At 39.6% G+C, this 72,089-nt stretch overlaps 3 protein-coding genes across 4 annotated transcripts in view; 2 read left to right on the forward strand and 1 right to left on the reverse strand.

The window, feature by feature from the left end:
* Positions 1 to 14,368, forward strand: part of dagla (diacylglycerol lipase, alpha) — a 41,475-nt gene extending 27,107 nt beyond the window's left edge. The window contains exons 12-20 of the mRNA XM_046032448.1: positions 113 to 190; positions 443 to 523; positions 781 to 923; positions 2,372 to 2,440; positions 2,533 to 2,605; positions 3,092 to 3,300; positions 5,307 to 5,433; positions 9,880 to 10,046; positions 10,789 to 14,368. Of these exons, the coding sequence (XP_045888404.1) occupies positions 113 to 190; positions 443 to 523; positions 781 to 923; positions 2,372 to 2,440; positions 2,533 to 2,605; positions 3,092 to 3,300; positions 5,307 to 5,433; positions 9,880 to 10,046; positions 10,789 to 11,893 (2,052 nt within the window). The 3' untranslated portion in view covers positions 11,894 to 14,368. The remainder of the gene's footprint in view (positions 1 to 112; positions 191 to 442; positions 524 to 780; positions 924 to 2,371; positions 2,441 to 2,532; positions 2,606 to 3,091; positions 3,301 to 5,306; positions 5,434 to 9,879; positions 10,047 to 10,788) is intronic.
* Positions 14,369 to 16,766: 2,398 nt separating this feature from the next.
* On the forward strand, positions 16,767 to 36,846 carry ext2 (exostosin glycosyltransferase 2). Its single transcript, XM_046033117.1, has 15 exons — positions 16,767 to 16,951; positions 17,386 to 17,728; positions 17,847 to 18,070; positions 19,082 to 19,171; positions 20,143 to 20,259; positions 20,514 to 20,709; positions 21,681 to 21,820; positions 21,916 to 22,009; positions 26,609 to 26,740; positions 29,981 to 30,170; positions 32,496 to 32,662; positions 33,227 to 33,370; positions 33,961 to 34,089; positions 34,789 to 34,871; positions 35,658 to 36,846. The coding sequence occupies exons 2-15, from the start codon at positions 17,414 to 17,416 to the stop codon at positions 35,794 to 35,796; spliced, it is 2,160 nt and encodes a 719-aa protein (XP_045889073.1). The 5' UTR covers positions 16,767 to 16,951; positions 17,386 to 17,413; the 3' UTR covers positions 35,797 to 36,846.
* Positions 36,847 to 41,085: 4,239 nt separating this feature from the next.
* Positions 41,086 to 58,808, reverse strand: alx4a (ALX homeobox 4a). Of its 2 annotated transcripts, none has more exons than XM_046033086.1 (4): positions 58,457 to 58,808; positions 45,981 to 46,300; positions 41,732 to 41,860; positions 41,086 to 41,558 (listed from the first exon to the last, which is right to left on the reverse strand). In XM_046033086.1, exons 1-4 carry the CDS (start codon positions 58,806 to 58,808, stop codon positions 41,238 to 41,240), a joined length of 1,122 nt encoding a protein of 373 aa, XP_045889042.1. In that variant the 3' UTR covers positions 41,086 to 41,237. The 2 variants fall into 2 exon arrangements, with proteins under 2 accessions (XP_045889042.1, XP_045889044.1); XM_046033088.1 differs by lacking the exon at positions 45,981 to 46,300 and adding an exon at positions 53,711 to 53,725 and having other exon boundaries at positions 41,732 to 41,840; positions 58,453 to 58,808.
* Between the last annotated feature and the right edge of the window lie 13,281 nt (positions 58,809 to 72,089).

Consider the following 72,089-nt stretch of genomic DNA (forward strand, 5'->3'; position numbering starts at 1 on the left):
ATTATTATTATGATTATGGTCTGTGCACTTCCCCGTCTTCGCTTCATCCACTTGTCTACTCTGCTTTATGCTGTCTGTTGTAGAATTTTTACATTTGTCTTGTGTGTATCAGGACGCCTTGACTGATCTGACGGGGGATTCTGAACGTTTGCCTGTAGAAGAGCAGCAGGGCACCTGGCTTGGCCACAAGGTCAGAGATGGCTGTTTTAAACTACAATTTTATCATAATCCATTGTATAGTCTCCTCTGTTCTCTATAGCGCTGTTTCAACAAGTAACGTTATCCCAGACTCCAAAGGCCATTTCAATTGTTAATAGTAGAATAATTGCTGTGGATGTTTTAATAAGAGATGAATGACTCAGACTTCCTGTCCATATTTCTTTCTCTCTCTCTCTCCATCCTCTCCTCCACTGAATCCCTTTCTCTTCATTTCCATTCTCAGGGAATGGTTTACTCAGCAGAATACATTAAGAAGAAACTGGAGCAGGAAATGATCTTGTCACAAGCCTTTGGCAGAGACTTGGTACACGACTCAGTACACTGTATAAAGAATGTCGGGCTTAGTAATGAAAATTTTCTAACATTTGCAATGTGCATTTGTATGAACTCCACTGTGGTACTTTATACAAGGCTACACTATCTGTGTAACATCACACTAGCCCTAACCCTACTGTATACAATTCTACAATTGGCAGTAGAGATAATTTGTTGGAGTGATTGCCTTCACTCTGGTGACAAACGTGCTGTTGTGAGCTTAACGACTCTGACTGTCTCTCACAGAGCAAGGGCACCATGCACTATGGGCTGGTGATAGTCGGGCATTCTCTTGGTGCAGGCACTGCTGCTATCCTCTCCTTCCTGCTGAGACCTCAGTACCCCACACTTCACTGCTACTCTTACTCTCCACCTGGTGGCCTTCTTAGGTGAGTCAAGTCAGGTGTGTGTGTGTGTGTGTGTGTGTGTGTGTTTATGCAAAATACAAAAGACAATACGAGAGAAGGAAGTTATTACAAGCATGTTTGCCACGTTCATACACAAATCCCATGTTTATGTTTTTTAATCCCAGACATGTTTAAACCAAGTTTGACAATTTCATACCAGACTGCTGTCACAGGTGATACCCTGGTCACCGCTGTTTACTTAAGATCTGAGACTGTAGCTCTTGTTTATTACAGTACATCACTGCTAAACCTCAGCATTATACCAGACCTAATGTAAATATCTTTGATCGATAGAGCTGTAGTGTTTACTCTGGAGAATAAACATGACACTGTGAGCAATGTGGTGTTGTTTTTGTATAGAGGAGAGGGGGCCTTAAACATTCAGCTAGTTTTTTAAGGCATCCCATCAGTCTGAAACCACAGAATTAGTTTGCAAAAAGCATCGTATTTTTATTTTTTTTTAAAACAGGGTGTTGTAAAGTGTTTTTGACATGTACCCAATCTGTGGTTTCTTTCATTTTCCTTTTTCCCACCATCACAGTGTAGTTTATTTTTAGTTCAGGGTTCATTTACATTTTGTCTGTCTACACTTGAGCACTATCAAACACCCTCACATACAGCTGGCTGCAGTGTTAACCATGCAAATGATGCTGGAAGAGGGTGTGTACCAAGAGATTACTAAATGCAGCACTGCACCTTTTGCTGTTTCATTGAAGTCAAGACATGGTAATTTGACTTTTAAAGGTATATTCTGACATCAAAACTCCAGTGTATAGGTATTAATGGCTCCCTAGAAAGTCATATGGATGCTCCAAATTAGCCATTAAATTCCCCCACCAGACTGTACAGTTGTATTTACTGAATGAACGGGTCCTGTGTGTCTTGTTTAGATTGTGATACAGTTTTCTTGTGTTGTTGTGCCCCATTCAAAAAGCAGCAATGCTTAAACCTGTTTTGTCCTTTTCAAAGTCTGCGAGGTCACACTTGATGCCCTTTTTGGGTAATCTTTTCACATGCAAATCAAATGTGGAAATGGAGATGCTGCTTTTTGCGTCTGTATATGTTGTGACACACAAGTAAATGGGAAGGGAGGGTCCACTTCTTCTGTAGGGGCTAGGATTAAATTTTTTGTGGTTTCTCATTTAGTTTGAATCATTTTTCATGCTTTTTTTTCTGTCCATCTTGTCCAGTATTATATCACTCCTTATAGATATGGCCAGATATGTATTCCTAAAAACGTCATAGTTTAATAGTTTACAGTCTATCATAGACCATTATTGGCCTCATATAGCCTCTGGTTGTTCTGAAGAAATTTGGATTAAAACAAATGTTTGTGTGAAGTGTGTGCAGACAACTTAGTTTCCTCACGATTCACACTGTGTACTCTCTCCACAAGTCCTGTTCACATAATCTTTCTTTTATTTATCCAGTGAGGATGCCATGGAGTACTCCAAAGAGTTTGTCACATCTGTGGTATTGGGAAAAGACCTCGTACCAAGGTATCTCTTCTAATTTATCCAGCATACAGTGGTTAACTTCACTTTGCTGCAGTGTTAATACAATAGAGGTATCTGCTGCTGGTCTGTCCTAGGCTCGGCCTGTCACAACTGGAGGGTTTCCGACGCCACCTTCTGGAAGTCTTACAGAAAAGTAACAAGCCAAAGGTGACTCAATCTCTTGAAACTGTAAAAGATGATAATCAGGTAGACTTGTAGACATTTTGCACTATGAAAACATCAACAAGAAAGATGCAAGAAACTGACACATCCTATGAGCTTGTCTGGCCAAGAACATCCATCTCGTAATAACTTAAGGGAATGCTTTAAGAACCATTATTAAATAACATATCTCTACTGTACAAATACTAATGCATTACTAAACAGGTCTCAGATTCACAACATATTTGCATTTTTACCCACCAAAGTCCACTACATAAACCCAGCAGCATCACACGTATGCTGCATTTTACACGTTTTGTAGTGGCTGATTAAAATAAACTGCAGGCATCCACACAACCTCTCAGAACACTGCAGTTACAGTATCTCTGCTGTAATTAAAGCATCATCTAGTTCACACCTGGCTGCTGCATGAGATATATTTATATTTAGATGTTATGTTACATAACTAAAATGCATTTTCCTTTGCAACAGTGGAGGATCATTGCGGGAGGCACCAAATGCATCCCCAAATCAGAGCTTCCAGTAGAGGATGATGATCCTCAGTCTCAGCCAGCAGCGCCCCCCAGCAGTCGCCTGTGGCTCCACCCCAGTGACCTCAGCATTGCCCTTTCAGCCTCCACCCCCCTTTACCCTCCTGGCAGGATCATCCACGTGGTGCACAACCATCCTCCAGAGTCATGGTGAGAAAATTCACTTGAAAGCTGTCTGTAGATTATAGCAATTAAATCCCCAAACGTTGTTCTTTACTGGGGTTTTTTTTTTTTTTTTTTTTTTTTTTCTGAAGTGACTGCAGTCATGAGCTTGTCTTAAAGCTCGTCTTTCTACAAAACATACACTTTTACCATATAACTCTAGCTCACACAGGCTAACATGGAAGTATAACTGATGCGATGATGATGATGGACACATACCGCAGAGCAGATGTTATATTTGTTTCATAAAAGAACCTGCATCTCAGTGGGGAAAGGTTTACACTGCATACTTGGGACAATATAGTTTTACATTCTTCTGCACTCTCTGCTGCGCTGTATTTTGTCATATTTTGTTTTGTAGTCTTCCTGTCTCATGTACATGTTTTTTCATACCTGGTGTTTTTAATTTTATACAATGTGGGAATATATTTAAAAGAGATATATCAATAATATGTATAAAGACAGTGAGATCAAACATGCATCCTGCATCAGCTGGGCTGTAATCCAAGGCCAGAATACATTTGTGGTGAATAACCGGTGGATGTCATTCATCTGAAAAAATTATTCACATGTCAAGTTAGATAACACTGTCCAGTTGGGTTTACATGCTCATGGTAATCTGATCTGTGGCCTGTAGTTGTTCACTGCTGGTGTGTGTCCAGCCATTACATAGAGCCCATTAGCCTTGCAATCTTGAATCACCGTCTGCAAGCTGGTACAAAACCGTGACACAGAAGTGGTTTGGCCAGGTTATCCTAACAATGACAACACAATAACATGTGTGTTTGTCATGTACAAAAATGGGGTTAAAAAGAAGATAGGATACATCCCCTTCTTCCTCTTTTCTCTGAAGATAGATTCAATCATTTGCTATATGCTGCTAGTGAACTTTTTTCCTAACTTGCCGATCACCGATTGCTAAAAGCAGCATCGGCCGATATCGATCACTGGGTCTATTTGGAGCCTTTTATTTATCATGTAGCATTATACACTATACTGTATACACAGGAGTACGAGAGACGGCAGCGGAAAACAGACTGGGAGTTGTCGCAAAGTAAATACAGCGACATGCACGGTAGGCTAGGCTTAACTAAAAGTGTTATTTACACAATACTTATATTTTAATAAAAATACTAAAACTCTGTAAGTAGCGTGTTTTTGCTTTGCATGACTGATAAGACCGACTCACAAAGCCAAATGTGAGTGTGTGTCATCGTTTTATAAAGTCCTCTGTTTTGTCCACTGGGTCAGCAGACAAACATCTTCTGATTCACCGTTTTAAACTGGACGGGCGGTGGAAACGTAGCTAAAGGTCTCCGTTTTTGTAACGAAAACGGAGAGAGAGAGAGGCAGTCAGCTGATTGAGTGGCACTGCTCTTTGCATCAGGAAACTCACACTGAAGGATCAGTCTCTCTCTCTCTCTGATGTGTCTGTTAAACTCCGGTTGCGGGTGGCGTGTGTGTGAGATGAGCACAGCTGCGACAGTTTCACGTGATCGCTCCTGCGTGTTGCTCCACTTGTCTGATTGCTGCTCAACTAATTGTAAATGATTATGTGGGCGCGTTAATCCCTTCTTGTCTGAGAAGGACTTTGGTGATGGCTAGCTTTGAAAACCGCTCACACAGCGTAGTGAAACCATTTTAGCTGCCGCTGAAAATTTGTCTGGCGAGTATTGCATCATCTGGTCGTCTTTTGTTATCGGCCTTTTTAGCGACCACCGATCAAACTAGTTAAAGCCATTATCGGCCGATTATGATCGGTGACCGATCAATCGGAGCACCCTTAGTCTGTTGCAGTGTCTACACTGAGGTCATTTGTGAAGTCCATCACAAAATGGTCCATGCAGTGGTGTGACAGCCTGCATTATGCTTCTCTCACATGTACTGTTTTATAAGTGAAGAATACTGAGGCGGGCTGTTGCTAATTCAACATGTGTGTTCACTTAATCTTTCACCATGATCGACAGACTTTCTCTCTCTCCCCCTTTCTGTAGTTGTGGCCAGGAGGAGCCAACATACTCGGCTCTGTGGGGGGACAACAACGCCTTCAATGAGGTCATCATATCACCTGCCATGCTTAATGAGCACATGCCCCACATGGTGATGGAGGGCCTAAATAAGGTCTGTTTTATCTGTGTGCATGCATATGGATTGGCGGGGGTATGGCTTTTAAATCTTGTTCTTGATTTCCAATACCGGATAATTTAATTAATGAATGATGAGAATTTGTGGATTGCCTCTAATTACAAAAATTCAGATGCATTCACTGAATATTTTTAACAATTGTACATAAAGGGGTATACCACTTTTTGAAAATGACATAGGAACATATTTAGCATTTTAAACTTAAGCTAGACATCAACAACTGCATTTTCAGTTTTAACATAATATTTCTAGATTTCTATAATAAATCTTTTACAAAGTTACAGATTTTACAATATAATTGTGGATGTGTTTCTCCTTGTTCATCTGTGATAAATAACAGTACGTACTCTCGTAGATGCACTCCAGATTTAATACTGATCCACTTTGTATGTTTGGAAATTTTTCACCGTGATGCTTTGAAAAGCTTTCTCCTAAAATAAAAACTACAATATCCAGTGGTTAACTAGCTTTACACCTGGCAAAGAATATTAATAGAGAAAACTCATTTGAAGATGGGCGATGTATTTATTGTCTCTTTTAAATCTACCCATCTTATGATTTTCATTATACTGTTACACATGATTGAAAAGACACAGGAAAACAAATCCATCCATCATCAACCGCTTATCCTGCATACAGGGTAGCGGGGGGGGCTGGAGCCAATCCCAGCTGACATCGGCCGAAAGGCGGGGTACACCCCGGACAGGTCGCCAATCCATCGCAGGGCCACACATAGACAAACAACCAGTCACACTCACACCTAAGGACAATTTAGGGTCACCAATCAACCAAGGCCGCATGTCTTTGGATGGTGGGAGGAAGAAAAACAAATATGGAGTTTTAATATTTAGTGGTATGCCCCTTAAGTGTTCACTTAAAATCATTTTTGAGAGATTTGGAAGATTTAATTTGAGTATTGTACACGGTCGGTTAATGCATGTCACCCATCATTAACCTACAATTCACCGCACCTGTTGCTTTCTTCACATTGCTCCAGTATCAAAGCATGGGAGCTGTTCACTCCTGGTTGGGTTCATGGTGTCCTTTGGTCTCTGAGTGTATGATTCACAAGCATTGAACATCTCTCCAGATAACAGGGAATTAATTTGGTATGTTTGCATGCAGTGGATCCACTTTGGGGATGGCACTTTCTTGTGGTGGAAGAGTTCCAAGTTTGTTCCTCTGTGTGTCCAATGTGTTTTACTTGGTTTTGCATTGGTGTTTGTGGCTCAGCCCTGTGTCAGTATCTCTGGATGGCTATTTCTGTTTGTGCGTGCGTATGTTCACATAGGCTGTGCCTAGTCTATAGTATGATACCTCTGGTGTTTCTGCAGGTACTGGAACCATTTTGTCCCCTGTGTGAGCAGGAAAATTCAGAACCAGAGGAACTAGAAGTCATTCAACCTATCTGCAGTACCACTGTGTTCATAACCTCACAAACTGAATTAAACTCTAATTCCTCTTCTCCCACCTGCAAAGACCTGTCTTCCACAACCTCCCTCGCAGAGACTGAGGCTGTCTCTGTCCCTGTGGCTGTCGTTGCTTCTCCCTCTCTTTCAGATGCTGAGTCTGTTCTTCCTGTTTCTCCTCCTTTGTCAGACTGTACTTCTGCCTCACAGCTGGGCTTGGTATCTGTCCCCCGGCTTTCTAACAGGCCTTCCACCCCTAGCTCAGGAGCACTTTCAGTTGAAGATGATTCATGCATTCCACCACAAACCCAATCAGGCCAACCCAACTCTCACCATTGTGTAGATGTGATTGCTACTCCTCTTTCTGAAATCCGGTCAGATGAGTCTAATGGTAATCCGATAGAAAATGTTCCTGTCAAGATAATAACCTCGCATAGCTCTTCGCAAAAAGATGAAGTCTGTAGTTTACAAGTGCCAAAGAATCATTTTGATTCTCTTGCGTAGAATTTATGACACTCATCATTGTGCACAGATGCTAATAAAGTATAATACTTTATTAGCATCTGTGCACAATGCACATACATATATTGTTACAATTAATACTGTGACTGAGTCCCCAGTCTAAGATGATGTGACGACATGCCCATGAAGTTCCATAGCAGAAACATTCTGCCTGATGTAAAACTCCTTCTGGCTTTCTGAAAAGACTGGAACAATTTTAAGACTTCCTACTAGCATTATTGCCACCTTCCACTAACACCAAAAGCCAGTGGCTGGATGCACCAACTCCAGGCAAGCTCACTGGATGCCATCAAATGGCGTTGCAGAAAAAGGAGGAAAAGGGGAGACAAAATTAAAAGAATGTGAACAGGTTACAAAGCAAGTTGAGGGAACGGATCTGCGTAAACAACAACAATGGTCATCACTAAATAGCTCTTGGAATACATCACAAGTGAATGGTGTATGTAACAACTACAAGAATATGTAATCCCTTTTAAGCCTTAGAGTCAAATAGCTTTTTGCAACCCTGCATGATGAGTCCAAACCCACCTGCACTCTTTCTCCTGTTAATGAGATTCCTCATGCAGCTTTCCTCATATCAAGCCTTCATTCTTTTCCATTCCTCACGCAGCTACGGTACATTTGGTCAAGTGCTGTGGCATTAACTTGCTAACCCCGTTCCTGGAGCGAATATGTTTTCTTTGTATTCACAAAGTTTCCATGGTAACCTAATTTCTTCCACATTAACTGCTCTTTCTTCCTCCTTTGGCTGTTTTTTTTCAGTTGCTGCAGCTCCTCTCTCTCTCTGTCTCTCTCTGGATATCTTCTCCTTTTTTGCCTTTTGAAAGCACATATTCAGCCTTTCCTCAATCATAATCCCTTCAAGGAATTGTCAATTACTCATCAGCAGCAGATGGAGTAACAAAAGGGGAACAAATGTGTAAATATAGAGTACTCTGCTTAGCTCCACTGCTCTGCTATAAAATTGCTGCTCACTGAGTCTTACAAATTCCTCATACTCTCTTATAACTGACTTGGTACAGTGGAGGGCTTCTATTAACAAGACTGAAAACTGCAATTATATATGGATGTCCTCCACTGTTCATAATGCTATGTCATAATGTGCTTTCAGAAATTATATACGTCATATGAATACACGGCTGTATGGATTTCAGTACATTATTGCATAATATCAATATGTTTGTTTGTGTTTGCAGTCATTTGTTTGCATTGTGACTGCAGGTGAAATGTTTGACATTGTTGGTGCCACATGTTTGCTGTTATCATTTTCAGCAATCTTGTCCCCGTGTATCACACTCACCCTTGTGACATCATCATGTTTTTATTTGTGAGGCATAACCATCTGCAAAAGCCAAACCTAATAAACATGTTTGTTTATGGTATTTTTAACTTAATGAACCTGTGTCCTACGATATTCAGTGTTTGTTTACATTCATTTCCATTTATTTTCTCCATATTATGCTCTATTGCCACATACATTTCATGTTTGTGTGTGTGTGTTCTCATGTCCTTACTGTTCAAGTTGTTCTATGCCATAATGTGCTTCCACTCAGTGTTTTAACTCATTAAAGTTAACCAAATATATGTAATTGTGTGTTGATGTGATTTGCTTTAAGTGTTTGTTCTCCTCACATTTTATCTATTAACACAACACTTTTAAAATGCTGCGGGACAGGGGTTTTCTTGAATATCATTGAACTCGCATGTACACGGGTCACGTGGTTTACTATTTCTTGTCATACTGTAGGTCTTGTGTAGCTCTTGCTCAGGCATCATGACTCCATCGTGGGTGTTTTAATTCAGTCAGTTGGAGTGGGTGTAAGCTCACCTTTAGATTGCACTTTATGTGAACTACACCGTGCTTTTTTTAATACTTTAGTAATAGCTGTAATCATATCTGCAGTTGAATAAAGATGTAGTGGTGTCTTGGAAAATGTCATTGAAAACCATTATAATCTTACTGAAGGTGATTTAAATGCATAACTAGACATGCGTGAAGACTGTCTGTGAATGAAAATGTATTTGTGTGTGTTTAAAGATACATGGCCAGTAATAATGGCCAGTGGATTATACATTGATCTATTGATTTATCGAAATCATCATGTATCCTGATGTAGAAGAGGAATGGAGAATATATATATATATATATGAAACTTCACTTTAAATTGAGATAACTGCATCCAGTTTTTTCAGAAGGGAGTCAAATAATATTGAAATTAAATAATTCAGTGGAATTATTTGTTTTGCATGCAAAAATAAATTAATAATAATGAATAAGCTAGCAAGCAATATTTTTGAATATCTATTGGTTAATAGGTCTATAGATTTTCAGCTTATAAAATTAGCTTTTTACCGTTAGACTTGCTTATCTTTGTCCTACGTATGCAATTATTCTCTTCATGTTGATTCTCAACCCTAATGCACATACTGCTCTCTTATCATACCATTATCTGTCGTCATGTGTCTATGTATACTTTTGTGTTCGTGACAGGTGCTGGAGAACTACAACAAAGGGAAAACCGCTTTGCTGTCAGCAGCCAAGATCATGGTGAGCCCCACAGAAGTGGACTTGAACCCAGAGAGCATGTTCGTGGATACATCAGCAACTTCTCAGCAGCCGACGCCTACGACCCACCACCGCAGGAACAGTAGTGTTCGGTTAGTACACCAGGCACCACTGTGGGTGTGTTGGTGCCTAAAAGAATATATAAAACAGTTTGTTTGAGCCTCTGTATATTCAGTTTCCCCTCTAACTTAATATGTAATGGAGCAAACTGCTTCCTAAACTGTAGGGATAATCATGGGGACTTTTAATGTAACTATCTAGCTAATACTAAACAATACTACTGCTACTAACTGCTACTTTATTGTTTTCTCAAAATCATCATTCTGTCTGTTCCGTTTTGTTTAAAAAAACAAGACAAAAAACAATTTTACGGTAAGCAAAGCATGCTAATACTAATTTTGCATAATGTGCTCCCTTCTCTCATGCACGCATGCACGCTGTGTGACCACAGAGCAGTTACAACATATGGTAGTATTCAGTTTCCACCTCGCCCTCTCTGGTTTAGCCCCTGTCCAAAGTCAGTGTGAACTCCTGGCAGTGATGGTTGAATAATGTCACCCTCCTGTATTGAATGCTAATACAAGAGCAAATCTGCCACTAGGATACACTCCTGGCCTCCCAGTCTCTTATTTTTCTTTGTTCTTTGTTGATGTTTTGCTGGTGTTCGCCTAGTCTGTAGAATCTAGATGTGGTAGAAATACTAACACCTTCCGATCTTTCCCCCCTTTAACCCTCCGTAAGGTGTTTTGACCCGTATTTCATGTCTGCCTGTTTTGGATCCCCTCTCCCTTTCCCTGCCACTACTGTCCAACCCCTTATTCTCCTCTCCTCTAGTTCGTGTGCCCAGTCTGAAATATCTCTGGATGGTTTCTCTGAGTGCCCTCCTCCCCCAGTGCCTGTTGTGCTGCGTGGAGCACGGGAGCGCCTGGCGGTGGAGCTGAGGGACCGCAAAGCACCGCTGGCTGTCATGGAGAGTCTCTCAGACGCCGAATCCCTCTACAGTCTGGATTCCAGACGCTCCTCAGCTGCGCTAAGGGGTTCACCAATGCTGAGTAGCCTCCCATTCCCTTTGGATGCCCCGATCCCAGAGGAGAACCCGTCTCTCAGCTCTCGCACTGAACTACTGGCTGCTGACTGCCTCTGCCAGGCAACGCCAGAGCACCTGGGTGAGGTCGGGCCCTTCTTTACCCCACTGGAATCCACATCTACCCCGGATTACCCCATGCGGCTGTCTCCCGCCACACCTCGTTACAGTGGACACCATTCCCCAGCTCTGCTAAACCAGAGCGTCTTGGCTCAGCCTTTCAAGCCAGAGGCTAACGCCAACCCAAAAATGCTTCCTGATGGGGATCACCAACAGATACCTGGTTTCTACAGCCCGGGTAGCACTCCTAACGCTCCCCTCAGCCCACAAATTGGTTCTAGACCATTAGATAGAGAAAAGGAAGATTGGGAGCTGGATACAGCAGAGAAACATTTAAGTGCAGAGACCAGACCGGCAGCTTCAACTCCTCCACCCCAACTATCAAATGGAAACCCCAGCCAAGCAGTGCTGGAATTTGCCCAGTACTTAGACTCTCTATTCAGATTGGACGGCAGCAGCTCACCACCTCTGGAGCTCTCTGACGGGGAGTCAGAGTCAGGCCGGGGCTCCTTTGGGCAGGGTGAGTGTCTCGGAGATGGACAGCAGTTGGATGACAAACAACTTCTGGCCAGAGCAACACTGGAGCCTAACCTAGTACCCAAGCCCCCACGCACTTTTGCTGGATCTGCTGACCCCTCTTCGGGCATCTCTTTGTCACCCTCCTTCCCTCTCTCGTCGTCTGAGGAGCTCAACGACCTTTCCCCCGGTGAGGGTACCCTGCCAGCCATACACTCCCTACGAACATCTCCCCCTTGCCACTGTCCTGAAGAGAACACACTATCATCTATGGTGTAGTGTGCTTCCAAGACTCCAGTGTCCTTTGCTCTAAATTGAGAGGTGCAGTAATCGGAATTTTAAAACATATCACAGTACATGCATGCGATGGAATGCAGTCACTCATCAGAGATCCAATGTGAACTTGACGGACCAACTCACAAACTATTTCCATTCTTCAGGTGTCTCCTTTGAACGCTGTTTATAGCATTTTCACACTATTGCAATGACTAAGAAAAAAAAAAAGATACCTCTCTCTGCATGCCAGGGGGCTGTACTGCTTTTGGGTGAATATAAAGAAACTGTAGCTTCATAATGTCATTCCAAAACAATGTTGTCTCACCCAAAGGACACGTCAGCATTACATAAATTCCCTGACTTTACAAAATCAAAGGGAGAATATTTAACTGAGCAGGGATTCAAAAACTAACACTGTAGAAGAGGTTAGCATAGGCACATCATCTGGGTTGATGTACTGTACAACTTCCTGCACCCTCAGCAGCTCCAGCTTTTACTTTATTTTTCAAAATCAGGAATGTGAAGATGGACATATTTGTCAATCAACCGAAGCGAGAAGACATTATGAAATGTTCCTCAGGTCTATAAAGAATTGACTTTGAGAAAGAGAGTAAGTGTGTTACATTGGTGAGAATTCATGTGTCTTAAAATGTAGTGATTGTGACAGAAGTTATTACAGACGCCTATGGATGTTTTTGAGTCTTTTGGTTACTCTTTATAGTGCATGAATTTTTTTCTTCTTTATTTTGAAAGATAACTTGTCAATAAGCCACTTAGATTGACATTTGGATACTCTTGCACAGACCATATTGCTCAATTTACCCCCCTTGCCAAAAAATGTAATACATTGTATTGCCAAATGTATTTATGAGATGTAATTTTGTATACATATATGGATATTGCTTTATTTAAACACAAGCTAAGTTCATTATCTCCTTCCCAAGCCATTCTGTTGGTTCCCATATAGACTGTTACACAGCAACACCACAGAAAAGATGCCATCCTGACCTTAAAACTTTTATTTTGCTTTCTTTTTGAAAACAAGGTCTTTAACTTGTTTGAACCAATAATGATGTTGCTAATAGTTGTCCTACTCATAACTACTGTACCTTTCTCTTAGGAGAGCTCTTAGCAATGTGCCCAGGTCAAGGTCTGCATGCTCTATGCATTTCAGAGTAGCATAGCCGGTATAGAACAAGTCACAGTAAATAAACTCTAAACTTGTCCAGAAATGTGTAATATATGTAAACTCAAACCTTGTTGAAGCTTATTGAATTCCTTGGTCAACAGACAGGACCAAACGGTGTATCCTTATAGTGTCCCAGGATATGATTTCTCTTGTTCTCAAGGTGCTCTCAGTCATCTTGGACATCAAGGTGTTTGCTTCCCTTTAATCTCAAACATCCCATCTCAAACATCCTTGGGGTTGAACTGTATTAATAAATGGGCTGGAACATTATGTATGCCAATTCTTAATACTGTATGTGGCATACAATCTTCCATATCACACTGGGTGTAACACGTGGCTCACAATTTGCGTTATTTATTACCGTTAATGTTATCACTTTTCTTGCTATATTTGATGGTGTTATTATCCTTATTGCTCTTGCAACAGATTGGTTTGATGTCAGTGGTTTTTAATCTCAGTTTTTGGGACAATGTGGAGAACTTTTTAGACTTTCCCAAATGTAAGGAGTTATATATTTCAGCTTTTTTTCTGTCCAAGTGGAGAAGTATTTGACATTCTGCCATGGCATGGTGACAATATGCTCTTTTTACAAATGTTTCATAGTGGTGGGACATGCTGCAGAGTGACAGCCTGCTCACAGTGACCTTTGGTGCAGTGCCACCTTCAAGCCTGGAGTCACAATAGTGTTCTGCACAGTCTCTCTATTTGGAATAAGATTTGCTGTGTTTACTCACAGCAGGCAGTTCCAGCCAGTTTACAATCTGACACTACTCAAATCATGCTGCCAGTCCCATTAGTCTCTGACAAGATACACTAAGGTTGGGCCGTCACATTTCCAACATTAAGTAGCTTTGCTTGCAACTGGTCATACACTAAACCGCACTAAACACTGTTGAAAGAAAGCACTATAATACTTTCCACCATGATGTGTACAGCACCATCTTCTATGTGTAATTATTTATGCAGATGTCTAAAAAAAAAAAAAAAAAAAAATAGAAAGATGAATTCCAATAGTCATGTAGAAAACTATATAACAATAAGGAGATAAAGACTATATTAAAAATATCAGTAATGACATATAGAAAAAATATTTCATCTGAAAGTTATTTATTCAATCTATTGGCAGATTTACAAATTGGTCTATATTGAAAAGAGAATAATTCAACTATGTCTTGTCCATGTTTACCTGGTTTGCTTCCCTTCCTTTCCTGCCCCAAAATGAGAATGTATTTATCCCCCACCCTCACTGCCCTGCCTGTAATGGAATAAACTGCAAACTATGAAAATAATTATGAATTTCTGTCATATCTGTCAGCATGTACTACTCATAAATGTTTCAGTGTTTTGATTGTCTATTTAAATGAGCCACAAATTGTGGTTTATGTCCCAGCTTTTTTGAGTCTCCTTGTTTTCCTCACTAATTTGTTAAAGATACAGTTTAGCTTGAGTATATTAATAAGATTATAATGGTAGTATACAGGTATTATTTATTCATGTGTGTTTCAAGTTTCTATTGAGTTTCTCCTAAAAGAGTGGTGGAAGTACTCAGATTGGTTACTTAAAGAAAAGTATAAAAACCATAATTTAAAAATACTGCATTACAAGTAAAAGTCCTGAATTCAAAATGTTATTTTAGTGAAAGTACAGAAGTATTGTCATCAAAATGTACTTTAATTTAAATTGAAATTTAAAGTAGGGCTGGGCAATAAATCAATAATGATAATTATTGCAATATAATTTTCTTCAGTAACTATATAACAAGTGTTCAATATATCGTAAATAAAGGTTTGATTTAATTCATTTGAATCACAAATGAATTAGCACTTAATTTTTATATTAAGATTTATTTTGTTGAGGAAAAAGGGACTGAAAAAAGATTTTACTTAATTTTCCTCAAGCATGTTCAAAAAAAAGTTTTATCTTAATTGTTTTGAATGTTCTTCCTCATATTTGTTAAGTGGTCCACTTAATGAACATGACAAGCAAGTGCTTGTCATGTTCTGATCATAAAAAACAGTTTAAAACCACAACTAACCATTCCTTCAAAAAGCAAAAATCAGCCTTTTAACTCAAAATAAATGATGATTTAAAATTTATCGGGATAATTATTCGAATGGTATGAAATTTTGTATCGTGATTAAATTTTTGGCCATATCGCCCAGCCCTAATCAAAAGTAAAAGTACTCATTATGCAGATGGCTCCTTTATTCACTAACAAAATAAATGTAAGAGCATTTTAATGTTGTAATTCATCAATTTGGATCCAATATACATACTTTATACACTACTGGGTAGATTATTATCATAGTACTGCATCATATCATATAAGCATATATGTTTTTAGTATAAAGTAACTAGGAAATAAGAGTGTTAAATAAATGTGGATTAGTGGAAAAGTGCAATCGTTCCCTTGAAATGTAGTGGAGTAGAAGTAGCATAAAATGGAAATACTCAAGTTAAGTACAAGTATGTCAAAATTGTACTTAAGTACAGTATTTGAGTAAACATACTTAGATACATTCCACACTGGTCACTTCTCAGATTAACAGACTTTTAACAATTAACAGGCAATTTGTGAAAGTGACTTATTTTAAAGAAATTACTTTTGATGCAAGGTATCATGTAAACATGAAGAATAGTACTTAGGAGTAGATTTTGCCAAATGAATCATCCTGAAAAGGTTTAGTGCTTCAGATTTGAGGTAAAGAATGTGTCATAGGTTTTAAAACTGCTGAGTGCACATGGATTTTGAGTAAAGATTGCATGAGTTGTTCTGAGCTATATATAAGCCCAAGTGTAGGTGCAGTGTATTATGAGTGTACAGTAAGTCTGATAGATCAGAATCTACTGTTGAGCCTTATGGAGGTGTCATGGGTCAAATGACACAGCCCGGATGGAAGGTGTCTGTTTTATAACACCAATGACGCACCTTGTACCTGTCTCATGAAGTATTTACTGAGGTAACAGAACAGAGAAAAACATTTACTAGGAAAATGTACAACATAAGAAAATAAACATTAATAACTCACAATAGCATGTGGGCATTTGTTAATGTGTATTTTTTTTTATCTATTTATGTATAGAAAAATATTGCTTTTAATTACTGTGTGACCAACAGTAAGCTGTTTGTGAAATCTGTGATTACTGCCCTAGTCAAGACAGAGCAGATCAGTCAAAACTTTTACTTTTTTAAATTAAACAATAAGTAACTTTAATTATAATTTACTCAATTGACTTACTTACAGCATAGAGTAAATGGCACCAGTACTACGTGATGTAGTAATACTGCAGACTTTCTAATAACATATCACAGGGAAAGATTTTATAATTGACCCCCTTAAAACCAGATGCTTCACCTCAAAGGTAGTTATCCATTATTTTGAAATAAAAATATGTTAGTGCCACACTTGATCAGTCAATTTTAAACCCCTCAAAATTTTTGTCAGAAACATTGACAAAAATGTAACGTTAACAAGGCCCAATGAGGAAGACTGTGAAATTTGTTTGAAAGCTTTGAGAAAGGTAAGTTTGTGAGCTTTGATCTTAAAAAAAATCTAATAATTTACACGATACAATTCCAAATGTTTTTGTAAAGCCTATTAGCAACATTAGTGTGCACTGGTAAAACCATTGACTGGGTAAAACACGTAGTACTGTATCTCCCACCAGGGGGAAGCAGAGTATCTAACTCCTGAGTCACAAAAGCACAAAGAAGAATGTCATCCGAAAAATGACTGCAAGATTTCCTGGAGCGCTAATGTTAGCTTGATGCTAGGTTAGCATTATTGCTGTGTTAAGAAGTGCAGACTGTTTTCTAACCGTAGCCATGAATTAAGACCGAATTGTCGAACCCTGTTTCGTTAAACATCTCGGTGAGTAAAACATATCTATAACGGTTTTTCAAATCGTTTTATAATGTTTAATAATGCCAACTGACGTTAGGAAGCCAACTTAGCATGAATGTTTACACAGCTGGTTTAGCTAACTAACGTTACTAACTTACGTTAGCTGCGGTTATCCATAGTTTTATTTATTTTTGATGCAATAATCACTCTCATCGATATTCTGGCAGTGCACCTGGAAAATCAGCAGTTAGCTAGACAATTTGTAGGATCTTTACCTCGCGTCAAAATCAACACTTTGGCTTTTTGACGCTGGCCCAGTAACTTTAACGTTACTAGTGAAAGACCGTTATCGTTATAATGAACTATAGTTAGGTGTCATTGACAGCACATACATTGAAATCAGATGACTGACTGTTTTAATGGACAACGTATGCTTTGCACTCTTTACATTAAAAAAACAGTGGCTGGTTGGAGAGAGAGTTGTCAGGCATGTATGCCTCGGGGAAATACAGCTCGCGGGGCCCTGCACTTATCCCGCGGATGAAAACCAAGCACCGCATATACTACATCACCCTTTTCTCGGTGGTGCTGCTGGGACTAATTGCCACCGGGATGTTTCAGTTCTGGCCCCACTCCATTGAGTCCGCAGCTGACTGGACCCTTGATAAACGCAGTGTTCACGACGCCCCTCTGGTCCGCCTGCCTGTCTCGAGTCCCATTCCTGAGAGGGGTGACCTCAGCTGTCGTATGCACACCTGTTTTGATGTGTATAGATGTGGCTACAATCCTAAAAACAGAATCAAGGTAACTGTCTCTCAAAGCATCCCTCACATCACTGAGCTTACACCAACTAAGTGTATTCCTGCAGTATCTTTGCAGTGTTTCTTGTTGAAATTTCTTGTTGAAATGGTTGTCTCTGTAGGTCTACATCTACCCTCTGCAGAAGTTTGTGGATGAACTGGGGGTTCCCATCAGCAGCACTGGTCTGTCTCGAGAATACAATGACCTGCTCAGCGCCATCTCTGACAGTGACTTTTACACTGATGACGTCACCAGAGCTTGTCTTTTTATCCCATCTATTGATGTGCTGAATCAGAACTCCCTGCGAATCAGAGAGACTGCCCAGGCTCTGGCAATGCTACCCAGGTAAACATTTGCATTAGACCCATTCCTCTATATCCATGTTTCCCAGACTTGGGGACCCAAAATGGGTCACATTTGTATTGACTCACCAGTTGGCAGAAGTGTAAATATGTGAATGAGCGTTCTTTTTTGCTACACTGGTCTGTTCAGCTCAGATGCTGTGTGAAGTTTTCTCTCTCTCTTTTCCCTAACCTTATGTTCTGTCCACATCCATACAAAATTTTTATGCCTGTGATCTCAGTGTCGAGCCTATCATGTCTAAACTAAAATACAAGGACGAGCTTATAGATTCTTCAATGTGTAATATGTGGGGAAGTGCTCAGTAATGAGGGGTTGGTTTTAAAATGAATTAACTGGACAGGTATCTCCAAACGAAACATTTGCTGTATCTGGGAAAATTCAAACTGTTTTTTTTTTCTTTGCAAATAAGAAACCTTCAAGATGTGTTGATTGAATTTGGCACAACATACTTGTGTGAATCTGGCTTTCCAAATCGAGCATACCCGAAAAACCAATTCATAAATGCATTTTATATACATGGTTTGTTTTGCCCTTTATCCGTAGTTTGTAAATGTAGATGTATTTTTGTAATTTTTAGTCCTGCAGGGACGCCAGATTTGTCTTTCGGGTGTTAAGCTGAAAAAGTATGGGAACCAGTGCTCTATATAAACCCCTTTTTCTCAAATTGCTCTCATATCTGTGTTATCAGTGGTGTTAAATCACAAATGTAGCTTTTAATCCCTGAAGTATGTATCTACAGTCACTTAACCATGTACATTGTGTAAACTAACAATTCTTTTTTAAATGGAATTAAAAAATTATTAATCATGTACATCCTAGTGTCAGAGATAACAAACAGTGAATAGAAAAACCTTACAAGACCATACAAAGAATACCCATTACTTAAAACATTAATTTATTAACAAAGCTGCCATCATTTAATTTTCTGTTGTTTAAATAACCTGTTAATTAACTTAAATCATTCCAACATTAATCTTGTGTGTGTTTTGGTAGATGGGACAAAGGGATGAATCACCTACTTTTCAACATGTTACCTGGAGGCCCCCCAGACTACAATACAGCCTTGGATGTGCCCAGAGACAGGTAGCTACAATACATCTTAGAAGCAATCTTAGTATTTAAGAATTTGTTAATTGTAATGTGGATCGTTGTGAAACCTAAGATTACCAATGACGCAGTGGAATTAATTAGATGGCTCGCTCCTTTGTAGTTAACAGGCTACATTAACAGAATGAAAATATATAGAACAAAAACACTCATATTTAGATAAACAGTCAATTTACAGTCATTTGGGACACCTACAGCTTAAAAACATATCTAAAACTGCAAACTGTATTCGAAATACCAGACAGGAGAGAATTATGTTGTCAAGAATCCAGTTTTCAGGATTAATCACAGCCACTTGTAGGTACAAATAAAAAGGATAAATCATTTTTCTGTTTTATGTATATTCTGTGTCCAAGACAGATGACATTCATTTCCAAGGTATAAAATGTAAAATGAAGATGAAAGAGATATTTACAAGCATTTGGGAGATAACATATATTATGTAAGAGGCCTTGAGAAGACATTTCAAATCTGGTTGTATTTACCAGCGAAGAGCTGTATGTCTCAAGATGTCCTGTTGGCTAGAGTGATGGTTGAGGATGGGAGAGGTTGGGTTTATGAACATGCAGCCTTGAGACAATGAACACTATCTTTAGCTGCAAGGAATTTCCTGGGCTCATCCAGCTGGAGTCTATTTGGCATGGAGCCTCATCAGAACCAGGTGTGTGTGTGACTGACGGTGTGTTTCCTCTTTATGTCCACTTTGCGTGAGAATACATCAGAATCCAAAATGCATTTTGTCACCTAGTTGACTATATGGGATCTATTAACCAGGGCACTAAGCCTTGATTGATGTCATTTCATGTCTCACTTTAGTATTGTTGGTTGCACCCAAAATAACAAATAAATTATTTTGTGTTTTAAAGAATCTTCCTGTAGCAGACAGAAGTCCGTTGCAATCCCCATGCGTGTCGATGCATTGTTACAATCCTGGGGTTTTTTTTCAGAACACTGCTGGCTGGAGGTGGTTTCTCTACATGGACCTACAGACAAGGTTATGATGTCAGCATCCCAGTTTACAGCCCCCTTTCTGCAGATGTTGAGCTCCCTGAGAGACAGCCTGGGTGAGAACATCTTACACATTAACTCTCGTTATCTTGTTTGAGTATCTAACATCATGACCAAATTATAGTCACTTTACCTAATTTATCCATCAGCAACTTGTCTACAGACTGTGCTCCAAGGGAACATAATGATGTGTGATATTTCTTTGTGGTTTATCAACACTATTTAGGCTAACCTTGATCAAGCAATATTTATAGCCAGCCATAATAATAATAAAATAATAAAGTACGGCTTGATAACTTCATTCCTCCAGGCCACGGCGCTACTTTATTCTGTCTTCTCAAACTGCCATCCACCGAGAGTACCGTGCTGAACTGGAGCGCTTGAAGGAAGAAAACGGAGAAGCACTGCTCCTCCTGGACAAGTGTAGCAACCTCTCCCAGGGTGCCGCCTCTGCACGAAAACGCTGCTACAAGGGGCAGGTGTACGACTACCCACAGATCCTGCAGGTGGGGAGCACAACTACATTAAAAACCAGTTATTGCAAAGATGAAGATTATCAAGATGCACTATCCTTTAGGGTTTGGACCGATAGAAGATGCCATTGTCCATCTGCGATGGCTGACAGGTGGTCGATGGTTGAGCAAGCATTGCGATTGTAAAACCCCGCCCCCTGGCAAAAAAAAAAAATGCCATGTGAAAGCAGGTTTTAATCACCACAAACATTATTATTATTATTATTATTATTATTATTATTATAAATTTTAAATATGCTTTGCACCTTCCTCGGAATTCTCTTCTCCCCACACTCCCCACACAAGAGGCCTACACTTCAGTTAAACACACCGGCTTGCCCCGCCTCTATCTCCGTCTCCCCCCTTGCCCGTCTACTCCACTTTTTCCATCAGCAGTACGTTTTATAAAGTTTCCTAAAAGAAGAACTCGTCTTTTTTCCGTATGTTTCCACCCGCGATCCATAATCATGGCAGCAGGTGAGCCGCTTGTGGGCTTGTTAATGACGCAGCTTATTAAACAAGCGAAACCAACGTCTGCACTCAGTGTTCTCTCTGCTGCTTTACCTGGTCCATGCTATGTCATAGGCTACCATGTTTTTAACCGAGTAAAGTCTGTGCAAGTGAACAGACCAAACCAGCAACCAGGTATAGCAACGTCACTTCTGTGTGACATACAACAACAACAACAGCTATAACTTATAATTAGTTTTGTGGTAATCAACATACACTTAAGTCTGGAACAATCACTGTACACTTGTGTCGCTCAAGGTCCCTTCAACTGTTCTTAGAACTATGAAAAAGTTCTTGGGAGCAGGAACGTTTTGGGGAACTAAAACTGGAACTTTGTGAATGTGGTCAAAAGGCAGTTAAAATTCCTATAATGTTCTTGAAGACGTCTCTAGCAGTGTACATGGGTCAGTAGAGCCTGGTCTTAGTTACTTTTAACTCCCAATGTGTTTCTACAGGAGTCTTCATTCTGTGTGGTTCTGCGGGGGGCACGATTGGGTCAGGCTGCCCTCAGTGATGTACTACAGGCTGGCTGCGTCCCTGTCATCCTTGCTGACTCCTACATTCTGCCATTCTCTGAAGTACTTGACTGGAAAAGGTGTGCCTAAGTCACTGAACAGCTGAAAACCAAGTAAATGGTTTTACAGTTAGACAATTTCAGTCCTCTAATTTAATGTTTCTGTTTCTGTACAGGGCATCTGTGGTTATTCCAGAGGAGAAGCTATCAGAGATGTACACCATCCTAAAGAGTATTCCTCACAGACAAGTTGAAGAGATGCAGAGACAGGTAACAGTTACAATCTCTAACTGAAGAGAAAACACCTCTAAGCAAAACTTATTGAAAGTGCCTTACATGTAGTTGCAGATTGAGAACTGAGAGATCAGAGGAGCTGTTAGTAGGGTTAAAGCACTTGCATTTCATGTCTGACATGTGCCTGTACCGCAAGCAAGCAACCAATCAGGTCTATGGAAGCTGAAAAGTTGTATGTGAAAGACAGAAATTTGGATCCCACTGTCACTTTTGTAAGTTTGAATTTGCTCCTTTGCCCAGTCTAGATTTTAGAAAGCTTTCAGAAGACTCAACTATGTTGATTTTTAGCTTGAGTAAAATGCACGGGAGACGGCTCTCTCTCTCTTTCCATTTGATATCTGCATTGAGCCACAATAAACAAAAGTGAAAGCGGCTACGAGAGAAGTGCACCAGTTCAGCTGCTCCTCATTCCCTTGTATCAACTCTGGTCCATTTACCAATTACCCTGGCCAAACATTTTAGGCCGAGGGCTCTGAGACGGGCTTGGGGTAGGATTACACCAGACGAGCTCAAAAACATGGCTTGTGAGGTGGGGTTTCTGCTGTGTATAGCAGCTAACTTGGTAGACTATTAAATATTGTTATCCACTGACAGTACATTATCACAGTACCCTTCTGCCTAATATGATGGACTACAGATGGATTGAATTGGCTGTACGTCATGTGAGACCTGTCATGACAAGTTATTTTATTATGTATTTGGGGAAAATAAGAGTACTGCTATATAGTATTTGTTTGTGGTGCTGGTGACACTCTAAACCCACACATAAAGCATCAGTGTGCTGTCCTATCATGTTTCACATGAGGTAGAATTTAACAAGTAGAATTGAGAGGAGGCTTTGAAGGTGCAAGTTGAAAGATAATAGTTTGGAGGTTAATTTCAGTCGCATGGGGAATGATCAGTGTGGAATGATGGTCAGTGTCACATTATTCTCTTCTTTCAACTAATTAACCTAAATCTTACCAGAGCACAGCAAGCACAAGTTTCTGTTGAATCCAGGTCTAGGCTTTGAAGATCTTACTGATCGAGCTGATGTATTTAATTAGTTTTGCCAGCAGAGGGCTCAGCAGCCTTTGATTTGAGTGTCTCTCTATGTTCCATTATGGGCTGTTGTGCCCATAATGTTGTGCTTACGAATGTAAAAGTAGGTGTAGACAATGCATACTTACCCTCAAAGGAAATACCATGTAGTCTACCACTTATATTATACTTTTATTTAGTTTTTATTTAGTAAAGTTTACAGTTTTGTCAGGCCAAATAAATACCTGTGATGTTAGCTGCTCCAAAAAGTCATTGGTGAGAAAGTGTTTTTGTTTGGTAGGGAGATTTAAAAAAAGCTAAGAAATGTAAGCTTCTTTGGGTAGAAATAAAGTCCTCAAATTAGTTTTAGCAGGTCGAGTGTGTTTTTATTTCACACAAACATTGATAGTTACAGTAGTAACATCTCCATAATGAGCAAGTGTTTTCAGTTCATCCTGCAGGGACAGAATGTTTGGTTAACTAAAGAGCAAGTGTTATTAGAGACCAGGTCAAATTGTTATAGGTTACTGTTGAGCTTCCATCAGTAGTCAGCAGACTGGGTTCAGACAGCAGAACTCATTTTCAAATTTGAGATGATGTAATAGCACTCATTTAGGTCCCATTTTAAAAGGCTACATACTAAACAGCTGCAAGATGAGACCGCTGGGCCCATGTTTGATTTCTGACTTCCATGAGTCTCGTTTGGGTCATACCCTCAAAATAGGACTCGTACACACTACAGACTTTTTATTAGATTAGCACAGCCAAATCAATTCTGATATTAAAATTAGAGTTAAAACAAGGTGGCAGGGAGGGAGTTATTTCCCAAGATGAAGTTCCACTTACTCCACATCCTTTCCCCTACTATTGCCTGTGTACTGAGCTTCAATCTGAATACCAGCCTTTTCTTTTAATCCTACTTGTCTTTAGCCTCTTGTGCACTGTATACAGTCTGTGAAGCCTCTGTAGCACTACACTGTGCAGAACACTACACTGGCTGCAGCTGATTGATAGAATATGTCAACTCGGTCTCCTCTCCCTTATATGCTGTCTGTTTCTCCTCAAACCAGTCTTCTTTATTACACGTATGCCCTCATGCAGAGCTGAACAGTCAGCCAGGATGATGACAGGTGTCAGTTGGTTTTTGGTCTGTCAAAAATGTAATAACAGCTCCTTAATCTTAACAATATAGAGTTTCAGATTTGATCTCCTTGAACTATCAACCGAGGTCCTCCACCAGATTCCTATTCTTTCCTTACCTTCACAAATGCAGGAGTTATCAGAACATTACAGCCCGAAGATAAATATGAAATCTAAAGTGTACAGGGGAAACGGACGAGTACAGTCTCATGGTGTGCCTCTGTTGCTCTGCCGAATGTTTTGATCCACAAACTGTGGTCTGTCAGTGGGGTAGTCTGTAATCCAGAAAACCATGGGGCACACTAGCGCCAAGACAGTATAATCCCACATGAAACCTGCTGCTAAAGCAGTGGTCTTAAGTCATGCAAGACCCAAAGTCCTACTAGTTTTTATTTTAGCCATTCAGGGACTGATTTACACCTGAGAGACCAGGTCATCATTAGAACAAGTTGTGTGTATGTGTGTGGAAATGTTTTGATCACAGTTAAAAGTAAAGTGCCAATAAATCTTGAGGAAAAACAATATTCCCGTGAGCAGCTCAAATGATTGAAACGGACTTGGTTTCACTGCTGCTTTTGATTATGTCAAAAACACTAATGATTGCCTGGTTCTGTCCACGCTCACTGGCTACCATTTTTGGTCCATAGGTTGAGTCATCTGTTCGGCAACTTCAAGTTCAACAAATTGATGCAGACCACTGTAATCAAAACCTTTTCTGATCATCTGTTTTGACCTGTATTTTAACTATATTACACAAAAGAATGGGAGCTGTTCTTAATGAGATGGAAATGAGAAGATTATTTGGTTTTAACCAAGCGTTTTTGCATGGGATGACACAGTGTTTGCATTATTTTACAATATTTGCAGCAGACTTATATTTTTATAAAATTTACATTACACATAATTTTCTTAGTGTTGTGAAATACATTTTACTTAGCTCATAGACTGAGTTGCTGTATTTGTACTGCTACACATGAGTAGAACAAATGGGAACAAAGTTTAGACTGTAGGCTAGATGCTGCAAGTGTAAGATAGAGTAAGGGGTTCTCTTCCTCTCTTAGAACGCTCTCTCTTCTCATAAAAATTCCTGCAGGCGCTGGGAGAGGGTGGAGGGTGGTGGGACGGGCCCTCGGGCCAACACAGTTTGCTTTCTGCCTCTTCCCGGTCAGAAAAGAAACTTTCATCACTGGCTGATTTATGAGCCATTGGGATTCCCCCCTGAGATTAGAAGGTCTTTTTGGATTCTCCTCACCCCCTCTATAAAAAATAAACACAGCTTTTATGTTGTACATCTCCAATGCGTTGTCCCATTCTACATGGGTTTTAGGCAATGGCAAGATAATTAACGTGCCGCTAAGGACTGTCGTGGCACGCCAATAATACACACTGGTGCATTGCAATAGGAGGACCAGATAGAAATACAGCTTAGTGCTTTAAACACTCACATTCAATTCACATCCTCTTACCCTGGAACTGTGGGTCATTGAGGAGCTGGGGGCTGGAGTCGGGTGACACAGTGCCTCCTGGCAGGAGATGGTGTTGTTTGAAGCTTCATTAACTCTTATAAGGTTCTCTCGCCTCTGAGCTGTTCCTTGATGTTGGAGGCAAAGAGAGACACACATCATGGTCCATACCACTAATACTACTATTGATCAATTCTGGACAAATCAGGTTCATTTGCGTTGATTTCTTTTCAGATTTCTTCTTTTCGGCATCTTAACCATCACACTGTCAGAGCCTGAACTGTGTGAATAAAAGAATTCAGTGTACAGATTCTTTTTCATCTTTACGGTCTTGACTGAAAGAACTACGTGACGTGAGATGTGAATGAGGGCTGAGTATTCCAGCAGCCGATGTGATAACATTAAGTTATGGGTTAAGAATTCAGTTATCATTAAATTCTGCTTTTCACATCAGAGATCTGTTGAAGTAAAACAGACACAGTCAAAAGAGATTTTTAGAGCGCTTCAGAAGAAGAGTTGCTGAAGGTCAAGAGAGGCTGGGAGAGGGCTGCAAAATGGACCGCAGGGGGATAACCTTGATTTTACAGTCATGACTTCACACTGGTCTTATCTTCTGTCATGTAATGGCCATGTAATAAATGTAATAATAATAATACAAAAACTGTTTTATAAGCAATAACAAATGCCAACAGTTTATGAAATACTACCTTATTCAACAACAGTTTATGAAATACTACCTTATTCAAGATCAATTATTGTTGTCCATGTAATCACCTGTTTTGATCAGTTCTGTGAATATCTCTGTAAAGTTAATAGAAAAAGCATGTTTGCTTACTATACATTTTGTTAAATATGCAGTGCTGATCCTCAAAGCATGTTTTGTGTTTGCTCTTTTTAGCCAATTTTTGTTTTTATAGGTGCATTTAAAGAAGTCTGTTCCATTTGTCTGTAGGCACGCTGGTTCTGGGAGGCCTACTTCAGCTCCATGAAGGCTATCGGCTTGACAACACTCCAGATCATCAATGACCGCATCTACCCATATGCTGCACGCACTTACGAGCAGTGGAACAATCCACCTGTGGTGGTATGTAATTGTGCAGACTTTATGTTAATGTGCATTTTGCAGTTATTTGTAACTTTTGGCCATTGAGCAAGATCATTGTAAATTTATTATGATTGTGTCCTAACCTTCCATTGTTGTCGTTCTGAAGTATATTTAGCTATACCCTGAAGGCTGTTCTCTTGCAGCATACAGCTACATAATCTATACAGTCTGTGTGCTCTGCTGTGCTGAGCCGCTCAGTTGTATTTCTAGAAGTCTTTTTGTTGCAGACATCTAAATGACTGCCATCCAGAATAGAGCTTTGACCGTACAGACGCTCACAGTGCCACATAAACTTCCCCACTCTCCTGTGCCTTGTAAATCGAATCCTCTGTGGGAGAGTGACAGTAGATGCCTCCCCACTTTCTGAAGCGCCACACATGCAGTGCTGAACAGTTTGGTATTCACCCAGCTTGCTCCGAGGCAGCCAGTTTGTGTCAGCAGTTCTGCGCTAGGAGGATGCCTCCGTTGTGGTGAAAAATAAGTTCCTGCATGTCTGAGTCATTGTGTTTGTAGTGAGTACGCTGGATGTGAAGAATGGTGTGTGTGTTTAGCTTCCCTGTGGTTGTGGGAGTTTGTGGCTGCAGACAGCTTGGCTGAGCGACCATCTCTCAGGAGTTGTTAATCAGCCCGGTCTGATGTAGTGTCTGTCCATCCTCAGCCCGTGGGGTAGAGACATTTGCATGTGAGCGTCTGCATCTTTCAGATGTCTACAAGAACCCCAGTATAAGCAGATCCACTGAAATGCGTGGATTAGAGAGGTGGCAGTCACAATCGGGTTGTGTTGGTGTAAACAAGTGGCGCTTGTTTTCTGATGTTTGTCATTTAAGCTCTGCTAATAGGTTCACTGCAGCTGCTCACTCTTGACCATGGGTTGCCTGTTTTCCTTTGAGCAGCTAGCTTGTTAATCAGCAGTTACACTTGACATTGCCCACTTATGTCAAAATGTTTAGTCAGAGTGTCCAACTCCCAGTCCACTCTATCAGTATCACTCATGTCTCAAGGTTTGTCCAGACCCAGAGCAGGTTAATTGTGTCAGGGTACAGACCTTTGGCCATTCCTGCCAGAGATGGGAGATGAAGTGTTTTGTCGATGGATTCAGTGAACGGTTGGTGAGAAGAACTTGCACAGAGCACCAAATAAATCAGGCAGACATTTTCCCCCCTCTCCTCCTGTAGTCTTCAGGCTGGTAATTGAAAGCACATTTCCCAGGATTGCTGGTGCCTTTTGGAAGGGGGTTTCAGAATAAGGGACAGGCTGCATTTTGTGTGAGAGTCGTTAGGTAGTGGCATTGTAAGGTTTATAGGTTACAAGAATTTCGACATCTCCAGACTTTTAAATTTGAATTTAAAACATTTTTGTAGTGATTGGCACCTGGGCATGTGCGAGTTGTATTTGATCACTATCATGTTTAAAAGTTAAAGTACAGTCTTTATCCATTACTTAAACTCTGTATTAAACCTAATCCTTCACAGGTATAAATTAGAGTCTAAAAAGAGTCTTGCAATGTTCACCCACATTCAACATCTTTAAAACTGGAAGTCAACCCCTGGGTCGTTTTCTTTTGAAAACCAGTTCCCCAAAATAGAGCCAAAATAGTAAAAATAAATAAAACAACACAAGAACATAGTATTGTCATAATATTAATAAATTCTAAAATTATCAAGTATCTTGTGTTGCAACTTTATTATTTGTATTATTCAGCAAAATATTGAAAGATTAGATTTAATCTACCACTACTGTGCCTCTTAATCTGTGTATATTAGCAATACTTATGTAAGCTGTTTAAGTTGATGATATCAAAATGTTTCTATGATGATTCTACAGGTTAACAGATAGGATAGAAAGATTAAGGCATACTTGGCAGTTCTTTATATTATCTTGCACTTAATCTATGTACCTTTTTTTGAGTCTTCAAGGATCTTTTCTCAAAGCAGATCAAATAACCAAATAAGATTATTTTTAAATCTAAAGTATAAAAGAAAAACACATCAACTCCTTTTCAGAACTGCTGGAGATATTTTGAGCTCTGCTTTTCTTTTCATCTAATTTATTCTGTTTGACAAATGACTTAAGTGGTCTCTGCCTCTTTCATTCTGTTTTTAATGCATCTGTGGTGCGTATATGTGTTAGTTTAATTATTTCCCCCTCGGCGGGTTTGACAATGTGAGAATGACCACAAGGAAGTTTCCACTTTCCAATAAAGTGGATTTTTTATTGGTGGAGGAGTGACTGATGTTGTGTTAAAGGCAGTGGCTGTGTCTCTGTTGACAGACTTCTGTTGATGCTGTAGAAGGAGCCACATAATCAATGTGTGGCCACCTGGGACCAGAGGAGAAACGGGGTTTATATGTACTTCAAGAAGCCCACAGATTTACTGCGTTAGACGTGCTCTCTTTGCCCCTCACAGACTGATTGTCACTGTAACCAGGGTAGAGTGGAACATTTTTGGAGCCTTTGATGAAGTTGGGTTTTGTCAGTGCTGTAGTAGCACATGCTTGTAAATGAAAGATATAGGTTGTCTTTTTAATTCAGTTGAGAAAACAACCTTAGTAGACACTCGTTGTGTTTGGCGTCCCAGGGTTTTTTGTAACTTTGAAAGTTTAGCACACATACCATAAGAAAACTCTCCTGTTGCTTCTTTAACAGTGTCACTTGATCTAAGCTGGAGTCAGGATCCGTGGTTTACAAGCCATTTTAAAGGGGAGCGATGATAGCAAAGCCAAGTTCCACAGTGACGATAGAAGGCCCAAATTTACTACCTGGCTTTCCACTCTTTGACTTCCACCCCTCCTCTTTCTGTCCCACCCTTTCTCCTATATCCATGAAGACCCGTCAAAATAGCATCACAACAGGGTAGCCAACTGTCTTGTTTGCAAAATCCTTTCTGGTCTTACCTATCCTTCTGTACTGCTGCTTCTACAGGGTTCACTTTCTGACTTGAAGCTTTTGGCACTCTGTTAGCCCCCTGAGAGACATTATTGGATGATTCGTGCTCCATAATAAAAACCATCAACTGGAAATTACTGCAGGTGACCTCACTGTCCAGTAAAGCACTATTATAGTGTATTAAATCATGGAAAACATGACAGACAAGGTTGACACTGAAGACATGAGACTAGATCTACAGTAGCTTTCCATGGAAATGAAAAACAAGAAATGACTAAATATGTTTGCAACCTAAACAGCCTACGTTTTTCTTTGTTTTCCTGTCTTGTGTAGAAATGGTCCAGTGTGAACAGCCCTCTGTTCTTGCCACTCATCCCGCCAAGGGCCCCTGGGTTCACAGCAGTGGTGCTGACCTATGATCGCGTTGAGAGTCTTTTCCGGGTCATCACAGAAATCTCCAAGGTGCCTAGCTTGGCTAAGCTGTTGGTGGTGTGGAATAACCAGAACAAGAGTCCTCCTGAAGGTGCGTATATAAAATAAGAAAGTTCATGCAGCCTTCTTAAAGATATATATGTTGTGTATATACACTGAGTTGCCAGTTTAATTGGTAAAACTAAACTAACTAGCCAAAAAACAATAGTTTGTCATTCTGCCAAATTGTTTTTTGCAGAGGTGTTTTCTAATATTGAGTTTACACTCATTGAAATAAACATGGTGGCCCCTAACTCTATGGCGCACCTCCCCAACTGATCGGTTTAGCCAATTTAGACCAATGAAAAAAATGTAACACCTGCAAACTTACCGTTTATCACCCTGGGTGGTTTGGATGGTTAACCATAACTGCCATCATAGAGCTTATCAGCCTATTGGTGTGCATGTTGTAATAATATGGGTGTGGTTTTCATTTTTCAAACATCCTGACGGGACAATTAATAAACTTTTATGGCATGGAGGAAACTTTACGTGCAGGTGTTACCTTTTTTCATTAACACATGTAGTCCTCAAACATAAAAGAGTAATAAGTGAAAGCCGGCCAATTGAGATGTTACTACTTAATACTCAGTTCTCTGCGCATACACTTAATGTACTTGTACCAATAAAAGCCATCAGTAGGTTTCAGTAGTGACTGACCAGTAGTGCTCTGTTTAACTTGCAGTTTTATTGTTACATGTCTGTCCCTGTTTTTTTTGTCTTTCATTACACTACATCATTAGTTGTAGTCCATCAGAGATGTGTCACAGTAATCTCTTATTAGTTGTTATTTATTGCACCTTGCACTCTAATTATTTGCCTTAATATGTCAATTAAGTACACAACAGTTAATCGTGCCTTAACCTACTGAGGGCTTAGCTCAGACTGTTCTGGACCAGGAATTAAATCGGTCCTGCTGCTGTAAGAGTTAGCTAATGTAATGAAGTAATGAGAGGACTTTGAAGTGCTCCCTCGTGGCTGTGAGTTGCCTTTTCATTAGAGGCATCAACGGCGCCTGGCTGGAGCTTTGTGACCCATTAGAATTAACAAGGGGCCATTGACGGGTCAGACTTACAGGGCTCAATCCAATATGAAGGCAGATTTCTTCCCCATTCACACCGAGCCTTGATCTGATGTGTTTACAGACTCCTGGTTTTGCTTCCTCCAGTGTTTTTTTTAGAAGATGCTGACAAAGCACAAGGTAGCATTATTGTGTTTTTGTGGGTTTGGAGATCAGCTTTGTGACAGACTTAAATGACATTATGTTTATCAAATTATCTTGACCTGCTTTCACTGTTTGTGTCTGTTCTAATAAATAATCTCTTGGTATAGAAAGCTACAATAAAGGCAGAAGGCATGCAAAAAAAGCGATTGCTTATTCTTCAGAACAGGAGATTTAGTCTTTACAGTTTTAGAAATCACAGAAGAATTAACAGAAGCTGCATTTTTGACCCATGCCAAGGTGTGGCTAAAGTTTTAAAATTCAGATAATAGCCCATAATTCCCTCACTCCTACTTTCCAAGCTTGGATATAAAAGAAGGGATGACAGCAACATGGACAGAGTGAAAGAAGAAAGTCTGGGCATTCAACATAGCACTTTTCCTGACAATAGCTTTTGACAGACGTGGTTCAGTGGACTCGGAGCTCTTCTTATGGGCTGCCAGGCCCCAGTTACCCCATTAATGAGGGGACACATTCTGTGTGATCTGTCTGTGCCACAGTCCGTGCCATGGACACTGCCCAAGATCTTTGAAACGCTCCCTCGTGAAGAATCGCAGTGTGGTTAGATTTGCACGTGCTTGAGGTTAGCGTAGCGATACAAGTCAGTGAGGGAAGTTAAACTCCCAGGGCGCTGTTTTTCACTGCCAAGACAGACTTCAAATATCTCTGTCAGTGGTAAATGACATCATGATTCCTCAACCATCTTAAAACACTGATAGTGGCCATATTTATATTTATCAACCACTAAAGAAAAAAGTGTATTATAGTGTCACACACTATATATGTATCTCTGTAGAGCTGCCGCTAACTATTATTTTCAATTAATTCATGAGCTGATTAATTGTTTGGTTAATGAAAAATGTGTGAAAAATGCCCATTACAAGGTGACGCCTTCAAATAGCTCTTTTTTGTACAACTGACTTTCCAAAATCCAAAGAGAGTCAACTTACTGTCGTATAAGAAAAATAAGAAAAAACAGCACATTTTCACATTTTAAAAAGCTTTAACCAGCCAATTCTGGCCAGTTTATCTTTATTATTTATTATTAGTTATCAAAATTGTTGTCAACTGATTAATCGACTGAATTGTATCAGCCCTGTAACTATGTTGGGACAACTAGAAACTATTGCTATTATTGTATTGTTTTCCCTGCAGAGTCTCTTTGGCCAAAGATTGGTGTTCCCCTCAAAGTCGTGCGAACCAAAGAGAACAAGCTGAGCAACCGCTTCTTCCCCTACGACGAGATCGAGACAGAAGCTGTGCTAGCCATCGATGATGACATCATCATGCTGACATCAGATGAGCTGCAGTTTGGTTACGAGGTGAGAAAAAGGCCTCCATATTTAAAAAAAAACAAAAAAAAACACCCCTTAACCTTGACATACTTTCCCCATCCTTCCTCTGATGACAGGTATTGCAGGGAACCATTTCAAGTTGATCTTGGAGTTTAAAGTCATTCAGAGAGATTACAGTCTCATTCTCCACTGACTGCCTGCTGAATGTGTTTGATGTGTGAAGAATGATGACAGGTCTAGAGCTGATGCTTTCCATGCCCACATACCTGCCCGGCCCTACTTAGCCCTGTGCACTCACCTGAATCCATTTAGAAGCCATTTAATAAAATTGTGCTCAGTTTAAGGATAATTACATGGAATTGCAGGCAGGATAGAGGAGCTGTCTGTCTGACTAGATGACGGTGTTTCTTGCTTGCAGTAGAAGGATCAGACTGGCTGCTGGTGTCAAACCAGAGACATTCAGCCAACCATAAAGATACCTCTCTCTGAAAATGCCTCCTAATCATTCATCTTTTAGTGTAATCCGTCAGTTCTCACCTTAGTTCAATTCTCCTGAAACTGTCTGAAAGTCTGTCTTCTGTCCTGCTGCAGGTATGGAGGGAGTTTCCAGACAGGCTGGTCGGCTACCCTGGCCGGCTGCACCTCTGGGACCATGAAATGGGGAAGTGGAAGTATGAGTCTGAGTGGACCAACGAGGTCTCCATGGTTCTAACAGGAGCCGCCTTCTACCACAAGGTGACTTGGGAAAGCCTGGCTGAAATCAAGGAGTTTTGGCAACTTAGAGCTGCTGGTGGATGTTAGAACTGTTGCTTAGTAATGACGCACACAGAATGGATTTCGAGAAGGAAGTGACATGTGCAGAAAGGATTAGATAATTTCCATTTGACCTCTGTTTTGGGTATGTGTTGTCTTTCAGGCAAGAAGATTACAGTGATAGATGAGCAGAGTGTCATATGTAGGGTGAGGTTATCTCACTTCTACTTAAAAGCTCACACACTCACTTAAGTTCAAAGCAAATTCTAGTGCAGCGATTCCTCCTACACACTCTTGGATCACTATGTGATGGCATTATTTTACGCAATGAATCTGCAGTGTGTGTGTATATGTGTGTGTGTGTGTATATATATATATATATATATATATATATATATATATATATATATATATATATATATATATATATATGTATGTATATGTGTATATATATATATATATATGTATGTATATGTGTATATATATATATATATATGTATGTATATGTGTATATATATAAATAATGTGGCACCTAGTAAGCATTTGTTGTTGTGAATCTCTTTCCTTTCCAGTACTTCAACTATTTGTACACATACAAGATGCCAGGAGACATCAAGAACTGGGTGGATGCTCACATGAACTGTGAAGATATTGCCATGAACTTCCTGGTGGCTAACATCACAGGCAAAGCCCCCATAAAGGTACATACATAGCTCTGACTGGCCTGGATGCTTTAAGCTTACAGGGGCTGAAGGCTGACAGTCTGATCTCTGGGTTTGATCAGCTCTCACCCGTCGGCTTCACTGCCTCTCCCCCTCCCTATCACACTGACTGTGCCCAGGTGCAGGGGCCCGAGCTAAAGCCCGGCCTTAACCTCCCTTATCTGGGTGTCACTCACTGGCACTCCCCCTCTGAGTATGTTTTCCTAAGCTCACCAGGGCTCAAGCACACCCTGCCATCAAATCACAAGCCACACACTTCCCCTACGCCTTCACCCGCGCTCCCACCTCCAACCGTATCTCCCACAGGTTCCTTCACAAAACACCCGCCGTCTCCAACCAACCGCTTCTGTCTTCTTCTCTGTGTCTCTCATTTTCTTATATACACACATACATTCACGGGTGTGTGTCAGAGCGTTGGGTTGCAGGCCTGTTTTGGGGGTGTAGATGTGATGGAGGTTAGACAGAGGAACGCCATACATTATCTCTCTCCAACTCCACTGAAGAGAATTCAGACAATTTTTCTCCCCTTATTGTGTTTGACAAAAGTTCTTGTAGGATGTCACAGACTTATTTCATCAGACTGGACAGTTTATTAGATTCTGTCTGGGCTGCTCTGGTTTAACAAACAGTTGACGTGAGCTGACATTACTGGTGTGACTTTGTTCTGCTTCTGTTTAGGTAACCCCCAGGAAAAAGTTCAAGTGTCCTGAGTGTACTGCCATTGATGGACTGTCCCTGGATCAGACACACATGGTGGAGAGGTATGGCACATTGTTTTGGAAGTTTTAGATGAAATGAGCTCAGTACAATATTTTTGTGGACAAACCGTAAAGATTTTCCACGTCTGTTTTTGTCTCTAACTCAAGCATTTTTGCATCACGTGTTACATCTACACAGCTTTGTCTTGGTATTGTGCAGAATTTCAGTCGTAGAATATTCTTATAGTTTGTATCTTCGAAAAATCCATGAATGTATTAGTTTTCTGTTTGGAATATTACAAAACATATTAAAATCTTATAAAAGTTCAAATTGATTTTTTTTTTTTTTTAAATACCATTTGTTTCACACATGCTATAATTTCAAGGTTTCCTTAGCACATTGACATAAAATTTAGGTGAAACCCAATTTTACCCAATCTGTGTCTTGTAAAATCGTGTAGCAGTGAAATATGGTATATTTATTTTCAGTATTTCCGGTAACTTTTAACAGGTGATTAGATGCACTCATTTAATTAAAGTCATACATATACATACATATTATATTAAACCGGCCAATTCTGTTTGCTGTGCAAAAATAAACACACAAGATCAATGGCTGGATGTAGCCTCTACATACCACTAAACAGATGTATAAACGTGCAAAATGTGGAAATAAAAAATTACTTATTTAAGGAAGATTGATTCCTTACAATAATTAAAAGGAAAGAAAAAGGTATAGACCGCGTTTATATACATCATTGACGAATATTACTAATCAGAACCTGCTCAATACATGCATGTTATTAGCCTATAGCTTTTTAGGTAAACAAGTTGTGTTTTCGTCCCTAGATCCGAGTGCATCAACAAGTTTGCATCAGTTTTTGGTACAATGCCTCTGAAGGTGGTGGAACACCGTGCAGACCCTGTGCTCTATAAAGACGACTTCCCAGAGAAGCTCAAGAGCTTCCCCAACATCGGCAGCCTCTGACCAGCATGTAACAGATGTTTGGACCTCGTCACAGCCTCGACACTTAAAGATTTGTCACCGATGTCGTCTTTTATATCCAGAAGTCAATATTCAGACTGAATTTGTACATGCTCCTGTCACCTCTAAGTCTAACATTGACATTCGCTGAGATTTTTAAATTGATGTTAAAACGCAGAATTGCACAGGACATTAAGTGAATGTCTTGAATGATATAGGACACTGAAAATCTGGTAAGAAGTAAAAGAGATTTTCAGACATTTACAATACTAATGCATGGACTTAAGTTTCATGCTATTGGACGGTCACCCTGATTCTGATGTTTGATGTACAGGCTGACTGATTGGAGGCTTGTGGTCCCTTACTGTTACTGTTTTTGAGTTGGAAACTCTGTGCTCCAGCTGCTCTGGAATCAGTGTATACAGTGTATATATTTGTATTTTGCAGCAGTGCTGTACAATAGTCATAATTTATGATGCTCCAATTAGGATTTTCTTGGACCTGATTCTTTTAGCTGCTCTGTATAAGAAATAAATGGTTAATATACTTGATATATAGTAAATAATTCAATGATGTATCTATGTAGGCTTTATCTAATGGTTAATTGAATGTGATGACACACAGTGTGGTCACATATTCACGGTGTCTTTTACACAATCTGATTGGACCATAAATCTAATGCTCAGGATGAGTAAGTAGTCATTTGATGAGTTACGTGTGTGAACACGGTGCGCCATGCATTTAAAGACATACTGTATAGTGAATAATAGACACTTCTCAAAACAGATGTGTATAAACTGTTGCAATGCTTTGTTTTTTTATTTTTCCATTATATCTGTTGTGTGTTTTTTGTCCTTTTCATCCCTACTTGCCCCATCTCTAATTTTTACATTACGGCATTGAGAGCAGTGCAGTGTATAAGATGTTAACATTGCCTTGTGATATTTTTATTTCCCTTTTTCTTTTCATTGTCATTGAAATTGTTCATTTCTTTGACTGAGTTTGTGTATCTAAGTGTGTATATATGATTTTTGTAATACAGGATAAAGACCACACTAATGTGTGTCGCAGTTTTAATGTTCTTTTTTCTGTCTGTGTAAGTGAGGTGGGAAGAAGTTAAAGACAGACGTTTTCCTTTTTCATGTCAGTCTTTGCTCCAACCTCAAACCGTCCAGAGCAGACCCTACGTGACACTGACGATCCACTGTTCCCTCCAGCCTGTCACCTGTTGTTAATATACGCTGCCTAATCCACCCTGTTCAATGTCAGCAGTTCAAAAGGGCGCAGTTCGTATTTTTGTCAACTTCAATTAGTGTGATACTCTTGCGGGTTGTGCGATCTCATTTCAGCACTCGAGTCCCTTCAAAGGGACTGAAATGCATGGGGATTTCAGAATGTGACTACAGGGATGACACAGTATTTTGGCAGTGTGGTGCAATGCAATAAGACACTGCAAATTCATTGGTGTTTTTTAACAACAGCAGACAACTTATTCACAAGTTGTGGCCAACCATTACATTTAGCTGATGACTTGAAAGGCTTTTCTTGAAACTGGTAGTGATTTGAATGACCTCTAAATACTATACAGAGTAGTGGATTTTTCTCTGCACTGTGTGGTAACGGTTGTTTCAAATTGTGTATAACATTTGGTGCTTGAGGGAACCACCAACATGATTGTCTTGCTAGAAATTCTACCCTTTATATATTGTCTTGTTGTTTTAACCTATATACCTTAGAACTTAAATGACAAACTTTTTCTGAATAGAAGTGCAATAACTTATTGTACTTTAATCACACAAAATGTAGCACAAGCATGAGTAAATTCATACACTCAAAAGACGGCTTGAAGCCACAAATACTTGAAAAAAGAACTTTTGGAACTTGTAAGAATTACATATCGAGAAAAACAACACAACTCTGGAAAGACAATTTTACCATGTACTACCAAATGAAAAAAAAACATACACTCCAATACTTGATAAATTGTCTCACAAAGTAAAACAATATATAATTAGTAACATTTCCAAGAGTCTTATAACACTTCAATCCATTTTGCATGCACAAAAATGTACATGCACGCAACAGCACACACATTTATCAATACTGATTGCCTGACTTCAGTAGTATTAGAAAATGAGAAAAGTGGATGATGACATCATAACTGAGGGATGGAGTTATGCGGCATTCAGGAGGTTTTTTCAAAAGATCATTATTTAATAAGGAATCAACAGTCCTTATGTGATTGTAGGACAAGTAATTCAAGGGGTGGATTCAATGTCTGCCGTTCTTAGAGAAGGAAGACATGGAGGTTTTGGAGACTGACTGGAGCTGTGTAAATCCATGAATAATGAAGGTTGAAAACAGTGAGTATGCATTGTATAAACCTGAGCGGAGCATTTTACTCTAAACCAACTAGGAGACAGACAACCCTGTCTGTCCTGACACACAATACTGCAGTCCACAGCCTCCACATGGCTCAGTGTTAATTAAAAAGCCTTCCTGGGTTGGCCGTGCGGCTGTGCCTCGGACCCTGCGATGGGGGGCTGCAGCTTTGAGCCAGTGGAAGTGAGCAAAGGGAGAGGCGCAGTGCAATGTGTATGTGTGTATAGAGGTGGGTCAGGAAGAGGAGGGGTGAATCTTTGAAAGCAGAGCCATGACAGCTGAGGGGGAAGCATGTGTGAGGCATGTTTGTTTTGCATTTACCCCCTGAGCGCAGCTGTGTGCACTGTCCTTTTCCCAGAACACCGGAACACAGCAGACGCCCTCACGGCTCGTCCTCCATCCAACCCCTCAGCTAGAGTACAGGGGGCCCCTATGTCCGCATTTGCAAGGAGACCCTCTCAGTTTTGAGATATGTACGCTATAGTGAGGAGGATTATGCATATGCCTTGGATTTGGGCCGGAGAGTAAAACTGGATGTAATTTGGAGTACTCCGGGGCATTCTGCTCTGCTGACAGGTTATAGCCTGCTCCCCGCTTCTCTTACCTGCCCAGAAGGACAATGAATGTGGTTCGGTTTAGAGAATTAGCAATGGTTGCTCTGCCTGAAGGTGCACTACAAGGTCTCAGGTTTGCTTTTCAAAACCATGAACCTTTGTTATGCTTAAGGCCTAAATCGGGCTTTGGAAACAAAGGAAGAACATGCATAACCTCATCGGTAAACCTCATATGCCATTTCTGTAACTGGAGGAATCCAGGGAAAAACAAGGTTTACTATTTGACCTATTTATATGACTCGAAGATATGGATAAAAGCGTATGTTTTGGGATCATCTCTGGTTTTTTCTACCTTGCTCCTCCTCTTCTCTTTCCACAAAGAGACACAAACTACATAGAAGTAAACAGGGAGTAATGGCTGAGAGTGGAGACAGGGGACATGATTCCTTACGGTGCTTTAGCCTGACATCTTAGTGGTTTCATTAACACAGGTCCTGCTCAGATATCATGCCAAAAAAACTAATGAGGCTAAGAGGCTTGGGGTTAACATTTGCTGTTGGGTCCATGTTCCCCGGATGGAGAGTGCACATAGCTTACTAGAGAGCAGTGTCACTATATTTTGCCAGAGACCCAGAAACCAACCAGTATACCTTTACCGATATGCTACCTGATCCCAGGTTTTCTGTGTGTCAATTAGTTTGTTGTGCAGTTATTTGATTAAACACTTAATTCATGATTTTACACCTTGTAAGCATGATGTGACTTAAAATAATTACAGTCTTAGAGCAAAAGATAATGCAGGACCCAAGTAAAATTGCACAAAAAATTCCCAAACAAGTTTGTAAGTAATCAAATCCCCAAAAAATAACTGAAACATAGTGAATCTGGGAGTTTGAGGCAGCTGGATAAGGCTTTGCAAGTACCTCAGCTGAAACATAAACCCATCCCTACAGAAATCCCCTTGATTCTTCCTGTTTCTCACTCACTAAAATTGGATACTGTCTTCCATCATCATTTAGAGAAATATTAGATGTGTATGTGATGAACAGAAGTATGTTTTTGTGAGGTAAAATAGGACCTCAGGGTGTATAAAGAAAGAGGAGCCACATCCAACTGAGATGCAGTCAGAACCTTACTGAATAGAGGTTACTCTGAATTAATCTGGTCGATGTCTTCCTTTGTTTGGTCTTGACAAAAACAATGAGAGAAATAGAGAAAGAGATACTGTAACATATATGCCAGCGCTGCTTCACAACCATTTACCGGTCAGCTATGACAGCCAAACACGGCCGTGTTAAAGTCCAGAATAGGGCTGTTGAACACTGACATCCTTTCAGTGTTTAAAAGTGTCAACACACTCTGTAATCTCCACCAGCCTCCTCTGTTTCAAAGGTGGCTGCCGCTGGTTTCGGTGTTATTTCTGGCAGAATGACTGACTAGTAGGCACTTCTCCTTCTTAAACTCCTGAGACTGGAAATGCAAGGGGCACAGTCATGTCCACTTGGAGTCTGTCCTTCTGAAAACAGAGCTGGCTCTTTTTGGAGGCTGGCGCTCCCAGGCTCTTCAGCCCTCAGAGCAGCAGGCCTGCTGTGCCCCTCTCATACTCCCACACATCGCTTCCTCCTCCATCCCTTCAATTCTCTGGCCATCAGCAGGCTGAGTCAGTGCGGCAGGTGGATCTCTCACCCTGACCGCACTAAAACAAACCACATTTCATCTGTTTGACTTTTAAATGCTAGTGGGCAGAACCACTTCAAACTTTTTTAGCAACTGAAATGTTTGCATTGAATCCGAGAAGCTTCATAATGTGACAGCTAGGCTGGATATAACAGTTTTTCTGTAGCACTAGCATACCAACAGTGTGTGTTACACACTTCTGCATGTGCTAATGCTGCTTATGATTGCCTTAAAATAATATATACATGGCTTAACAATTACACCTAAACTTTAAAATAAAGTTTTAAGGATGCCTGCCAAGCTATTTGTCAAATCAAAACCAGTAACTGGAGGGGAAAAAACAATAACACTCAAAATTTAAATAATATGGTAGAATTAAAACAGCACCTGAACAGAGAACCTCCATGACACGGAAAGCACTGTACAAACAGAATATTCTGTATTTAAGCATATAACTGCATGGCTTTGTTTGAAATTATGTAACATTTTCCTTCGCATATCATCAGTACTACACTGCCACTCCTGTTATAAAGTACAGCATCACCTCCCACCAGGCTTTCCACAAAGCTCACTGTGGTTGCTTTCTCCCACCGGAGGGGTGGAGAAACATAGCAGTGCCATGCCACTTATCTTGCCAAATCTCTTGCTGTTTTCTCTTTGATTAATCTTCACCCATCCGTATATTTGCATAATTATTTTATTGCAACATTTTTGAAGGTAGTCACTGTTGCCGTTAAAGTTTCTGATTTTAGTGCCCCCTCACCCAATACTGGGTTTGTTGTATACATCTCAGGGATCAACAAGATCCGCCATCCAGCAGGTATCAACACATCATGTGGCCCAAGATATGGCTGCACTGTGTTCTTTGGCCTTCATGCGCAAAGCGGCGATACTGGAGGACTTGCGGTCAGGGTCCATGTTGAGATCATACGTGTTGATGCCTGTGGCCATGCTAGGAGATCCTCCAAACAGGCTGCCCATGTGACCCTGTCCCATATGACCTCCGGGGCTTGGCACGCCCAGAAAATCAGACATCCCGCTGGCAGAGTGGGGGTGAGGTGTCATACATGGAGTCACAGAGTCGCAGGGCACCACGCAGCCCGGCACGGGAGATGCTGCACTGCTGCCACCGATCCAAGAAGGGTTCTGAATCTGAAATAATGATGGGAAATCAACATTGTTAAAGAGTGACAGAACCGACTTCTTTCTTATATTATAACAAATCAGACACACTATTCTGAGCCCATCAATCAACAACAATCAACCCTGTCTCTTAGAAATCACATTTGGGTTGAGAAAAACGACAAGGGAAAAAAAAACTGCACCTGTGCGTAGTTCTCAGGACGTGTCAGAAGAGGCAGCTCGTAAGCTGTTGAGAAATGTGTTCGGACCTGCTGCATCTGACCAAAACGCTCCCTTTTCCTCCATTTTGCCCTTCGGTTCTGAAACCATACCTGCAAAGAGAAAATGTCTGAATGTCATAAAACTGGCAGGATCGTTCGGCGATTTTCTCTGAGCGAACAAGGGATCTTTGCTTTCATCTAGCTCTTTCTATCAAGTATCCAGTCTTGGTCTTGGGTCAATGTGAGGTTTAAAATTCCAAAAAGGGAAAATGGAGTGTAGTAGCTTGTACACCTAAACCCTTTGACAGGAAGTTCCCCCAAATCTGAAGGAAATACTTTTCTATAGATAAAAATCTAATTTTCCTTTTAAAAGGATCCCATGCAGTACTGCCAGAAGACTGAAAGCTCAACTATGAAAAATAATATCTGCAGTGCACAGGTACAAACACAATTCAGAGGCAATGGAGGTGTAAGTCTGAGCTGAGGGGGAAAAGAAACTGGAAATAGAGAAAGAGGAAAAAGGCCTTTGTAAACTGTGCTGCAACCTTCACTTCACTTAAGTCCTCAAAACAAAATGTAAACAGATCTTGTCCCCTTCACCTTTGCTTATTTGTTGTCTGACAAGGGCAGGCATTTTTCTCATTACTAATGTTTGCTGTAATCATAGTTGACATATAAATCTGACACCGTTGTTTATTCAAAGCATTACTGTGTTTGAATTACCATCAGAGTGTGTGAAAGCAATCTAAATACATTTGCCTCAGATGGGTTTTGGACCTGACATGCTTTTCTTCAAAACTCAAAATTTAACGGTTTGCTATACAACTCTCGCCTATCTGATTGTTACTCCCTGGCCGGACTGATTATCGCACAAACCAAACTTACTAGCCTCTGATATAATATCTGTTATTTCATTATTATCTGCTCTTTGCTTAGACACCTCACTATAGATCTAAGGAGGGAAAATGGGAAATTGAAAAGTGAGAGGGGATTATAACTGGGGTTTGTTTGCATTTTCCTTTTTAATTTCCTGAAGCCTGAAGCAGCTGGCTTTGAGATGCTGTCTCCTCCAAAGTTAAAGAAGCACACAAACCAGAGGACGTAATCCTTCTTTCCTTGATGTTTTCATACATCTCCCTCCAACTTCATACAAGTTCACTAGTTTCTCAAAAAGAAGGTTGCTTTATGTTTAATATACATGAAAGGTTTGTAAGGTATCTCTGCTTCAACAAATACAGTGTCACATACAGCGCTCACATGCTCACTCTCTGCTTTGTGCCGAGTCTGTTGGCTATTATAATGGGAGAACATATTTTTGTGTTGCACACACTGTGTCGTGACAGTAATTGGTAAAGACCATGACAGCTTAAGTAGCTGGTGGACTTTCAATGAAGCTTTATTTATGTTACAGCCCCAGAGAGAAAGAGCAGAGAAATGCCAAACTGGCCCCAGCAGGAGAGCTGTATGGGGCTGAAAACACTTTGAAGTGAGAGACCAGCTCAGAGGATTGATAACCCGCCTCTGCTGTCACTCATGTCAGCTTCCAAACCAAAGTAAAAAGAAATCCATGGTTGAGCCTGGCTTCAGTTTTCCAACCCCCTCAAAGCACTAATAATATCGTAGAAACACCTCTGACCAGTGTTGGTGTTCATTAAATGTAAGTTTGCAAGATTTCCCCTCAAAACCATCTCCCACATAATGTCTTGTTTATATAAGATTTATATGTTGCAATTTGAATTAGCTTTGCTAATTGATGATGTGTGGCACCAAGACTCTACAACTATAGTCTTTTTTTGTGTTGGTACATGACCTGTTAGTTGTCATTTTCAAGATTTGTTAAGGGCACAAATTTTCTGACTAAGGCTTAAACTAAACTATAAATTGTTTTCAATTCTGATTAAACAAATGATTATTTTCGCAATTAATTGATTAATTGTTTATATAAAAATGTCTGATGTGGTCAAAAATGGCCATACCAGTTCCTGAAATTCTAAGTGATGTCTTCATATCAAAACTCTTCCTCACAATGAAGAAACTGAACCCAGGGTCTATTTGGCATTTTTGCTTGTAAAATAACGTAAATGATTAATTGATTATCAAAATTGTCCATTAATCGATTTATTGAATACCAAAAATGTACAAGTTGTTTTCGGAGACTGACTAAGAATAATAGTATATAAAATCATGTTTTCAGTTGTTTTATAAAAATGGTATTTGTCATGATTCCTCACTCTTCTTGGTTTAACAAAGGTTTTTATGCATTTCTTTAATTATGAAGCATATCGATCCATTGTAACATATCTGCAAGTTAGACTGAGCCTGTGCGTCAGGTTCCTAATTGGTCAAATCAGGCTTTTTAGTGCTATTTCATCTTCCGATAACTGCTTGGATCTGTAAACTCATGGACACCTGTGTTTGCCCAGTGAACTCCACATGTCAGATGGCATCTCCGCTCTCTGAGCTCTCTGGGCTCTCTGGGCTAACAGAACTGCAAATCTGAGAAATGTGATGTTGTTGAAACCCCGACCCTTGACCCCTGACCTTCCCGTGTATCTGTAGTGCATATGACTCAGATCTGGACTTACTTTCTCCCTTTGAAAGACTGAGACTGAAAAAGCAAACATCTCCAGACCCTTTTGTTTTTTAACTGAAAGTCCTTTGTTTTTCTGTGTGGGAGAACCGTCAGAGACAATGAGGCATAATATTGCCCTCCTCAGAGTTATACTCACATGCTTGAAGCATTTTTTAGTTTTCGTATTTAAACAAAAGTTTTTTTCTTTCTTATTTTTTCTTTTTTTTCATTCAAGACGCAGAATTCATGAGCTGTGAGTCCTTTTGCGTGTGAATGACCTGAAAAGAGTACAGAACCCTGTTCTCTGAATGACTAGGCATCTTGTTTCTTTTATCTTTTTGACTTGAGTGTTTAAGAGGGCCGCTGGGAGAGCCGAGGGCTGTAAAGCTGAATCCATCTGAAGCAGGCAGGTCTGTGATAGTATGAGCAGCAGAGCAGAGCCCTCAGGGTTGAATTATAACCCTGCGGCTGCACAGACTTCCTGTGTTTCACTGCACAGCTTTTCTGGTCTCTGCTCCAGCTCGTCGTGTAAAAGATTGGTTTTTAATCGAGCTCTTATCTCATCCCATAGACGGCACTGGCATACAGCAAAAATAAAGCCAAAATATTGTATACTTGCATTTTTCCCATATGCCTCAAAAATGGTCAAAATTCAGATTTGACTTGAAATATCAATCGCTAACTTCACTCAAAACTCATGGGAAAGGTATCACACCTGGACACCACAGTAGGGACACATTCTTGTCTGAACAGGATGTTAATGAAAGAAAAACACAGAAAATCCAAGGGCTTTTATAGTCCACGGTGCACACAAACATGCACAGGCATACACATACACCACACGTGTACAGAAATGGTGGAGGTCTCTTTCCACCAGTGTTGGAATGCATTACAGCAGTCATGACCGGATTGTTTGTAAATCAGGCCAGAAGGTCACTAGAAGGGTTTCAAGTCAGAGAGGTGCTGCATGCCTCAGGCTCTACTAATACCAGCATATCTGAACTCACAAATTCAGGAAACCAAAAGGCGCAGGTACAAAGAAAAAAGGCCACTGAGACGATCCCATCGACACACAGCAGAGTCAAACAAGTCTCCGCATATTGAATGCTGATGAAATGAAAACTGCACAGATGAGGCCCAGGCGGCTCAAACCTCAGCCCCATGGGCCCCCTGGCCTCTGTTAACTCCCACTCCCCCACTCTCTCTCTCCTCAACTCCCACATTACCAGATAAATCTCTCATGTTGTTCTGTGAGTGACGTTATCTCTGCAGAGCTGCAGATGTTGAAGGATCCATGAGGTTGTGCTGTTTAAACATCATCTGTTCTGCTGTGACGAAGACTTATTTACTTATTGGTAGGATAGGCCTGTTGTTGCTGTGATTAGAGAGGCTGTGGCTCTGGAGGTAGAGCAAGTTTCCCACTAATTGGAAGATTGGAGGGTCGGTCCCCAGCTCTTCCAGTCTGCATGTCAAAATGTCTTTGGGCAAGATACTGAACCCCAAATTGCAGTGTGTCTGTTTCTTTCTGATGAGCAGCTGGCACCTTACATGGTAGCCTCTGCCATCACTGTGTGTTGTGAATGTGACATGTAGTGTAAAGCGCTTTTTATTATTTATATTTAGCTGCATGTGACTTTCCCCAAAATACTCCTGCATTACCTGCACACGGGCTTCAGTCAGGTCAGTCCTCAGTGCCAGCTGCTCCCGGGCATACACGTCTGGATAGTGCGTCTTCTGGAAAACCTTCTCCAGCTCTTCCAGCTGGTAGCTTGTAAAGGTTGTGCGGTTGCGCCTTTTCTTCCCCTTGTTACTTTCACCAACATCGCCCTTGTCCAGAGGGCTTGACAAGTCTGTGCCTGGTGGCCTATCAGAGGCCACCTTCACGCCCTGATCCTTCACAGCCAGGTAGCTGGTGTCCATTCCAGGTGGGTCTGAGTCTGGCGCCAAGTCAGAGTCTGTCAGACCTGAACTGTCTTTACCTGCAGACACAGGAAGGAGATGGAAACTGTTAAAGGAGGTTCATGTTTTTCCAATTTTATGAGGATTGAATCAAAGCAGATATTTGTGAATGTGTTACCTTCTAGCAGAAGACGAATGTGAAAATAAAAAATGTAGATCATTACATGATGTCAGGCAAAAACGAGTGTTATAACTTGTCTTTTTTCACTTTCAGCTGTACTGTACAGCACAAGCAGGCTACAATGCAGAGTTAACTGATTTAAGAGCAACTCAACTCAAAATGTTGAAACCGGCTTTTTGCAATTCTGTCTGTCCATAATGCAACATTTGTCACTTAAAAGCTTCTGGGAAATGGAGTTTTAAAACATCTCACATGTCCACACAGAAATACAACTGCTTTTAATTCATAAATCAGTAATTAGAAGTGACTGCTGATGGAATATAAATGCTGAAAGAGGATCTACTGTACATTGTGCTGTTTTTCTCCTTTCAAGAAAGATTTTTGTTGTAAGTTAGATATATTTTCATCACTGCCACCTGAGAAAAAAATTGTTCCTTTTTGTTAGTACCTTCAGAAAGCAAACAGATTTAAAACGTTTTTACCGAGCCTCTATTCTACTCAGCTCTTACACTCAGTTACTTGCCTCTGGTAGTATATTCATAACTGGTGATTTATTCGTAGGATCAGTATAATAATTCATGTGGTTTGATAGGGTGGAACAAAGTAATTTCTCGCTCTTTTGTGAGGAAATTCAGTTGTGAAATCTGTTGGAGCGCAGTGCTGAGTATGTGTCGATTTGTTTGTCTGTCTGCCTGTGTAATGGATGACCGGGATCACTGGCTGCTTACGGGATCCAGTTGTAGTTCGTAGATCATTCTGTGATGTGCTGGGGAGCAGGCACTCTGGTCATAATTTGAGACTGACAGAAAGTTGCAGCTTTTTTAACTGCATACCCTCCCCAACCACCCACGGCCTCTGCTCCAAAACACACACACACACACACCACTCTCTCTCACTTTCACTCAGGCTCTGTTTTTCAGTGCTGTGTGTGACTGTGGTCTATTTTGTGGCTGCAAAGTCACCTGGCAGCAAGACTGTCAATTAATTTGCTGGGGAGTAATGTCTAGCCACTCAAAGAAGAGAGAGACACACCTTTGTTCTCTCTCTTTCTCTTTCTGTCGCACGCACACTTTCTTTATGGCTGCAGCTTAACTGTAAAACCTCAGGCAGCTCTCTGATCATAAATTTCCACAGCCGTGTCTCGGGCCAGCGTTCTTGTCTACGCTGGCAGCTCTTTTTGCCCTGCTGCTGCCCTTCACCGATCCATCCAGTTTATACACACATCTTTGGATTAATGCACATCCACATCGTGGAGGATGTAATAGCTGTAAGCGTTTGTTTTCAGGCCGCTTAATGAGGCCTGCGAGCCCCCACCCTCTGGCTCAGTCTAGTGGCAACTCACAGCGCTGCACCTTCCTGCTCCTCGATACCATCTGAGGTGAAGTTATTTTCAGGATCGAGGACGTCTCTGCTCATCTGCCCACCCGACAATTTGTCAGGTTAGAACCAGCAGGTGTGTGTGTGTTCATGTGAGCCCCATGTGCAATTCTCAGTACTCAGTCAGCACAGAAGATCTCTCTCTCTCTCTCTCTCTCACACACACATACACACACACACACACACACACACACACACACACACACACACCCAGTGACCCTCAACTCACAGCCATGTTGGGTAATGTGCTGCAAGGTGAGGTGAATAGATAGCTTGTCATAGGCTGACTATGTCACAGACACGTGCACAAAAGTGTGTATTTCAAGTGCAAGTTTTTGTCAACAGCACAAGTCTCAGCAGGACAAGTGATAAATTAAATTACCAAGTTGTAGGCACAGGGGTGTTTAAAAAAGTCAAAAGGTTGTGGGATTCCTCCATTAGATAAGGATCAAAACTACAAATAAGTTGTTTTATTTGTGGATGAGTTGATCTGTGGGATGCATGTAACAGATGATAAATTGGTGCATATTTTGCTATATTGTCTAAGTAATTGTTTGTGGCAAAATTTTGGGGGATCTTTTATATTGTTTTATTTTATTATCATTATGTGACGTTTGGCCTTCTGTCCTTTTAAGGTGTGCATGCAGACACCTAATGTCATGTCATATGAACTTGCTCTTCTGATGTTCTTTTATTCAATTCAGGTATGTGAGCTCCAACATCTGTGTTGCAGATTTGTTTTGTTCTAACATTGAATGTTTTGTGCAGAAAATACTGCCTTCCTATCTATGTTTTACGTTCATTGTTAATTTTCTTCATCATAAAATACAAAAATTGCCTCTCGTGGATGGAAAATTTCACTTTTCAGAAATACTGGTGTCTGACTAGTTTATATTGAACTGTCACTGTTATTAAGGACATCTAATTTTATGGATATATTGAGGACTGAGTATTTTAAGATCTAATGGCTAGGGCTTGGGTTTGCTTTAATGTTTTTGATACCAGTGCCAATACGATACCTGACTTTTGTTTACTGATACAAAAATACCAAATACTTAAATTACCTTAATTTGAGGGCACATCTTCAAAAAAATAAATGCCAGCTTTCAGTACCTGTTTTCAATACTCAATTGCAAAACTCAAAAAGTATTGAGGTTTGATGACCAGAGCCTACACTTTTTTTCACTCCATCTGAAGCCTTGCTGAGGAGAGCTGTGCATGCAGAAGCTCATTGTCAACAAAGTTTCTGTACTGATTCTATATTATTTCAGCCTAGGAAGAAGAGAGTAAAACCTGCCTTGCTATACAGTCTTCATTCTGCGGTAAAGGACTGAGGAACCATGTATAAGACCAGATGCATTTCAGCCCTGAGAGATTCAATGAGCACCGAGGATCTGGTTCCTGAGATGTTTGCCCTACACTGCTGGAAATGGCCTCAGGCTGAGGGGCCATGTTCTGGTGGCAGACTTCTCGCTGGGGGTCTAACGCCCACAACATTGCCTCGCTATCCATGACTAACACATCCTGTTAAGTTTGAAGGGAGCAAATGTGTTTTGTCCTAGCATAAATACTCTAGTTATTTCATCATATTCCCGTGGCAAAAAGAGCTGTCAGGCTGTTTGAAATCACGAGGCCTCTCGCTGATCAAAGGCCATTGTTTACATCGCATGTCATTGATGTTTTTTTGGCAGGAGGGGGATATTGTGACAATCTCCTGCTTGTTAGCCATTCGATCTGCTGTAGCTGCGAGGCTCTCAAACCCTGCCCAAGGTGAACAGCAGTGAGCCCTCCTCCAGGGAATGCCATATGTCTGAAGAACATAAGATAGTCGTATTGCAAACATTGCCTGTCAGGAGACGTGAAAAGCATACGCTGCAGCAAAACCTGCAGCAAAAATGGCTTTTTCTTCTGCTACGCAAAAGACATCTTCAGCTCACACCTGCACTTCTGTGCTACATGTACTGTCTTTAACACAAGTACGTCCTAACAATAATCCAGCAGACTCACACACTACTTTTTTTTCCTTTGGAGACGAATATGCTATGCAAAATGTTTTGAGTTGCAACCACAGAATGTTCTATTTTCACTGCAGTGGATCCAACAGTCAGCATCTGTTCCAATTACTGAGCACAGAGAGGAGAGGAGAGTCTACAGCTCTGTGTGGTGGGCACAGAGAACGTTCTGCAGAAAGTAAATACACAATACAGAAAGGGTTATACACAGATCAAGCTGAGCAGTAATTTGCAGTTCAGCTTACGTGAATGTTTACACCTGACTATAGATTACTGACTTGTATACAAGTCTAAATTTTCATGTGACATACACAACAGTATAGTATATATTTTTACAACATACGTCACCTTTGGCAATCATATCAAAATGAACATGAGGATTGGTTTAAGACCTTCCACGGTGCCTCATTTTTAATATTGTGAGGCACTTCCTTTGTGGATATCAGCGCTAAAATGACGTTCTTTTGGGTCAGACATTCAGCGCGGACAGCTATTAATTCACAGTAGAAAATGAGAGGGCAACATCAAAGTGCAGTTTAACTGGCTGTAAAGCGACAGGGCACCTTCCCTGCCTCTTTATTGACTGGGATGACTGGGGTCAGCTCACGGTGTTAAGAGGAAACACTATAAATTACACACCACGCGGCGACTGAGAGAGATTAACAACATGTTGCTCAAACTGAAAAAGAAATATCTGAAAGACATGGAAACAGAAACAGCAGAGAGAAAGAGAAAAAAGAGATGAAGGAAAGGGAAAAACAAAGTACAGTTTGCCTAAACTATATGCACGGAGGAAAGGAAAAGTGTGAGCAAAGTATTTATTTGTATGTGTTACAGGAGATTTGTTTTGCTGACTTAAAATATGGATTGGGATTCAACATAGAGCAACAAGTTTTGCTTGGCTGCAAAGACAGAGGCAGGCTGAGATACTGATGCGTGGTCCTGGACATCAGAAACAATTTCATATGAATATATATGAAGTTGTTTCTGATACCCATTGGTTTCTAGTAAGAGTACTTGTACTTGATTGTTTTTATTCGATGCTACTTTTTACTTCAACTCCCAGACATTCCAGAGGGATATATTGTATTTTTTTACTCCACTACATTATCTGAAAGCGGTAGTTATTATTATTATGTTGCAAATAATAATTACACATACAATACACGACAAACATTATTAGTTAATAATTAAAAATTGTTTCATATTAAACCACCCAACACTAGCCAATACAAAGTAATTAAAAGTAGCTTCATCTTAGCCCTCTACAACATTTAAATACTGCTTACTCATGAATGTATCTTTAGAAATAATCCAGTAAAATAATGTATTCTATTTTAAATAATATAAGCTTTTGAATGCAGGACTTTTATCTGTGATGGAGCATTTTCATATTGTAACATTGTTGCTTTCACTTAAACAATAATTGATTTTTGGGGACCACTGTGTGGGCAGCGGAAATAAGTTGAGAACACAACACTGACATGTCATCACCCTTTTAAGTTAACATGGTGAACTTGTTAGCAAACAGCTTCTTATTTACACATCCAGCAGTTACAGAGCAACATAATCACTCATTTGGAGTCGTGTTTCTCACCACCTGGCAAATGCAAATTCAACATTTATTCTATTTTAGCTCCGTTTTGGGTCACCACCAACTCCTGAGGGAAATGTCTGGCTCTTTAGCTGCTAAATGTTTCACTTTGTTCACAGGTAACTTTGTCTGACTCCTGTTTGGTGCTAAGCAGGTAGAAAACAACCCTATGTGAGTGAGCAGGGAGAGTACATTAAATTACTAATTTCATTTTAAAAAACAGTGAAGTTGGGTCAGGACAGAAAAACAGTGAGCCGAAATTCATTATAAAGCTCTGTAAAGCAGAGGGAAGCAGCAGATAATTCTCCGTAGTTTCCTCACTACGACCAACCCCTTTCCTATTGTCACATTGTTTTCACATTGTCATGATTGTATTGTAAGAGTAGCTACTATAGCTGCTTAAATTAAAGGATCTTAATACTTTTTCCATGACTGCTGAAGGTGCAGTCAAAGTTTCTCTGACTCTCTTCTTGAAACCTAACCTTGTTTCATTTGGACTGACTATGAATAGCTTGGCACTTTACTTGCTTGGTATGGTGTCAGGTGCATTCATCCAAACATTTTGTGACAATATACAGTACACACTCGCATACTCTACACACACATAACACGCACTCACAATGCCCTTAAACAGTGCGTTTTTAAGCCACTGATGTAATTTGGAAATGGTCAATGGTGTGTCCCACAGATAGACCCTCAGCCAACATCAGCACATTACTCTTTAGTTGGTTTTTTTTAACGTTTTCTTTTGTGACCATGCGATAGGTAGCCATTCACTTTGAAATTCAACTCTGCTGACTGAGCAGGGCTAAGATCCATCTCAGCAGGCAAAATTCACAGACTGAAAAAGAAAGTTCATAAAGCTTAAAACTGATAAATCACCTCTCACGCACTCTTTGTCATGCTTGCTCTCTCCCCCTCTGTGTCTCTCTCCCTCCCACTAGCTCTTTTCCAAATGTTTCTCTCAGACCTTGGAGCAAAACAGAATTTCCTTCATCTTATGTTTTTGTTGTTCGATCGAAAGAGAACATTCCATCCGAGTGGGAAAAACTTGCTATAGTACATTTTTGTGTGCACGCACATCAAAAATGAAAATTACTTTGCTGGGAAACTCACTTAACAAAATGCATGATCACTTCTTCCTTCTGAGGATTCAGGTTATGAAATACTGAATATTGAAACAGCAGTTTGAGAGCACAAAATACAACCAATTTCCACCAGCCAACTTCCCAAAAAATTTAAAAGGCATCAATCCTAACAATGTGCACTGCAACAATCCTGTAGGCCTTGGAATCACAACTCTCTACCTGTAAGGTTCATAGGTATGGATAAGAAATAATAATTGTCTAACGGCAGAAATACAACTGTTCAGTCACCAACGAAATCTTCTGAAATGATCATTGGCTTAAGGCCTATCTGTCCACCATGGAAATACAGTACATGTTTAAGATAATCAGACAGACAAATACTGGCAAAACATGACATATTCAAGTATTTTTATAGGCCTACCCGTGCATTAGAGTGCTTTTTTTATTTAATCTGATGATGGCAGTTTCACATAATAAATACTGAACAAAAATAAAAAATTAAAATAAAATAGCTGCTGTTGAAGAGAACCTTAAATCCATTTCTACTGTATTTATGTATGTTTTTTATAAAATACATGTTTAGATCCTCAAGCAAGTTACTATTCAACTTTTCAAAACCTACCAAAGTCTCAAAAACCAATTGCATTCAATAAAAATAAAAATCCAGAAGTGCTGTTTTTTAATACATTAGTGAAGCTGTACAGTGATTGTACTTAAGGAGGTAATACCTTGAAAATTCTATGTTTCTGTATGTATGTTGTAACCGTGTACATGTTACCTCAAAAAGGTCAGCCATTACTGTTATATACAAAATATTATTCTGCCTTGCAAAGAACAATAGAGAAATGCAAATCCAATCAAACAAAGTTAAGTGACTGATGTGAGAAAGGTCACCTTATTATACCCACACATAACAGGTAAAAAAAAAAAAGGAATCTCTGCAATTCTGTGTTGATGCAGTCCTCCACGGCTGTCCCAGTGTTCAGTTTACATGACGCAGTGACAAAGAGACCAAAGGAAGTCCTGGACAGCATGAGCCTTTCTGCCCTGCTGCTCTCACTCGACCATGCAAACTGAGCCTAATGTAAATTGCCCTGCCAAACTTTAAGCTAAATGGTAAAATGATCCTGAGTCCTTGTCACCTCCACTCATGTCATTGACTTGCTGAAGTGTGCCTCAGTTGTCTGGGCTGCATGGCTGGTTCCCATTACTCCCTGCTCGAACCAATCAGCACAGACGGCCGCTGAGAGAGGCTGAAATGGTTGTGCCAGGTTGAAGATGGTGAAGGAACTAAAGGGCAGGAGATGGGAGTGACAAAATCTCAGAAGCCAGTGCAATCACACCTTTAATGTTGGTCCTACTTGGGATGATGGTCTTAAACTGCTTCTGCAGGGAATTAAATATTTACGCTTGCAGGGCAGCAGAACTGGATCAAATTCTCACTTTGCCCGAAAAAATAAATTATGGTTAAAGCTGTGATCAACAGCAACCTTTTAATGTCTTGAAATTACACCAGCAGTTTGTAATTGTTGCAAAGATGTCATTACCCTGCACATCTCAGTCACTGTAAAAAACAAAAAAAAAGTGATAAAAGGCACGATCCCACTATAATTAGGCCTACAAATCAACATCAGTGCAACAACAAAGTAACAACATTTGCCTTATTGGTGTAGTTAAACGTTTACTGTGTAAAATTGGACTCCACATGTTGCTCTACTTTGACACCAGAGAGTTTCAAACAGGGGGTTCGAATGGATTTTCTCTGCTGCGTGCAGGGAAATTCACCCTGCCCTCCAAACAGACAAGGGCAGGCAAGCCAAGCTAAAGGTCAGCACCCTCAGACACTGAGAGAAGACACAAACACATCAAAAGAGGAAGTGTGTTGTCTCTGGAGGATCAAAAAGGCGTGTAGGTGAGACGGATAAAATCATCCTCAGGGCCCCATTTGTTCAATCAAGTCCCTCAGCAGTTTGACCATTTTTATGTTGATTTTTTTTTTAATCGTTCAGTGGCCAGCATTACTTATTTAATAAACCTAAAAACATGTCTTTGACTTAAGTATAATTTTGAGGCCTTTACTTTAGTTGATTTACACATGTTAAATATTGTACTTTTTACTTCACTGCATTTATTTGGCAGCTGCAGTGGAGTGCCTTTGCAGATTTGAATTTTATATGCAAAAGATATCATCATCTTATAAAATATGTTGTGGTGTTATTTTATTTTATGGTGTTTATTTTAGTCATACAAAGTTGTTATTTATTCTAGTCTCTTGTTTATCGTAAATTTGTTTTACCTACTTGTGATTTCCATTTATTTTTTTCATTTGTTTTTTGTATCTTGCATTGTCCTCATGCATTTTATCTTTATGGTGGTGTTACATGCCCTTTTTTCACGCTGTGTTTATCTTTTGTAAAGCACTTTGTACTTTTGTTTGATAAGTGCTATATAAATAAATAAATGAAATTAGCCAGTGTTATATTAACATTAAACATTTTACATTTTACTGATAGCATTTCTGTACTTAAACTAAAGTTAAATCTTAAATAAAGGACTTTTATTTGTGATAAAGTAGTTTTACATTGTTTTATTATTAGTTCAACTATGGGAAAGGATCTGAAAACTTCTTTCTCCGCTGTTAAATTTGTTATTTTTGCCTCTTTAAGCCTGCAACTCTACTGTTGTTGTAAGGCTACCTAGAAACAGTCTCTGCCTGTGCTGAAAGCTGATGCTCTAAGAGCTGCCTTGTTGATTTCATGTATCAACATGATTGGCAGTGTGTTGAGTAGAAACAATAACTGTGTTTGTAGTGAATCTAATGTATGTAAATGGTTATTAGACAGACATGCTGTTTTCTATGGCCAAAAAATGTCAGAGTTATAGTTGGCAGCCTGCCCTTCAGACAGCTCTGAGACCAGTCATCACATCACCTTTGACTGAATGGATCAAGCCACAAATTATAACAACAAAGCCATTCTCTGCCTATCGGAAACAGCCCTGCTATTGTGCAAAATACAGGTTTCATAAAAGAAATGAGCCAGGAAGTAAAATACACCAGCATTTTCCAATAAACACATCAGGAATCATTTATCATTTTTCTCCTCAGCTAGTAAGTTCGGCATATTTTACTGCTGCCTTCAATTTATATCCAGTCAGTGGTGCAGAAGTCAGTAAAAAGATGGGTTAACTAGAACCTTCAGTCACTGAGAATCACAAGGAAAACAATGAATTTCGATCTAGTTTTTTTTAAAGCCTCAATCTTCGCACATTTACGTGTCAATATAAATTTAATTTCTAAATTACATCGGAGAGAAGGTAACAAAACATAAATTCTACAAATGTAAAAACAGGATCTCTCCTGTTCCAAGAGTTAAATGAAGTTTTCTTTCTGAAGGGCCAAGTCAAAGGCAAACAGAGAAGTTGACATCTGAGTCGCATTAATTTCAGAGCTCTTCTTGTCTATAGAGCCGAGATGTTTTTTCCTGCTTTCTTTTGCACTGTGAATCCCGTCATTATATTTAAGGCTCCTTGAAGTGTCTGGCCTGCCAGTAAACCTGACAGTCTGCGCGTGCATATTTCACTCTAAAAGTCTAACCGTGATATTAAAATGAAAAACACAAACAAAAATAGTAGGCTATAAATAAGTCGAGAAATTAAATTAAATTTTTATGTAATTTCACTAACTTACCCTTCATGAGGACGCAGCAAACATGATCGCACCATTTCTCCCTTCAGGTTGAGCATTAAGATAAATAAATAAATTGCAGGAAATGGAGGGGTTTTTTTTATAGTTTGAACTAAAATTGTAATTTACTCACAGCCTAATAGCTGCGGTTTATTTACAACACATTATAAAATCTGGGTTTACCGGATGTCAAAGTTAATAGGTAATAAAAACTTAACAGTCATAATAAAAGAAGTATGAGCTTTTGAAAAGATTGATCTCCGTTCTTGACATTTTGGAGCTGTAAATTTTTTTTTTTTCTGCAGGCCGATTTCCAGAAACTGTCAAAACATCCTTAAACTGCTTCCATTAAACATTTCAGTGTAATACTGATCGACAAGCAGCTCGTGCACATCAACGAAGAAGGACCGACGACTTCTTGCGTAAAAGCGTTGTGGTGGAAGGCCAAAAAACGTATTACTAAATTATATATTATATATTATTGTCTTTTCACTCTCTGATATATTCGCTCCCTGATATTATTAAAATGATGATTTAAATAATTTTTGGGGATTGCATACACGAATCACACACAGTTGTCCAAATATAACTGTATGTCCATTCACATGTACGTATCTCATCTTGTGTATATTTTGTTTTCGCAATAGGCCTATATTAAACATGATTATTTTGTTTGCCCGTTTACAACAAAGTTCTTAAAAATATGAGATTATTTTCACATGTTTAAGGTATTTAAAACTAATTGTGTACACTTTGTAAGCAGAGAGAGAGAGAGAGAGAGACAGGCTTTCTGACTTTATTGAAGTCCAGAATGCTTCTATTGTGCTCGTTACCTAAAAAACTAAATTAAAATTCAGACCTGATCTCAATTCAACGTAAAAAAAAAAAAAAAAAAAAAAAAAAAAAAGTAGACTTAAGACTCGCAGAATTGAATAAAAAGGTAGCAGTGTTTGATATTTGAGCCTGAAAGGTACAATACACACTAGATGATAGTTTATTTAACTCTTCAACAATTTTTCTTTTGTGTGTTGTGTTTCTTTGTCTCCTTATTTCTGTCGCTTTATTCTTTCCAAGTTGTGGCCCATAGATGGACTCTACTGACTACATTAAATCTGGATTAAAAATTTTAATTACTGTCATGATATCAAAGGTTAGTCTTATTTTGTGTGTGTGTGTGTGTGTGTGTGTTTGTGCTGTATGAGCAGGCAGGGATGCAGTTGAGGGCAAACCAGTTAAATGCGGGTTGTCTGTGTTTTAATTTAACAAAAGCATTGAATGCTTCTTTTTGGATGACAAATATTGATACTCCAGTTTTCATACCGTGTGTGTTTCAGGTGAGAGGGTGGGGTGGGGGAATTAATAACGAATTAATGCTGCTTGAAAGTTGCGATTGCCTAACGAAGGTCAAAGTTTGATTTACACCCTCTTCATTCACCCATTACAGAAGTGTTCCCATGCAATTAAATCTAATTGGAGCCAATCAGGCAGAGCAATGAAATGAAAATATTATCAGTTTGGAGCTAACTATTTGTGCCATCTGAAAACTTGTTAATTCAATTGTCCGACTCAGCTCCAATATTAAGGATTGTAATGCAGATTATCGCATTAAATGCGCTCTAATTTAATTTTGATGGCCAAAGGGACAATTTGATAGTCGGGAAGATTATGCCTCTTCTTAACTGTGTTACGCACATAACTACTACAGGCCATGCCTGGGATGTCCATTGCTGCTGCTGCTGGAGAAAAAACGTTTGCTGATGTTATTTACACACTATTGGGGGTTTCTTACAGGAGACCGGAAGAAGAAAACAAAACAAATGACAGTTTTTAAATGCACCAAACCCGTTGAAACAGTTTTGGACATGTAATGTTTATCAGTCAGAGAGTGAAAATACAATTTCGGATCAAATGCGTCATGACATATCTGAGTTCTGTCAGTTCACTCACGGAACCACAATGGCCCTTTTACGCATGTGTGCCATGCACTGCGATCGAAACGTCCAAACCACTTGGGCTACATCTGCGGGTTTTGTGGGAACAAGTGATGAACGATGACAAGTTAACAGATATCTGCACAGGTACAGGAAATTACCAGACACAAAACAACTGCACGGAGAAAACATCCTCATGATACATTTCTGCTTATATTTCCTCCCCTTTATAACAACAACAACTCAACAAACTCAGTTCTGGACTTGTGTTTAGTCTTTGGGAAGCCTCACCTTGCCAAGTGGACCGTGGCCGGACGCCTGGAAGTCAATCTTGTTAAAGTTTGTTTTTTGTTTTTTTCTCCACTCACCATAGTACGGGATGAGCGCTCCGTTGTGTCCGCTCTCCTGGTGCAGTTTGCCCTCCTCGGGTGGTGTTTTGCAAGAAGACCTCTGCATGAAGAGGTGGTATTTGCTGAAAGTGCCTTGCCCAGCTGCGGCGGCATCCAATGACTGGCACTCCTGCTGGAAGGGGCTCCGGGACTTTTCTCCGTAAGCCTGACCTTTGTTGGGCAGGAAGGCAGTGGGGCTGTATTTGGTGTCAGTGAATGGGAATGTTCTAAAGTGGTCCGTCTGGTGATCCCTACCTTGCGCTACAGAGGGGCTATAATACGAATCCATGGATGTCATATCGTTGTATGAAACGCAGGTCTCGGCGTTCATGCCTAAAAAAGAGTCAAGGGGAGAAAAAGACCAATTTTTTCTCTTTCTCTCTCTCTCTCTCTCTCTCTCTCTCTCGGCAAGGGAAGCGCAGACCCCCCCCCCCCCCCCCCCCCCCCCCCCCCCCTCCTCTACCTCATACAGATGAGCATACACACACACACACACATGCACGCATAGACTGCAGCATACACCAGACCGCAGCTGGGTTTGGTTATAAAACGATTCAGATCTTTTCCAGGAACCACTGTCGTTGACCAAACACTCCAAACTCCCCTTCAGGTTTGAGGAGAGTTACACAAACCCGTCTTTCCTCTGAGGATGGGACCCAGATCTCCAGGCTTCAGGACCTTTCCTAAGTGATTATGCTGATGACATGAACGAGTTAGGTCGTTTATTAGCTGTGTGTGGAGGGGGGGGGGGGGGGGGGGGGGGGGGTTTGAAAAAGGGGGGGGGGGGCTTAACACATGACATTAATGCAATTTGGATATGAATATAGCCCATGAGTGATGGCACTGGGGCGGAGAGGGCACAATTTCACGCTTCATTCGCAGTGGTTCATCAAAGCCAAATCATCCATACTCGGCCGATTGTGCTCCTACAGCCAACGCTGTGGCTTCTGAATAAAACTGGTAGCCTACTTAGTTTATCAGAGCCTTAATTATCACTTGAAACGAATTTTAAGTCACTTGTATCCTTTTCATTTTGTATTCACCCATAGTGAAACATTTTGATGTGTCACGAAAAGGTAAACGTGAAGAACGAATGACTTCGTTTTGAATGCATCGTGGTTGTATGTAGGCTAAATAAAGGTGGATTGAAATACATATAAAATAATAATGACATCACAAGATCATGTGCATTATCAATTTCGTATCTTTGTTTTTTTCAACAGATTTGGTTTGAGAAAAACAGCCAACTTGCAATGACTGCAAATATTGCAAGATCTCAATTTCAAATTGTGATACAGGTGGTATATGTGTAAGCCTATGATATATTCTTTGTTAGGTGAGACGATATAGCCTTTCCCATTTTACAGTACAACCGCCTGTTGTTTCTCCCTGCAGTGAGCTATTTGTACATCCTGTTTTCATATTTGCAGCCATTTAAGAAAGACCACCTGATCTGCAGTAAGTTGCTTAGAGCCTAAACACCGTGCAGCGAAAAATGGAAAATAAAATCAACGTTATTCATTTGGAGACAATACTGCAGGTCAGTCCGCAGTAGAAAAACCCGCAACAATAACAATGGAGTTTTTTTTGAGGCCCTGTGTATTGTATTGCTTAAAGGCTACTGAGGCCACTGCAATTACCATACTTAACATTAGAGACATGATATAGAACTAGTTATTTCCCGTCAAGGTGTTTGCTCTTTTTAGTAGCTTAGAGAATCCTACACCTGAGCAATAAGAACGTCCTGAAGCCTTATTGAGTTTGATCCATAATAGTTAATTTTTTACCATTACCTCCATGAAACAAGCAAGTCCTTAATAAGCCCTTAAAACAATAGACTTAAAATTAGCTACAATTTCATTTCAACACAGCTCAATACAGTACCATTTAATTCAAAATAAAGCAGTCTCTTGTCAGCACAATTAAGGCTCCCATAAAAAATAACTAACTATGCATGCAAGAAAACACACTCCTTTATTTATTTGTGTCATTTCACTTTCATGTGAATTGCTTTCTAATATGCTAAATTTTATATTTGATATTGCTATTATGTGCTTCTGTTAGGGCGACATTTCTTACAATTAGTCTGCTAAAATTAAAATTGTATTTTACCCATTTTGCTGGATCCTTTCCTCTCATGCGTGAGCTGAAACAATGGGATCAGTGAAATAAATATGTACCACTTTAAACAATTACCCCATGGTTTATAACAGGCAGCCCATATTCACAATCTTCTATTTTTAGTAAATGTGTTTGCTGACACAGTTATCTATGTTTTGAATAGTGCATTGAGATCTAATATAAATAAGTACCGAACCTGATGTAACTTTGAATGTGTTTTCGGAAACACAATCTAGAACTTTTTACTTTTTAGTATTCAACAAAAATAAGAGATAAACAACACGCAGTTTGGTCTATCTTGCATCTATGCAGCAGGTGTGACCATCACTGCCCTTTTTCAAGCTCTGTGAGATGGAAAAATGAGAAGTGTAGGATGAGCTGGGCACACTCACAGAGCTTAGAAGCAACCAGCAGAAAAAGTGAAAGACTCACAGCTAACAGCTATATATGTAGCGTGCACATATACTGTAACAAACATATTCATACAGTCATGCACACATGGTGGACACATGCACACGTGCAAACACATGTGTGAGAGAAAAAAAAGAAAGCAACTGAGAGAAGGAGGACAGAAATCTGCTCCATTTACACGATTGGATTTCAAATGAAGTCCATCAGGCTGGAAGGTGTCTATGCTTGTACGTCTGATGCAATGTTCATGCTCTGAAGAAACTGGCTCGCACTCAGCTGTAAACTGACTGTCTCGAGGGGAAACGATGAAATGACTTTACAACAGTTTATCTTTCATCCAATACAGTCAAACAAATATCTCATTACTTTGAACTCACTCTTCTCACTCAAGTCTTCTTCACTCTGGCAGTGAACCAGACTTAATGATTACTTAGCCCGATTTTCAACCTGCAGGAACAGAATACTTCTGTCTGTGCTATTCTTAGTATTGAGCAAATGTTAGGTAATGATTTTGTAATGTAATAACATCACAGCTTTTGCACAAATTTACCTTTTCAGAGAGAGGACACTGCATGTGTGATTTCTACAGTGCAAATCATTGATGCTTTATGTTTGCTGCATTTTTCTGGTGAGGTCTTTTTACATATTTAAGGACTTCTTGGTCATCACAAGCACCAGAACTGAAAGGTCATTAATTAATCATTTTATAGATAAAAAAGTTGCATGTGTGGTATTCAGCAGGAAGCATAATGGACACCAGCAGGACTCAAAAATGCTATATGTGCCCGAATATTTGTCTCTAGTGTAGCTCCAGGAAGTCTGCAACTTCTGTCAATAAAGACGAAACATGATTTATATTTTCATTGCATGTTTAGAGTGTGGTTCATGCTTTGGCCACAAGCATGATTTGATCTCTTATTATTTCACAAGCGAAAGTGTCCCCAGTTTTACTAACTGTAATTGCTTTATTATAAGAACCTTGCACAATCTCTCTCTTATCTTTTATTTTCACAGGTTGTCAGAGTGAGAGTGAGATGGACCATGTTTCTCACTGTTGAAAAATTATTTACTTATCAGTTTTTTGGCCCAGTGAGTGAAAGCTTCCCCTTAACGGTAGGCCTGCCTGCAATGAATAAAAGAGCATTAAAACACACACACCAGATGCATTCATGTGTGCAAACACAAAGGAGAAAAAAAGCACTGGCATCATATTTAACTTCCAGAAACACAAGTTACTTCTGTCTTTATAAAGTATGATATTTGGCCAACTTCCATCGAAAGAAGATCACAATTGATGACAGACATTGAATATTTAAATTTACTGACCGCATGCGATTATGAGTCAAATAAAACTTTTTACTTGACTGTTTTTATTCTCCTGTAGAGAGACAAATCTTAATCTTCCACAAAATGACAGTCCCTAGATGATAAAACATTCATTTGATGAAATCTATAATATATTTTATTAAATTTTATTATATAGACAAATATATTCATTGGCAGCAGAAAGACAACTGCTTTGGGATGAGGACTAAGTTTTTCTTTACTTTTTATACTTTTATTTTTTATATGAATACATTTTCAATGATTTTCAGTATTTTTGGATTTCAATAGGAAAATGCAAGAAAAAAAAAGGAATCTTTCACTTTAAAATCCATACCTGTTGTTAATTACATATGCATGTGGAAAGTCTGGTTAGAGCTCACAATCTATAAAGGAAGTTTAAGTTAAGGACTGATACAAAGCAAAATAGAAAATGTCAGCAGTTGGCAGCTTCTTCTTAAATATTTCTCTTTGCCGGATACATCTAAACTAAGAGTCTATTGACATACAGCCGTGACAAATTTTTTAGGAAGCCCTGTGTAATTATGTTTTATTTTCTGAATTTTCCTCTCTCAGTGAAATACATGAAGACATTGTCCTAAAGGCACAATGAGTAAGACTGTTGTCACAGTCAGTGACCTTGAAATGGCCCTTCAGTGAGTGCTGTTTTCAGATGCCTTGTTCCACTAATCGGACTTGCAAGATATTTGCGAATATGGGAGTTAAAAGAAAACACAAGGACACGGAAGAGACATGAGCCCACATCCTTGCTGCACTGACAACATTAAACTTTAGCCTCTCCAGTTTGGTTCTAGCCTGTGGCAAAGCAACTTGATTGAGGCCTTTGATGAGCATTAATACACCGTGGAGAGACGGCTTTGTTCGGGAATGGAAATGAACATAAAACGGAAAGCGGAAAAGGAAGGAGCGAGGCCCACAAGCTGATCTTATTTAATTTCACATAAAAGAGACATTCCATCTTCACAGAGCCTGTTTGGGCATCGCAGTCTACGAAAACCCAGACCGTCTCAACATACTGGGGGATGTGTTGAGCGTTTCTGAAACCAAAACAGGAGTCTGGGCTATTTTGAACACATCACATGTGGCACTTTTTAAAATACTTTTAAACACACCAAATTGGAATAACATTTCAGTGGCACTGGCCAAATCAGCATTGAGGACTGTTTAGAGCCACTACCTGGCATAATGACGGTCAGCCCTGCCCACAGGCAAACATCTGTAATTAGTATTGACCACATTCTCTGTCTTCTACAGTGTAAAGAATGAGCTAAGCTCTGCTCAAGTTTTCATCTTCGTGACATGCGAATATCTGCAGTGTATCTGACTGAATCAAAGACTCCCCTCCTTTCATATCCTATTACAACGTTTTCAGTGTGGAACAACAGTACTGCACCAGTGGTTGGATTCTTTGATGACTTTTTGACTCAAAGCAGTTCATGTATTTTCAGTGGTGGTAATGCAACATATTTGGAAAGTTAACAATTTTTTTTCAACTTCACATCTATTGCATGTGTAAACTAAGAAGTAGACTTACACTTGTTTTTACAATTTTGTGTTTCTAACATTTATCACTGTGTATTATACCTGTAATACTATTTATTTTTCTTATATACTGGTACTTTTATTTCCTAGAATACTTTAGTCTGTTGTGTCACTGAATGCATCATAACCTGTGTTTTGCTCATTGTTTTTACTATATACCATAAAGTAGGGATCACTGTGTTTTGAAGGAGTCTGTTGAGCCGGTGGCACTGATTTAGGGATTTTGAGTGAAGACCTTTGAATCTCAGATTTAATGAGACACTCCAGAGAAATAACAAAACATTGACCTCAATAGTCTTTACAGACTTCCTCATCTTGTGAATTTGAACAAAAGAAATCATTTACAATGCGTATTGTGGTCAGTTCATCAATAGTCCAATTGCCCATGGTAAATGCAGATGCAGTGTAAACGGGGTTCAAATACATCTACAGTGTAAAACATCAAATTAAATCAATATAAAATGTCTAGATTAGATCTTCACAGCAAAACAAAACCTCTGACAGGAAGTCCTTGGACTTGAAATGATGACTTGAATGAATGTGGAGTGGAGTGTTCACAGACACATTTCCACAGACGTCCCAGCATGTGTTGTTTGAGCGTAAAAAATTCAGTGACACTTCTTTTTTTGTTGTTTAAAGAAATCATGATGAAAATTTGCTGTGCGTCTTTAAGTGAAGTCATGGTTGTCATGCCTCTCATAATAATGAAAACAAAGGTAACCATTGTGAAGGTTAGAATCCACTCGTCCCTAACCCTGCACACTGTAAAATTAACATATTTCATGGGAGCAGCCAAACACATTGTCTTACTATCTGAACTGCTGCCACAGCTGTAAGGCATCTGCAGTAACTGAAGAACTGATTCTTCAAACTATTACAATATATTTGGAAGGCAGATCTGAATGTATCATGTCAGTGTGACAAGGTCTATTGAATAATAATCTGTTGAATAACTCATGAGCCGACACTGAACTTACTCACGTTATTGAGACAGCAAGGGAACTTATACTTTCAAGTTGAACCAGCTCACAGTGTTTTGCAACATACTGGATATATTATCATTTTCCAAATTCCTTAAACTGAAACTCTGTTTACCTCCTATACACCTTTTAAGGTGTAAAACTCAAATCAAATAAATATGTTTAATTGAAATAATTGTCATATAGCTAACATATTATATTCACTTCACATTTTCAAAGAATTTGTACTTTAAACATCAAATATACTGCAGTTGTAGTGACACACTGCAGCTGATGTCAGCCAGCCAAGTTATTCTTTACTTACGGGAAACTGAAGCTTTATTGGCATGTGAATACATTTCTGCGATAGTACTCATATTTGCATGGTGGTATGTCATTCATTTTAACTCTGAACTGGGCTTCTGTACAAGTGCTCGCTGTGGATTTTGGCACTAAAGATAGAGACTTCAGAGACACACAGCGTGTTGATGAATGTGAACGAAATTCTACACAGATGCATGAATGCTGTTACTGCTCTCTGATAAGCGAACAATAGATCATGATAAATTTGGTCTGATACACAAAATGAAACACAGACACGTGAACACATGAATTTTACTTTATGATTCTTTGTAAAATATTAAAATAATCCTAAAAGAAAGACAATTATTAGATATTATCATCAAATTTCTGTTTTAAATTCAGGTACTTTGTGTATTTGCAGAAGCTATTACGTGATAAGTTGGTGATTGATTATCGTATATGGCTTCAAGCTGGTATCAAATAACTCACCTTAAACTGTAATAGAATCTTAGAATCAACAGAAATGTGTTTTCTGCAGATTTCTAAGAGAATTATTTTCAGTTGCCTCCTTTGTGTGTTGTCACTGTACTTTTTCATCAGCAATTAGCTGCTGTAAAAGAAGATAAGGGCTTTGCAGAAAAAAATGAAGAACTAAAACAGAGTTAAACATGTAGTTTTTTTGTTTTCCTGGGCACCGTTTCTCCATAAGTAACGGTAAGTTGGTCATAACCATGTTTTCATTTTGAGATCCATAGTGCTGTGCGGGAGATCAGTGCTGGTGTGTGTGTGTTTTTGCCACTGTATCATCTTTCTGTGGTCCTGACTGCATGACATTAAAAAAATACTGACTGTTGCTCTGTTCAGGTTGTGTGATAGTGTCAGCCTTCTGAGTTTGCTGAATGTGTGAAACAACTTCTCCTCCTTCCTCCGTGTGTTTGACCCTGCAGCAAACAGTGGTAAGAACACACCTGCAGGTTCTCACATCTATGGCTAATCTGACTGAGGGTCTTCTGGGTGAGGATGAGATGAGCCTCTGTCTGTTTGAAGCACTGCAGCAGACTTTTATGTGCTGCTGAAATTGGTTTCACATGAGTGAGGACTAAATTGCGTCAGCAGATTTTCTGATCAAATTAAACAAAAAAAGGGGGAAAAGCAAAATGACCCAGTGGTTGCACTTATCTTGAATTTAATAAAAAAGGCCCAAGGAGGTAAAGATAGAAAATTCATCTGTTCTAGGTTTCTTGGTCCTCACTTTGACTTTGGGTGGGTGCGTAATCTTGGTGGGTACAGTCTGCACCTCCACTGCACACAGTGCCCGTGAAACATCTGCTTGTCTTCCTGTGGAGGAGTTTTAAACATCTGGCACCTGGCAGGTTCAAAGTTAGAACAGGTAAACTCCCAGTGGACCTCAGTGTTTCTGGTTCGTAAGCATAGAATTTGATTTCCAAATATCCATTGTCAATTCATGGTTAACTGATATGAAAGCAAATGTGAAGTCACCCTTTTTAGTTCAAATAAAGCAGTTTTAAAATAATAATTTGTACTTTTTTATTCAGTCTCTTTTCACAGTCTTCTGTTTTTGGGCATGCGTTTGTGTGCACTGTATTTACTGTGCATTTATATCTATGTGCATGTTAGTGCACAGTGTGGCTTCAGTTATTTTCCATCTGCCTTCTTTAAAACATCTTGACTTTTGGGCTCTGCACAACTTGCAGAAGGCATGGAGATGCCCAGCCCATGCAGACCCTCTACATACACACAATCCACAGATGAAAGTTTATTAGGATCTGGAAAAATGTTTCCCATATGTGACTACCTCCAGAATCTGGTGTTGATGCTGGGATTCCTCCTTTACTGATATGATCAGTTGAGAGAATTATCCTGCTTCATCAAATTCAGAGCACACCCAGCTTCCACACACAGCATGTAGCACATGGAGGTGTGTGTGTTCATGTATTTCTGAGGAAATGGGTTAAACAAAGATTCAGGGAGAGTGTGTGTTGCTGTCCTGAATAGTTCATTGTACCATCCAGGTGTGCGTTTCCCAAAAGCATTGTTGCTAACTACGGTAGCAACTTCCTTGGTATGAACTATGCATGTTTACCAAAACCCTAGTTTGAACTATGGAGGTAACTAAGTTGGTAACTGACATGGTATGAACCATCATGCGATGTAGGTTTTCCCCCGAAACCATAGTTCAGATGAACGTTTGCACCAACTGTCGTTAAGTTGCACAGTTCAAACTGCAGCTCCTGACCTGTGGTTAGAAGCTTAGTTCATGGTGACAACATCATAGATAGCAGAAAATGCAGTCTTTGGAGGTGAATGTAATGTGTGCAAGCAGGGAATGTTAGATTATCGTGCTGTACAAACATATTTCATGTGAAGTTTTTTTCAAATGTAGTTGTAAAAGTTCTTTTAAATGTATTTGTTGGGTCATGGGTAGAGTAGTAACTTAGTGTAGCCTAGACTATCTACAAACAGCAGGTGTTTTACTCACAGATTACCCATCTGTTCACAATAACTTAATTTAATATTAGTCACCCAGTAGGCCTACAATGGTTAAAGGACAATACGGAGAATGTAATGACAAGGCTTTTAATATTACCTTCATGTATACATTTCTAGGTCTCTAAGGAAGATGGGTGTTCTCCAGTCTTCATTACAAACTTAAATATAAAAAGGGACTGTATAAAATTCATGAATGCACTGTAATGAATAAATCCCGGAGAGCTTTCGTTGCCATTAAGATAAACGGAGAACTCACAGGATTTGAAGCCGTGATTCATAGTGTTGTGGTGAAATGAAGAAACTTGCAGATTAAACCTATTTTACTAAATGTCTTGTAATTGCTAATAGTCCTTAATTTTTTCTTCTAAAATGTCATTATTGCTATAAAAAAGTTCATAGTTAAAGTTTATATTGTTGATTTTGTTATTATTGCCAGTACGACTAGCTATAATAAGATAAGCCTAAATAATAAGTTAGCATAATAATGTCACTTAATATCGGTCACAACTGACATATTTAGGCAGAATATGACGTTTTGTGAGTTTCGTGCTGTGAAAGTCAGACGAACACACCTGGAAACATTTTAGTTTGAACTATATTGGTTCAAACTAAGTTAGTTCAAACCACGGTGGCACCAACAAGGTGTAAAAAACTTCAGATGTTTTGTTAGTTTAACGATGCATGGTACCAAGATGGTTCAATGCTACCTTCCATGGTTGTACGGGCAACGCACCCTAGGACAGTTGCTGCGCTCATTTGTCGTTGGATGTGAGAAGTTGGTAGTAGGAAAAAGTTCATAACTGAACTCATATATTTGAAAAGCAGAGGATGAGAAAAACATGGACGCCTGTGGTGGAGTGTTTAGCTGCTTACGAGCTGCTAATTGTTTTTGTTTAACCATGACCTTATTACGCTGATTGATTTAAAAGGGTTGCATTCTGGGAATCAAACTGTAAATGTGTACAATCTTGTCAAATCATATGAATTGCAGCTTGAGAAAATGAGCACGACAAGGAACATTTCATTTTATTTATTGATTCATTAAATTTCTAGTAAAGAGCTATGGATTTGAATTTGACGAAATACAATTTGAGGTTCAGTATCTTGCTCAAGTACACTGACATGTGGACTGAACCCTCCACCTGAGCTTTACCTCTCTTCATGGAATGGGTTAACAACAAGAGGGGGGTAGCCCTCACACTGCAGTAAACACAGTTGCTTGTGAGTGCTGCCTCTGTGAAAAGTTATCAAGAATGTATGACCAAAAAAAAGCTGTTGCCATTAATCAAATTCTCGACTATTTAGCAATCACCCACTGGTATTTAAATGGCTAATGCTTTGCATGTTTGGTAACCTCTCTTGTCTAGTGTGTGCTCCTACCTATAATTTAGTTCTCAAGAGCAACCGTACTGGCTCTACTGGGCAGAAAGCTTTTAGGGAGCTTTTCACTTGGCTTTACAATCTCTGGAAACCACGGCCACAAATATGTCCGCAGGACTCCTCAGAGGATCGTCACACTTGAACATGGTGATTATGCAGCTGACAGCAACAAATGTGATGATAGCAGTGTTTCAAAACCTGCTATGTATTTTCAAGGCCAGGACAAACCTATGTACCGATGGTGGCCAACTTTCAGAGAGTAATTTAGAAGCCTATTGATACTCAAAATTAGTTTAGGGGGAAATCCTTTTTTGTGGGATACATAAAAGAAACAATGCTCTTAATACATTCCACTGTCAAATAAGCCAAAGTGCTGACAATACAAGTGAAGTACTAGACATTTTCATGTTCCACTGTATAGTAAGTAAAAAACAAGCAGTGGAGACATGTGATAGTAATGTGTTGCAGTATGAAGATACTTCAGAAAAGCTGCACTGGCACCTCACCCGTCTCCAACCACTTCTGAGAGATAATGCTGTGCAAATAGGTTGCAGGCTGCAATCTTGAGGGCACTGTAGTCTGAATAAATTATACAAATGTCCAGCAATTTGTTGTCTCCCTCTCTACCACCCTGTCTATGTAAATGTCCAGATGCTTAAATGTTGGTTGATGCTGTCACATTTTTGGTTCTAGTGACTCTCCTTTCATTATGCAATTTTTTTTTTCACATACGGCACATTTTCTATCTTTTTTTATCCTTTCAAATTTAACCTTATAAAAATGCTTTGGTCAGGACTTTCTAGACAGATAAAAAAGTTGAAAGTCTACAAAGCTGACTGTTGTGTTGTGGTACTCTACCAGTACACCAAGGTCTGGAAAACCACTGAAGGGCAGTTGCTGCCAAAAAAAGAGTTAAACATCTTTTATTCCTTATAGATGAGACTGACTTTCATTGAAAGTCAATGAAGCCAAGTCTTCTGTTTGGAGATTTACAAGGTCGCTAACTAAAGATCTCTTGCCTCATGTACTAACCTCAACCTTGTTACTAACATTTCGGTACCCCACCATAATGGAAGTTGATGTAAAACCATAATCTTTCTGGCTTGGTTTTATGAGGTTTTCCAATTGATTTGTTTCAATAGCAAACAGCTTATTATATCAGAAACCCTTATTAGTTTATAATAGCCTAGTCATATGAAACAGTGTATTTGGATTAAGATTAACCACTGATTGATGTTTCTGATATCTGTAATGTTGTTATGCAACAATCCCTCAATATCTTCCATTTAAAGTTGTACTGAATGATAGTTTGGCACTTGAGGGCTCAAAGTAGACAAACTCAGAGTCTTGTCCTCTGATACATCCTGCGGCATATTTGTGATTAATGTGTTGTTACAATCATACTTATCCAGCAGAGTATTGATTTACAAGTCCAAGATTACACTTTCAACACTGGTTTTGGTCCAGACAAAAATGTCTGTCTCTTTGTTTTCACTAGTTTGATTTTCTTTATTGGTCCGTTTCCTTCAGCTCTATGCCATGTTATGATGGGAAGGTAGCGTATGACCAGTCTAGTCTGGTTTGCTGCAACTCCCCCAACCGAAATTCTTTAACCTGTTGTTAACTACCAGCTATTTGCCCCTATTTCCAGAAAAAAACGCTTAAAATGACACACCCAAAATGAATCAGAATTATCTTCTCAACCATTAGGCCTAGATGCATAATAATAATAGGTCAGAAGCCAAGGAATATGGACCTATTTATTTTGCTATTAAAGAGCAAATGGAGATTCAATAAAGAGAAATAAGATATTTTCATCCTCACCTGGTATAAAATCAATTTTTTAATAGCAATATCTATAATTCAACTGATTATAATGCAACAGAATATCTTCTAATACACCTGGAATACAACTGTAATTGTAAATTTGCTGAAAATAAACTAATATACAACAGTTATTACACAATTCTTCTAAAATATACCAGGCGAATGTCCATGTTCTGGCCATATTTACTGTTTACATGGAGTTTTCTTCAAAACACTTTCTGTCTGTTCTGGTAAATTTCTGCCCATACAGCCACTTTCCAAATAACATAAAGCTTCCAAAACACTGAAATACTGATAAAAACAGTGACTATTCATCAACATTCCTATGACAGAAAGAACTCCCATGCTTTACAGGCCCACTACTTGAGAACATAACATAATACACGGCTGTGGGCTCACATATTCTGTATGAGACTACCACATGAGACTTGTGTATGAGGTTCACTACCACAGTTTTATATGGGGATGCTGGTGAGAGCTGGAGGATCTCATCTATATGAGCCAGCAAACCAAATAACAACAGCACACAGGTGTTCATTCTCAGGGGGACTGGTGGAACTGGCAACCCATTCATGGTAAATGGTAAATGGACTGCACTTAAATAGCGCCTTTCCAGTCTTCTGACTACTCAAAGTGCTTTACACTACATGTCACATTCACCCCATTCACAAACATTCATACAGTGAGCCTTCAGGTTAGATATGGGGTTCAATATAATATATAAGGAAGTCTGACATTGTGCAGACTGGAGGAGCCGAGGATCAAATCGCCAACCTTCCAATTAGTGGGCGATCGGCTCTACCCCCTGAGCCACAGTGCTCCCCATTCACATAAAATTACTGATTGATTGATTTTTAATAAAATGGTCTGCATAAAAAATACAATAATGTAAAGAGTACGGTCCAGACCTGCTCTATATGAAAAATGCCCTGAGATATTTCTGTTGTGTTTTAGAGCTATAAATAAAATTGCATTGAACTGAATAACATGTAACAAAATGTTGCTTAATGCAAAATAGTGGGCAACAAATAATTGCTTGAAAACATCCATTGAAGAAAATTGTAAGCAATTATTTGTATTCTAGTTTCTAAATAAAAACAGAGAGACTGATAGATTATCATATGCTTTACCTTTTTGACATTCACAATGTGCAGTAGCATGTAAGAAGTGTGGAATGCATGGAGGGGAGCAAGGTTGTCTTTCGTGTTCCTGCA

This window comes from Micropterus dolomieu, linkage group LG20, assembly GCF_021292245.1.
Source record: "Micropterus dolomieu isolate WLL.071019.BEF.003 ecotype Adirondacks linkage group LG20, ASM2129224v1, whole genome shotgun sequence".
Taxonomy (NCBI): Eukaryota; Metazoa; Chordata; class Actinopteri; order Centrarchiformes; family Centrarchidae; genus Micropterus; species Micropterus dolomieu.

Bases quoted from the DNA above. Each gene is read 5' to 3' on its own strand.
- ext2 (XM_046033117.1), top strand. From the start codon at position 17,414: ATGTATGCCTCGGGGAAATACAGCTCGCGGGGCCCTGCACTTATCCCG. The intron at 17,729-17,846 runs GTAACTGTCTCT...TTGTCTCTGTAG, and splicing joins ATCCTAAAAACAGAATCAAG to GTCTACATCTACCCTCTGCA. The intron at 26,741-29,980 runs GTATGTAATTGT...TGTCTTGTGTAG, and splicing joins GGAACAATCCACCTGTGGTG to AAATGGTCCAGTGTGAACAG.
- alx4a (XM_046033086.1), bottom strand. From the start codon at position 58,808: ATGAACGCCGAGACCTGCGTTTCATACAACGATATGACATCCATGGAT. The intron at 41,861-45,980 runs GTAATGCAGGAG...TTCTCTTTGCAG, and splicing joins TGACTGAAGCCCGTGTGCAG to GTATGGTTTCAGAACCGAAG. The intron at 41,559-41,731 runs GTGCAGTTTTTT...TCATTATTTCAG, and splicing joins GTCCTGAGAACTACGCACAG to ATTCAGAACCCTTCTTGGAT.